Genomic DNA, 56769 nt, shown 5'->3' with positions numbered 1-56769 from the left:
AATACCACAGATCAGATGTTGAATTCTGAGCCAGAGGTTATTCAGTCATATTAAAGATCCTCTCCAGACATGTTTTAATACATATAAAAATCACTCTCCTGTAAATCAGATTTTATTCCTGATATATTTTTGTCCACAAAAAAAGCTCAATTACCAAATTAAAGGTTATTAAAATTACTCAATATGCACTGAATAAATTTACTTTACAAACAAACAAAAAGAATTGTTTAACTACTGGACACCTGATGTCTCCTGAGCCGATTTTCAGCGAAAGTGCACATGACTTTTCAAGTCTCCACGTCTCACTCGTGTGAGCTGCATATTGCACCATGATTGGCTTCCGAAGTTATGATGCTGCTTGTTCTTACATGTCTTGAAGTGAGATTTTAGGTGAGCACTGAGAAACTTTCCTCCTAAAAAACTCATAGTATCAAATCTATGATACAAATATGTTAAGTTGTGATATTGTACATTAACCCACAGAATAGTATATAAAATAACTGGAATCAGCTCCACTTTGGCAACTACAATATTAAAATGCTGTTTGCGTAATAGTATGATGAGGTAATTGTTATTGTTCCATTTTCCTGCACAGGATACTTCTTTTCTAATTTTTGCAATTTTTGCTACTTTATCTTTTGGAAAGGATCATACTTCTTCTGCCACTGCCTGCATTCAGGCCACAGGTACAAACATCTGCTAAAGACAGAGATCCATTTCTGAAAAGTGAGGGGTCATGACCCCCCACAGCCAGTGGAAATGAAATCTTCGGAAGAAGCTAAAATGAAAACACATTTTTGACTGGGAGGGCTTTAATATCCGCTATATTTGTCTGAAATACTCAGGGACATTTTGATGGTCTTGAGTTTTTATTTTCCTCTAACCAAAGCAGAAACATTAAATAAAAATTACATGCTATACTGGAAATGTGTGATATTAGACTTACTGTTGATCATTCTAAACATGCCAATACAAGGGTTCATATGAACCTTCATGCTACAAAAGTTTCATGAATGCAGGTGTGTTGCAAATGGTCACGTGGACTTTGTGACACATTAAAAGTAACTGATGTGAACATTCAAAAGTAAAATATTACACGATTTTCAGCAACCATTCTGTGAACAAACATACTGCACACCTATTTACAATTTATTGTATCTAGGCACATCATTTATGGTATTTGTGGCTTTATTTCACATTTTGTGAACAGCAGTTAAACTGTCACCCTGTCTTTGTGATTAGAAAATCATTTGCATTGATTTATTGATTGACTGAACCATGTTTAATAAGGCTATTAGCATCTGAGAGACCCTCACTGTGTTTATGAGGGCATGCTGAAGCTTTTCTTTTAAATCTGCATTGTGGTAGGTTACACTGAGAAACACCTTCATCCATGAGATCAGATCATGTCCACGTTTTCCAGTTGTCAGCTCAATTGCCCAATTTTTGAATCTCTGTGACCTGTTTCTTAAGGCAGTGTCGAAATGTATCAGATGGAGCCAACGATCCTCTAGAGCATTCATCCTGTACCGTAGAGAGGGACAACAACACCTCTGTCCAACAAGCTGCCACACCGAGAGTAATGCCACCACCTACAGTCCCATCACATTCAGCACTGTTCTTCCCCTAAAGATGCTGCAATGTCACTCAGGTCCAGAGAGTCAGCAGGTATGGGAGTTTTCCTGCCGCTTTTCAGGGTCTGGCTCGAATAAACCTCCACAGATTTAGAGATGGAGTGAACAGAGCGTTCTCGGAAGTATCCGAAAGCCTCCCTGGCGTGCTCCTCCCGGATGCTCTGCTCGAAGGTCTTGCGCTTGTGCCTGAACTCGATGACAGTCTTTGTGTACGAGTTGAGGGTGGTGACTGAGGCGCCCATGCAGCAGGTGAAGGACGCCCAGGCCATGCTGAAAGGAACAGAGTGGGGGAAAAAAAGCAGGGAAACACCCGTGTAAATCCAAATTGCATTTTGGCATTTTTCCCCTCCATGTTTTGACACTGTGGTTAGTGAGATGAGTGTCAATCGCTTTAAGTCCCTCCTCCCTCCTCAACACACTGGGCCAGATGAAAGTACAGAGAATCAAATCATCGTCTCATGTATTTTTCACGCAGGTTAGTTAACGCCAGCAAAAGGTCAAGAATTGTTAGCCTCCAAAATGAATTTTCAGCATACTCTGCACATTGTAAAGGAGTTAAATATTATCCTCTTATGCAATTCCAATCACGCCTGCACTGGGGCTTTGGACACCAAAGCCTAATCCTACCATAACATGAGAGCTTTGGGCTTTTTTCATTAGAGACAGTGATGCTGGAGAGAGGTGAGAGCATAGCCACGACCGACTATTTGGGGCTGCTACATGTGGAAAGGAATTCCTCATCTGGTTTCCTAATAGGTGAGTTGACTTGATTTAATTTCTATACCTCTCTGAATGCATCCCATGTGCTTCATAAGACACTCCTGAACAAAAGCAAACATGAGTATGATCTCTGAGTTCTGTCATACCAGAAGGACCAGCCGTAGTCCCAGTTGTAGGGCCTCCAGTCAGGTGGGCCGAGGCTGACGGTGACCTGGAAGACCTGTGTGTACATCACATGAGCCACCATACCCAGAAGACCTGAAATCATACGGACAGTATATGGTTATTTAGCTTGCTGCGGTTCAAAAACAAAATATGCACAAGTATTCTGCAGAATGAGGCTGATTTGCTTCCCCAAGCAAAGACCTGCAGCTTTTTTGTTTCATGTGCACACAAATGTGCATACATGTAAACGCTGGAATAATGCAATTTGAATCTTTATAGTCTTAAATCTCCAATCAAATAATTTGTGCTTGTTCATTCTTAAATGTTCTGAGTCTTTCTTTTTTTTTTGGACAAGCTCTGCAAAACAAATCATCTTCAATTCTACTAGAACTCTCTGTGATTTCATCTCATCAGCCACTGAAAAAAAGGAACAACATTTCTTCACCTTATGACTTGTCACCATGACTCGTTCTGTTATTCCTACGTCATAGATTTTCAATTTACTTTTGATTTATTGCAGATTGTTGAATGGAAACGGAAGATCTGGCTCCTTGGTTTGAGACAGAATGCAATTTTCAGTGAGAGCTCACTTCATCTTCTAAATTAATCTTAAAAGCAAATGACATTGGTTTTGCTATCTTTCCCTTCTCCTCATGAGGTGGGATGTAATGTGTTGTGCCATACACTGTTGTGCCCTTTATCAAACCACATAACCAGGCATGGAAAATGGAATCACAAACGCCTGAATATATAGTATATAGTGCATTACAGGCAATAAAAACAAACGGTCGCAGTAACATTTGCATTAATAACACATAAACTCAGACTACCTGAGAGCACAGTGAAGACGGCAGCGAAGGCATTGAGCTTGAGTCCATCAATGACGTTGCTGGAGTGGACCAGCTCTAAACACATGAGGCTGAAGCCCACCACCAGTAGAACAATGTACAACATCTCAGAAACCAGTGACAGCCACAGCATCCCTGCAAAACGGGGACATTTAATTGTGATTACGTTACATTAAATCAAACACTGAAGGTCCCATAAGTGTTTTATTTGAAGTTTTGATATCAATAAGAAGATATAATTGTATTTTGAAGTACAAAAAACCATCTCAATATACTGTAGTTTTACACCTCCTCTCCCAGGCTTCTCTGATGTTACAGCTCTAGTAACAGCAGATCAGTGAGCCAATCAGAAGAGAGGCTCAGAACCTCTCTTGGGGCGGTGACTGCTTTGTTGTGACATCACAAAGTTACGGAAATCCTGACAACTCATTTTCAGGCTCAGTTTCTGAATATGGGCTGTGTGCATTTCTCTGTGGACTGAGCGCTTTGAGTCTTTTACAATAGTAATATAGCACCTAGACCTGCTTTAAAATAAAAAAAGACTTAACACAAAATTTTAATTTACAGTGTGATATTACCTTTTATTTTTTAAAGCAGCGTCATTGTCAGCCCACATAGGTCTTCAGTTTGCATGTTCAATATTAGCCTTAAAACAGACACTAATACGATTTATCTGACAACTCAGTGGTTCCTCATGCAGCTAATACAGGCTGCTGGTCACATTTCCAAATGGAGAGAGGCTGAATTTCAGCTGAGCCTTCCAGCCTTCTCCAAGCCTTACTCAGCTTCCCAACAAATCAAGCCAAATGTAATCTGGCTACACAAAAATATCTCTGCCTCTCCTTCACGCTTGTTATTCAGTCATTCTGACACTTCACAGATTGGCGGGAAATGAGCATTTCCCAAAGGACAGAGTCAACACAGCTGAAAATCCTAAAACTTGACACTGAATGTGAATGGCTTCCTCTGTGTCCCCATGGCTTCATAATGAATAATTCCAGAACTAAAAGTGGACTACTTGCTGATTTGAAAAGTTGGGAAGTGGCAGACTAAAAATGATACTGAGGAAGTGTTAACAGTGCATCACAGCAGTGATCCTGTTTGGATTTTAGTTCACTTTTGATATTGTGACCACATGAAAAGATTAAATTATTAAGGAACATGTATACAGTGTTTAAGGCTTTAGAGACTGTACCTCAAGTGAAGATTGGAAATTTCAAAAGGATGATCAATTTATTTGGAGAGAAAAAGACATGCTTTTGAAGAACTTCTTTATTATGGTTAGACCTGCTGATGATGAGCAGTGGTCACTCACCTTTCTCTGATGCAGGAGCCAAATCTATGAAACTTCGGCATCTCTCACCTACGACAAAAACACAACATATCGTTGTGACTTAACACAGCACGTTAGCAGTGGCATCTTCGGTCAGCGCTTTATGTTGAATTCTGTTTAGAAATGCTGGTTAGAAATAAGTGAGCCACGTGTTGGTAGAAAGGATCGGAGGAAAAGGTCAGAGGGAACCAGTCAAGGATTAACAAACAAAACTGAATAAAGAAATGCTTAGTGCTGAACTGACACAGGCTTCAATTCACAGTTTCTGTCCAGGTGTGTTTCACAGGATCAGCTCAGACAGACTGTGACCTCCGACCAGGTGAATCCGGGCAACATGAAAATAGAGTTCATAAGTTCAAAAAATGAATAAAATGAAAGTGAAATAGGAGGTATATATCATAAATGCAGCTTCTGATTCAATGTCACCAGATGCTGTGCAGCCAAGGTCGCTCAACATCTGGCTCTCCTCAAATTGAAAAACAGGTACATGAATAGGAAATTAGTGATAAAATAGAATAGTTATTATTCTGTAAAAAAACAAACAAACAAACAAAAAAACAGTACTGTAATAACAATCATGCCTGCCAAACCTTGAACACACTGTGATATGTGATGACAAAGTGTTCATTTAACAAACAGGATATAAAATCTGACCCTTGACACGGCACATTGCTGCAGATGTGACGTTTGCCCTCATCTGTTGAGTGTCGCTGGATTTGTTGTAAGTGGAACACTTTAATCAGGTAGAAGGAGGGTGGCAACAGCTGTTTTGAGGAAAAACTCATCAAGGCCCCTGTTACATAATCCTTATTAACTCAAGCTCTCTCAGCCCACCCCCCGCACCCCTCACCCCACACACACACACACACACACACACACCCTCCATCGTACTGCCACTTGATGAGATAGACATGTGCTAGCAATTCCTTCTTCAGTAATCTCAATGTGTGGTTCATTTTTATTTCTTAGCATTGTAACAAAAAATGCATTAGAGTATTAGGCTTATATCAGAAAGGTGTTGTTTGAGTTTGGAGATGGATGCTGGAGTAATTCCTGATCAAGTTGCAGTGAGGCAACGAGAGGAGAGGACTATTCTGACCTGATGACACCTGAACTTCTCACGACCAGGACCATTTCTGATGCACGTTACCTTTGCAAGTCACCTCCCTCCTTGACTCACTTGTTATTAAATCTTTACTCCAATGTGCTCAAATTCATTTTCTATAGAGCTTGTGCACACATCATTCATGGTTTTCCTCCTATGAGCTATGAGGCAATCACATTTTGCCCCTATCAAGTGCTGCACAGCCACCCACTTAAAGCTCTGGTCTGAGAACAATATTGAATGTGGAGTGAGCGCTCCCCTTCTTTCCTTCTTTTACTGTCTTTAAACTAAGGCTGAGCAATTAATCGGAATATTATCAAAATCGCAATATGGCCAAGTGAGTGCAATTTTTGGATAAAAGTAAAATGTATCACAATGGACCACAAGTGAAGCATTTGGTGCTCGATGCCCCCGCCAAAAAACCATATTCTCCAGACCTAAAGGAACATGCTTGTTGGTTACAAGCCCCAGCAAAAACCACATCACCTTCATTTTAAATGATTTTGTCAGTGAAATTAATTAATGACCATATGAAATTGTGACTCATATCACATCTGCTAATATAATCACATTATGATTTTTTTTGCTCATCATTCAGGCCTACTTTAAACTGAAGCTCCCATATGCTGCTGTTTGCTTTGCATTTCATGCCAGATAAAACCAGATAAAGCAACTTATCCAGACTGGTATTAAATGGACGTGATTATCCTGCAGTTGTCATGAAATGGAATATCTCAAAAAGAGCGACTAATCTCTATTAAACCAAGTCTTCCATGATGACAAGTGAAGGAGGAAAATGACTTTAATTTGATTTATTTTTGATTTTTGACTTTAAGAGGTGAAGATTTGAATGGTTGAGCCACTGGTTATCAGACAACAACCTGCTGTCTGATGAAATAAAGTGTGATGAGGATGACAATGATAATCTATGTTGTATCAGACAAAACGAAAGATAGAAGCTGTGCCATATAAAGAAAACAATGCAGCCATATTTTAAATTTAGGAAGCCCCAAATAGATTCATACGTTTTTGTTTTTTTTTTGGGGATTGGTTTTCAAATTAAAAGTACTAATAAACAGGCATTTTAATCGTTATTTTAACGATAAAATGCAAATGTGCGACTATTAAAGCTTCCCCCCTCAGTTCCTGATCAAAACTATTTCCCTGAACATTTTATTGAAAGAGACTCAACATCCTATAGCGTTCACGCAGGATTACAAGTTCATAAAGCCATGATGACTGACCGCAGTTGAGACGCGACAGCAGTATTAAGAGCGAAATGCCTCCTCAAGCATCAAACACCTGAGTCTGACAGTGACCTGTAGCTGTAACACACACACACACACACACACACACACACACACACACACACACACACTCACTTCCTCCTCTTACTTTCGTCGTCGATGTTCTCCTCGCATGAGAACCAGATGCCGGTGTGGAACTGGCGGAACAGGAACCTGTCGTCCCCGGTCTCCCAGCTGTACACCACCTTGTTGGGGTCCGTCTCATTCACCCCGTAGTCGATGCACTGGTGCGTCCGCAGCCTGCTGCACTTGGGCTTGGGCACCCTCTGCGTCCCCACGCACCAGTAGGTCGTGATGAACGCGGTGATGGAGAAAAACAGGGCGAAGAAGTTCAAGCCCACAGACAGGAGGGTCCGGCACCTGCGAGTCGTCTTCATTGTCCGTGACGTGGGAGGCGGCGGCGCGCGGAGGAGCGGAGTGGGACGGGCGCGCGAGCCCCGGCTAATCCCCAAACACGCGGGGCGAGAAGAGGGTCCCGCGGGGGCCCCCCACGGACCCCGAGCGTCTCCGTGGATGCGCGGTGAGCTCAGCTCGGTGCCCGAGTGTCACTTTCCCGTCACGGGACTGGACACACTCGCTCACACGCGTCCGGCCTGTGGGAAGTCACGTCACGTTGTCAAAGGATTTGACCTCTCAGCTTGCAGCCAGCGTGGGGTTTTCTTGTGATGCTCTCTCTCTCTCTCCCTCTCTCTCTCTCTCCTCAGTCGCTTACAACAGTGCATCAGCTGCAGTGACCATCAGCCTGGAGATGTGCAGCACAAAAGTTACAACTTTTTCATTTAGAACAGCTCACAGTGAAACCTCAGCAGGAATATATCCTCCGCCGGATTTTACTGCATAATTTCAGAAATTAAGAAAAAACTGCTACTTCAGCATTTTTTTTAAATAAATATAATAAATGTTCTTGAAGTCATTGAAGTCACAAGAGGCAGATTTAAAAAAAAATAATGGAAGCAGATGTCCACATATCCTGACTTTTAGTTGCTATAGGTCAGACTTTAGCTCCTACACCTCCCATAATGCAACAAATAGTGACTTTAATTACACACTAAATTCATCCCAAACGCCCACCTCTTTCAGCCCCACTCCCCCAGTTTGTTAGTCATGCTTTCTGCTAAGAATTTTCATTCTCAAGCTCAGTCTCATGATAACCATGATGACATCATCAGGGTGAGTAATTTCTATAACAAACCTGCTTGCAAAAATATGTACTGCATGTTGTCCAGTTTTTTGTCCCATATTTCGTACTGACTGATGGTGGTCTGCGGAGCTCTCTACACTGTGAAAAGTCGAGATGATTCCAAAACGCTGAAAAGTCTGCAGTGGACGTCCTCTGGATCTGAACTGTGCTGGAGCACTGAGACAACAAGTGTTGGCATTTCAAAGTCCTTTCCCATGAGGACCGCGATTCTTCGTGAGAATGAGCTAAAAATACAAATCGTTTGAGCCTCTTGGCAAACGCTGTTTACAAGCCAAGAGTAAATGAGGCCAGATAGGCCTGACATCTCTGTTACCTCAGCGGAGTGCCTTCATGTTCAGCCCCAGAGGCTTAGCTGCACTTCAACATGACTCTGAAAACCGACAGATCAGGCCAAGGCTCTCCACCAAAGTGCCCCAGATACTGCTGAAGAAGCTGCTGGTGATGCTGCAGGTAATTACCACCTTGGCAGGGTGTTGCACACAACAGTGATCGAGGAGTGAAAGGTAAACATGCTGTTGCGGTTATACAGGATTAAATCACCCACTTCAATTATTATGCTCTATATTATAAAGGCTTATATGGACAGTAATAACAAATTTGATCAAGAGTCTTATTGAATATCAGCAGCATATTGAAAGTCAGAATACTTGGCTACAGCCTGGTAAGCACTGCTTATGACGTTTATGTGGATGGTGAGAGGCTGTCTCCAGAGTTTGTGGCAATAACAAGAAGTTAATCCCTGCTCTCAAGTTAACACACTTTAAGTCCCTTGCTGCAGTGTGGGGAAATGAATGTTCACGCATCCACCAAAGTCCATAGTGGGAGAGTAATTCAGCATGCACAAATTCCAGAAGAAGCAGTTCTACCATATACACAACACACACTTGCAACACTGTAGGTCATCATATGCTAAAAACCACTAAATGATATCAGAATATATAATTAAATGCAAGAAATTGATATTTACTGGTATTTCTAGATCTCAGCGCTGCAATAAGTAGAGCAGATTATGATCATCTTACTTTCAAGCTACAGTCTTAGTTTAAGCTCTCTGCCAGTTTTTGACTTGTTAAGGTCCAAGTCTTACCAATGAGCCAAGGCTCACAGGATGTCTAAACACTGCACATCTGGTTAAGAATGAATGGGTCATTTTTGATTTAATTAAAGCTGCAATTATTAATATTTTTTTTATAAAAACACAGCATAAAATGACTATGTGTATGAAAGTGCCTGCTCTTATGAAAACACAGCTCCCCTCAGCTTTATGGAGCCTTTTATCCTTTTTCAGTTTATCAATATTATTATTTTGGTTTTCGTGTCTGCAGCTTTATTGTTTTGGTTCATTTCACCGCTGTGAAGTGGACGGCAGTTTTTATCAAAAAATGTTTAACTGTACACTGTGCTTTGGACTAAATGCCAGACAGACACAGTCAGCAACTTGCTGCTGAAAAAAAGTCATGACTCCAAATTTCGAGGTTCATGTCAACTTAAAAGTTGATGATATGTCAGTGTTCACACAGCTTGTTTGGCTGAAATTCAGTTTTTTCTGTGCTTGCGTCTTTTTCCGTGTTCATTTTCTTTATTTATGAGTCACACTTTATGCCTTCAGATCTATCAATGTAAATATTATTATAGAATGATTATAAGAGGATGGAGGTGACACAGGTTCTGGGCCTGGGGCGTTTCTGTGTGGAGTTTGCATGTTCTCCCCGTGTCTGCGTGGGCTCTCCCCGGGTACTCCAGCGTCCTCCCACAGTCCAAAGACATGCACATGAGGTTGCCCATAAATTGCCCGTAGGTGTGTGTGTGTGACTGCGAGCGTGAATGGTTGCTTGTCTGTATATGTCAGCCCTGTGATAAACTGGCGACCTGTCCAGGGTGTACCCCGCCCTCGCCCAGTGTCAGCTGGGATTGGCACCAGCCCCCCTGCGACCCGGTTCAGATGATGGATGGATGGATATAAAACAATGGTCCTACGGAGTTTGTTTTTTTACTGGGGTGACTATTAACTCATGTCTGAGGCAGTGATATTTGGGATTAAAACTCTTCACATTTATTCAGACACATATTTTTAATATACATTCAAACCTTGGTTTTAGGCCCTATAATCTTAATCACGGAGATAAACAGAGCTACATTATTTATCATATGTGTCACAGTATTGTGTCAGTTGTAGTTATATAAACATGCTATGACATATTTTATATATAAATCTTACATAAGTTATCCGGGACAGAAGCCAGAATGGATTTCTCTGGCTGCTGGACTAGAACTGATCTGTTAGGATTTGATAGGAGATAATAAGACAACACATTTCCTTACAGCTTTGCCTAAGCCTGGGAATCACATGGACATGAGCATCATGAATGGCCTGAAGAAAAAAAAATAGCGGGTCGAGAGAAGTTTTTAATGTCCTTTTGTTCCTCTGAATTGCATCGAACATGCACAGCTGTGTCAAGATTGCCCAGGATATAACAGATTAACATGAAGATATGATTATTTTCCCTTTATGGGATCATTTCATATCCACGCACAGAAAGGCTCAACTCACACACAACAGCACCACTCTCAACTGAAAAACACATGGATAAAAAGGAGATTTTGGTATTGTGCGTGAGTATCCATGTCAAAAGAGATTAAGAACCATTGCACTGCCTCTTTTTTATTTGGCCGTGAATACCTTTTGAGCATATGTGGCTTCAGAGCACAACATTGTAAGGCCTAAGCTCTTGATAGACACAGACTTCATTTGTTTTTCAGCAACTTCCGCATAAAGCTGCGAAGAGAAGAATTTGCCTCTAAACAGATAGCCCCAACGGATTAGTCTTCATAATCTGCCGCTCACTGATCCTCGAAATCATACTGTCTGGGTGCTCTGAAATCAGCTTACAGTGACAGTAGATGTTGTGTGAGTGGTTTTATGATTGGGATTGCGTGCCATGTGAGCTTTATGTACAGTAGTGACGAATGGGAAAAAGACAATTGTTTAGGGAGAGTGTCGCTTCCAATCTGCGCAGAGGACACGTCCATGTCACCTACTGTTGTCGCAACATGCTGCGCGCCATTCTGTCGCACGCGCTGGCACGAAATCATTCAAAACTGCAATATTAGACAGTGAGAGGAAGGCCTGTGCTTCTGCTGGATGAACTGAGCATCTCTGGTAACATCTGACTTCCATGTGAAACTCCACTTATTACATCTCAGCAGAACTGGACGTCTGTTGTTTGTATGCAACAAATTCAAATCACTCACATGTATAGTGACCTAAAAAAAAAATAGGATGTGCACGCTGGTGTGAGGACAGACAATAGAGACGGATTCTGTTTCCAGTTTTTTTTTTTAATATATATGTATATGGACAGCATTAAGTATCCAGACAGGATCTAAATCACACAACTGTCTCTTTTATACAGTCGCACAGTATATTAAAGTTTGATTACAAAGACACTCGGGCAGTCATCGGGTGCAAAATACCAGATGGTGAACGAGACAGGATCAGTGGACTATGCTATATAGAACACCCTATGAAGTTAAAGTTAAAAATAAATGTCAATGTTCGTCATTGAAATCAGAGTCAGTCTCAGTTCAGTTGATGTGATCGACTTCCATTCTTCAGAACATTAATCCTCATTATTCAGAGGGAATTTTCTTGGAAAACACTTAAGTTATAATCCATGTAGGATTTTTTTTCTTCTTTTGTCAAATAAACAGTGATTAACAAAGCATCAGTGTGAAGATCGATTAGCCCTGTGTGTGAACATTTCTCAACCAGCATTAGAGGTACCATTATAATTTATTGACGAGAAAAATCCTAGACGTCATCTTTAGCTATAGACAAAGCAAATACATGAGCCTCCTATTAAACAGCACCTTCAACCACGCCTGATGCAGTAGATGCACATTTTAGGATAAACAAACAAAAGAAAACAAATTAAATTTTTAGTCTAATCATTCTGCATGTCAGAGGTGATATCAAATACATAGTAGAAATAGAGATATTGCTTTCATGAGGACAGTATTGGAGCCTTTTCTTATAAATAACAAGTTAAAGAAAATGAGTAGAAGTGACACTTGTTGTCTTATTAGGAATGTGCTATTGTCTCCCTTTTTCTGTTCCTTTTACGTTGTGGAAATATCACATATGACTTAAGACAGAGCACAAAAAAAAAAAAAAAAGAAATGAAACAAGCACATATGGTAGACTCTCTGGGTTTGGCTCCTTTACAAAAAACAGGGGAAATGTTAATGGATCCCAGTATCAGAGCAGGAATGTCATATCACTCCTTCCGTCTTCGTGGTGAAATAGAGAGGTTTATGCAGAGCTGGAAACAGCCAGTTTCTTCAAGTGGTCCATGAAGACCTGCAAGCTGACGTCGTCAGTGAGGATTGGCGCTCCTGTCTCCTGTCGATGCACAGGGAGGATAAAAATAGTGGTTGAGTGATTTTCTCACTTTACAAACATTTCTTTCCATGACATAATTCTGATCCGATGATCACTTCAGTGAATCTAACACTATGATTAGTTTATGCAAGACCTTGTTCTTTTGATAATCTCATTTTCAGGCTGCCAGAGATGTATTTGCAGGTTATTGTTCAGCTCTTCCTTAACTTGTGAAATAAGAGATTAAAGCTATTTTCAGCTTTCAGTCTTCCCCAATTATTGTCAGAGGTTAGCTAACCTCTGACAATAACCTGTGTTTTCTGTCAGTGCAGATTGTTTTTCATCCAGGGTTTAGACAATCCATGGATTTCACAAAAGAGGAAATGAGACATTCCTGAAACTGTTGTACATAGTTTCTTACTTATATGTGGTAATGAGAGCTCTGTAGGAGGTTGTACATAACTTCAGCCCACTGAAGTGGTATGAGGAGGCAGACAAATGATAATCCACTGAAACTGATCTTATGTAGATAGTCTGGAGAAAACTTTATACCTTTACATATTTAAACGCAACCTTTCATTGAGTAAATTGAAAAACAAAAACCCAAAAGAATTCATTAAGAATCTGACAACTAAAAACAATCTATATGAAAATAAGAAGTTGTAGCTGTACTGTACCTGTCCCCAGGCGTAGAGGTTGTTGTGGGTCTGTGATGGGTTGACCTTGGAGAGCAGGAAGCGAGCCTGTGAGCCTCCATGCTCTGTGTCGACGTAGCGTGGCATGGGGAAGCGCGTCTGCAGGATCTCCTGGGCGTCGTCCAGAGGAGCCTGCAGCAGCTGTTTGAAGTTCTCATACTCTGCCATTTCCTGGTATCCCGCCTTTCGCCACTGGGCGATGGTCTGGAAATAAAGAGGAAAGTGACTGCTGTATCACCAAATGATTTGTTTAGCCTGATCTGCTGGTAATCTAAATGAACAGATGCATTATTAGTCAGGGGTCTGCTGTCTCACCTCTCCATGGTAGATAACCAGCTGGAAGAAAGTGTCCATCAGCAGGATTCGATCTGGCAGGATACTGCTGCTGTCCAGGAGCACGGGCTGTGAAGAACAAATACATCCAGGACACAGTTAAGAAAAATTCCAGCACCAAAAAAAATGAGTGAACATTTCATTCACAGACACTGTGGGGAAGCTTCTGGGGAGGTAAAGTTGGACTCATCCAACACTGACAACTGTGGTGTGGAGGGTGTGAGGCTGACCTCTGGTGGTCCATGGAAGGAGTATGAGTAAAGGATGGGCTGGACCATGATCAGGGACTGGGTGAGGTCCTGTCTGACAAAGTGGTGCCTGTAATAGGACGACTCATCTGGGCTGTTGTTGAACACCTGCAGGAAGGGTGACCGCCGCAGGTGGAACATAAACTGCAGGAGGACCGGAGAGGAATTTAAAAAAAAAAAGTTATAAAAATGAATAATCATTGTCATATTATCAAAAATCTGCCAAAGGTTTTTTTTTTTTTTTTACATTCATGTTTTTCCACAATGAGGCAGGTTTACCTGTGGGTAGAGAGACAGAGACTCTGACAGTTTGAAGGATGAAGGATCATCTTTATTGAACTGGCCAAACTTTTGACACTGTAACCAAGAGAGACAAAACATTGTTTGCACACTGAACATACTGTACAACAAAACTTACATGACGCAGCAATTACATAATACACAAACAACTACAGAACAATGTTTTAAATGATCATGAATTAACTATTTATACTGCACAATCCTAGTAAGGCCAACTATGTGCTGTTCCTCTTGCCACAAAGTACAGGCAGGGAGCAGTTCCTGTAAGGGAGTGTCACTCACCAGGCGGATGAGCTGCCTGTCCAGCCAGCGCAAGACATCCGGTCCCTCCTCGGACTCGGCTCTGAAGACTCCCAGACGAGCCATGAGCACGGCAGCCGCTTCTTGGTCGAATGACGACTCGATGTGCTGAATCTGGGACTGCGCATCTGCCCAGCTGGGTAGGGACAAAAAGAACAAGAAAAAGAGAGAGAGAGAAAGAGAGAGAGGGAGAAAAGAGAAAAAGAACCACAGAGGCGCAGGTGAGCGTGGGTGTGGTGAGATTGACGCACATGCACACAGGTTTCTGGAGGCGTCATTCTAAAATGCAGGAATGTAAACATCCTTTCTAGTCAGGCTAATATTGATCCTGGCTGTCACTTAAATGCCAGACTCATTGTAACCGGTTCATGAAGTGAGTATTCACTCCTGACAATCGTTTCAGCAAAAGGAATTAGCTTGTGGCTTGTGCCTTATAAATAAAATACATATTCAGGTATTTTCTTGGTTGTCATAAATCACTAAACAGTGTCTATACCAACAATAAAACCAGGGTCTTACTTCCTGGCAATGGTGGTGACCCGTATCCTCCTCTGTGTGTTGGAGTGCTGGTACTGGGTTACGAACTGGATTGCCCCTCGGCCACCCTGAGGGACTGGTGCATTGTGCTACACACACACACACACACACACACACACACACACACACACACACACACACACACACACACACAAAACAGTGGAGAACGTAAGACAACAGCTGACAATCATTCCTCTCTTGCATGGGCTGAATAAATGGCCTTCTGCTGCAAGGAAGAAACCACACAAAAAGCCATTGTTTGTAATGAACAAAGGCTTCATCACAGCTCTTCACTTGTTTGACATGATTAGCGACTGTACTTCCAACAGCACACTGTAATCCTGTCAACTCAAAAGCTAAGGTTTAAGCCAGTGTTCTTTACCTGATTCACCACTTCAAAATAAATGCCCAAAGTGGTGGAGGGGTTGAGACTGCACACTTTCCACTGGGCCGTGCCGCCGATACCCATCTCCTACAAGAAGCAGAGAACATATTGCGATGAATGCCAGTAAATAACAGCTCTCAAATTACCTATTGTGAGAAAAAAGAATCTGAATCTCCCAGGTTTATCTGGGACAGTGACCCACATTTTCAGAAACACAGGAACCTTTGGAGTTGAGTGAAACACACGGTCCAATGGCCCCGCAAACCTTCAGCTCCCTTGACGTCTACACAGACAGAAAAAGACGGGGCGTAAATTTAACTTCACATAATAACTTCACATTAAAAGCTTGAATACACCAAGTCATGAAAAGTTACTATGTTGGTAAATTGCTTCTTTACCTTGACTTCCATAACACCTCCAAAGGCCATGCGGAAGTCTCCATTGTAGTCCTTATTAAAGACTCTCTGGAAGGTTTGCTTGAACAGGGAGGTATTGAAGGAATCTCCCATCACAATGTGGCCCCTGATAACAAAGCACAACTAATTATTAGGATGCTAAACAATGCTCAAAAGAGACAGCTAAACATAATTCCACACCCTCGACCAAAACATTAATGGCTGACTCACCCGGTGAGATTAGATAAGCACTTCATCTCCAGCAGTCCAGTCTGGTCCAGGGCACAGGCGTAGATATCGATACTGTGGCCGTTTACTGCTGAACGGTTGGCCAAGGCTTCATAATACTGCGTGATACAAAAAAAAAAACAGACAGAAGACATGAAACAACTTGATGGCAGTGAACATACCCTCAGTACATAGTGTAAGAGATGGATTCATCATAACAAGAACATTTTTGCACTACATTCTCCATGAGAGGGGCATGCACATAATTGTTCACCTTAGTGGCTTTCTTCAGGTAGCGAGCATTGTCCTTCTGGATGTCATGCCAGGAGCGGATGGGGGTTTTCAGCTCGTCGCCCACCACCATGCCAGGGCCCTGGGTGGGTGGCCCTCCAAAGAACAGCATCACACGAGCCCCTGTGTTGGGGAACGTACCCTGTGGGTGAGGAGAAGAGGTCAGTTAAGGATAAGTACTGTTGCACCTGTTCTGTATTGTATGTGTATGTATTATAGCAGGCTTTTGACAACTTTAATACACTGTATGCACTTTAAATTGACACAGATTCCTCTGTTGCACATCTGTGCTGCTCATAAACTGGTGCTTTCATGGGTAAAAATCCTCCCTCAGTAAGTTTTGTCCTGTAGCTCTTGTGTAGGCTGTGAATAATGAGCATGAATGGACTACTGACCTAGTTCTCAAATTTCCCATTTTGAAAAGGAGTGTTGTGGAGGGTGATAGTTACACATGAACATGAAACATGAAATGAGATCTGATCACCTGTACAGATACAGCCTCAGTTATCTATCACAGAACCTTTTAAAGACAAGTAAAAATAACTGAAATGTGCCTTATAACAGCGAGTATGGACAGATTTATTTGATGTGAAATCTAATTATAATACAGAAATATTCTAAAGAGTCATTTGAAATGATTCTTCATCCTTACAATGATGTTTTTAACACTGAACTAGAAAAGCCAAATCCATCTTAACTGATTGTGTGTATAAAGTTTCAGCAAAGGGCGAACCTGACAGCCAACACTTAGAGCAAAGTCCACAGTGTAGGAGTCCAAGACACAGTAATACATTTGGAAAGAGGCCACATAGTCACAAAGCTGCTAGACTGAGCTTTCACCATAATGTGACGATTGATATCAAGTTCCATGTAAACGCTGATTCATTCATAAAGTGTACTCATTCACAGAGGACCATTAAACAAATAAACCCGCTGATAGTGGATCCCAACTGCTTTTTGCAGTTCTGCTTTGTGCGTAATACACCCATTCATCAAGTCAAATGCATCTTGACAAATCTATTCTGATCAATTTTTTTTCAAATCAGGCCTTATTTCCTATCTGCTGAGGGAGAGTACAACGGGGGAATGATCAGTTATATAACCGCGCAGATTAGCAGTAGGTGAAGAGAGGATAATGATGGCGGAGAGAAAAGACAAAGTGCAAACAAAGAACCAGCCTTTGAACTGACAAAACACATGTACTGTTATTTAGCAGATAATTATCAGGCAGTGAGTGTGTGTTTGAGAACAGTTACATGTGGCACGATCAGAGGCTAAAGGTCGGATTACTGTGAAGCATCTCAATGAATGACTACTCTTTCCTTTGCATCAAGGGCATGTGTGTACAGGACATGTCTGTGTGGGTGTGTGTTTGTGTTTCTACCCAGGTTAACTTGTGTCAAACCACACATGAGAAGTACAGCATGTTCACAGTCCAGCATTATCTGTATTCACTTTAAGTATGATATCATTTGTTTTTCTGTATGTGTGAGCGCTGTACCTCCAGCAGGCCGACAGCAACAGACAGTGCAACACCAGTGGAGCGGAGTGGACGTTTGCCCTGAGGGACAGGCCAGGGGTCTCTCTGAAGCTCACCAAGCAAGTCCGTCAGATTCATATCGACTCGGTGCACGGGCTGAAGGAACCTGGATATGAACACACATAGACACACAAGTTAGACAAGAAAAACAAACAGCTACCTGTAAGTGACACAACACATTAGAAGTGTTACTGCTCCTCCATACCTGCAAGAGGCTGAAGCATCCTGAGGGGCCATTGGGCGCCCTTGCTGTCCTGATGCTGCTGGTTTTGTTAAACCCAGCATCTCCTGAAACACACAAGTTGAACAGGGCGTTTTCACATAAGCTACAAATTTCAAAACCACAAATGTCCTGGAAGAACACAGGAGGAAACCTGAGGCCGTCTCAGCAGAGTTTGTGACCAGATACCCAACTCTTTATTTTAATTATTCCTTAGACTCCCAATGCCTTCGCCCAAACCCACCTGGATCTGTTTGGAGGACAGGTCCTTGGTGCCCCTGAACACGTAGCTCTTGGCAATCCCCTCACAGCTGAGCTCGTGAACCTGGACCATGCGTCCGAATGTGATTAGGCCCACCAGGGCGTTGGGTGGCAGCAGGCTGAGGGACATCTGCAGGGACTCCTTGAGGGCCTGAAGGTCCTCCTCCTCCAAACATGTGTCCACCACATAGAGGAAGATCAGAGGAGCTGAAGGTCCACGCTGTAAAGAAGCAGGACAGGAATGTTACAGACTGGTGAAATCATAGACCTTGTTTCAAAACACTTTATCATATTCAATTTATGGTTTGAATCTTTTATTCTTCTCTGTGAAATACACAAAAACGGGGAACAAAGCTGAATTAATATTTGCTTTGTTGTTTGCTGAATATACATTTCTAAAACATTTGCTCTTGTAGAGACACTATCTGATCATCAGCAGCTCATATTACTTTTGAAAACCTTATGCATTATTTATGAAGTTACACTTGTTAGTCACAATAGCAGTCGGACTCTTTCGAAACTTATCTTTTTTTTATAGCCTACTGTATAATTTAACTCATCGAAACCACATGACTACAATAAACCCCTGTCATTGATGTGCCAAATAACACCTTATTTGCCAAGTATATAACTGTATTTCTTCCGCAGACTTGTGTTTGAATCATGATCCTTTGGCAAATCATCCCTGAACCCTTAACGAGTACTGCAGTATGCAGTATGCAGGGTGACACTGTACTCACTGATTAAATCCAAAGCTTAAAATTAAAAATAACAACTCTCCACCTACATAGGTTGTTGTTGGAAATCATCAATATTCACCTTTGCATAGTACATCTTCAGTACATGCTGAGGTCAGAGTGTGCATACATGTTTGTAGTATTTACCTGTACTATGTACTCAATGGTAGAAAACTGTGGCATGAGTTCAGCTGGCTGGTTCACTTCTGATATGCCTGCGTACGAAGGAGGGAACTGCAGAGAAAATATTCAGGTTTATTCAGGTTCTGTGACAATTAATATTAAATAGAAGCATCAGGACTTCATCTCGCTGTGAACATCAATACTTACAGGGTTTCTCTGAAAGCAGAAGTTGCACGCCCATATTTTTGCTCTGAAGTCGACTTGACTGTAACAAGAAGGATCGAGATAATTAAAGGTTTGCATCTAATTGGCAGGAGTGTGCTTGTGATGGACAGTGGGTTGAACAAGTGTACTTGCAGTTCTTGCATACATTATAACACATTATAATACGTCAGCATTTCCAAACGCTGATGTGTTAAAAAATATTCAAATATACAGAAACAAAAATGAAATGTCAAGAACACGGCTGGAAAAGGACAGCTGCATAGTTGGTTTTTAAACACAACTCCCATGTAAAAGAAGAAAGCACGATTATGATAGAGTCAATATAAAGGTCATTTTCTGTTGGTGCAGTTGAAAAAAAGAATTCAATCATACAAAGCTCTGTGTGTAAGCATGGCCATATGGGCATATTTATTTCTGTTTGACTCACCACAGTGGGTTAAGCACTGCCTTGCAGTTGGCCCGGCTGCACAGAACTGGTTCGTACTGAACGGGTGGCAGGTCAGGCCTCTCCTTGAGGGGTGTGAAGAGGCACGAGACGGGGACCACGAGCCTGGTGGCTTCCAGACGGCTGGAGGGCCAGAGGTTCCAGCTGAATCTCACCCCATCCCTGTCTTCGTTCTGTTGGATAAACTCCTGGTAGGTTGCCATCGCCGAGCTTCAATGGAAAGAAAGCCCAATACACCACAGGTGAGGTTGTTGGCCTGATGGAAGAACCGTGTCTGTGAAACTGGTACTCTAACAGTGTCTCCTTCCTGCTTGTGTCTGTTTAACTTCTCACACTGGCTGCACTGAACACCTGTTTTTTATACAGGTGCGCCTTTTTCTCCTGTGCTAAAATAAGACATAGTTGTTCGAAAGCATGACGCACAAATGTGTCATCGGGAAACCAGACCAGCATGTTTTCATGAATTAGAGAACAGTGCAGAGGAATCACAGTGGTATTTATAGGCTCCACCCTTGTTGGCATGTCAGTGAAACATCAATGAAGCCTTGAGCAAAGCATCACCAGGCATCCTGTTGTAGCAACTGTACACTCTCCCTTTTTCTCCCCACAATAAACGGACACAGTACAACGGTATTTCAGATGAATTACAAGAATTTGGAAAGATGACAAAAACAAGTATCACTCTCTTGTTATCAGCTAGGTGTAAGATGCGGTGTAAAATATGCTCTAAACTACTATAGGCCAGACAACTGTGCAGCAGGTAGGGCTGCAAATATTAATTATTTTGATGATCTATTCATCTACCATGTATTTATTTAATCAACCAACTTATCATTTAGTTTGTATAATATAACAGAATGTGGAAATTGTGAGGGATACCTTCCTAGAGCCCAAAGCGATGTACTCAAACAATCTTTTCTGTCTGATAAGCAGTTAACAATCCGAAGGCATTCAGTTTACTGCCACATAAAACAGGGAGAGGCAGCAAACTCTCACAGGCTAGAACTAGATGTTTGGTTTCATTTCTCATAAGAGTTTGTGATTAATTTTGATGAAACGTGATATTTTCAGCTCAATATTGTTCCTAATTGTGGATTTATTACAGGTAAATAAGTAAATACGGGAGAGATTAGACATTGCAGGTGACAGTTAGGTAGTTGAACTGAATAGCTCAGTAGCTAAAAACCACTAAAGCCAAACAAATAGCTGTTACTTTATTTGGGTGATCATGAATCTAATCAGAGCTGAAACGATTAGTGGATTAATTGATTAGTCCATCAACAGTTAATAATAATCTGCAACTACTTTGATAATTAAGTAATCACTTACATACATTTATTATCAAAAATAGAAATTCCTCCCCAGCAGTTCCAGCTTCCTCAGCAATGCTGCTACTTCTCTCGTCTTATGTCATAGTGAATAAAACCAAACAAGCAATATCTAGACGACACCTTAAGAAATTACATGGAAAATAAAACATGATTGCCCGTTGCACTTTTTTCAGTGTTTTATGACGGAATTTGACCTTTGTCTGGCCATTTCTAATAAAGAAGGTGTGCTACTGATATTACATAAGGTATTCCGTGTAAAAAATTGATATCCCCTCTCACACTCCACGGAAATCTTTATGGAAATCAATTTCTTTAGTCACAGCAAGGCTTCTGTATTTTTTAAAGACGTACACCGTACATCAACCTGATTACCTACTTAGTTTACAACACAGGCTACAGGCCACGTATCATCATTTATGCGCCCTGAAGGTTGGTCTTGAACAGCTTTTCTGCCCTGAAATCGTTCAAACGTGATAATTTTTCGCGGTGCGGGCTTCCGCGTAGAATCGCGCCAATCTCGTTCACGAAAGTTGTTTTGTTAATCGTCGTTGTCAGTCGTCTTTACGCTGCCCTGTCACTCAAACCTCTTGAAGCTAACGCTACGTTGTGCAGCTACCGGTGGGTTAGCTAACGGAATGTAGCATTAACCCACTTCCTGCCCCTTCGTAAATGGACGCAGGGAGACGGGCGGCCTACTTTCGAGCAAAATTAAGCGAAGTGCTTACCTTTTATGTCAGGTTTGCCTCGGGTTTAAACAAGAGCGAAAGGGTGTATTCTATTCAAAACAAATTACAGCATTTGGAGGCAATGAGCCGACGGATGTTCAGGGGCACAGAGAGACGACGGTGAGGGGATCTCTCCCTATCAGCCGGCTTCTGCACTACACTAGAATGACGTGTTACTCTCAGTTCAGTCGTCTCCTATTGGCTCCTCTGTCACTGCCACACTAGGGCGTGCTCTGCGTGCGCACACGAAGAGGGTGACTATGGGAAATGACGTTTAGAGGAGCAGTAGTAACTGTTTCAGTACTGTGCAGTTTAATAACCTGAAACCACACATTTGCTACCTGTTAATTATGTGTCTTTTGACCATAAATGGAAATTGAAGTAGGTAAGATACATTTTCTGTAGGTTAATTAAGAAGGCCTACAATTTTGAGGTACTTTGAATATTTCTACTCCACTTTTAGAGGGAAATATCGTGTCTTTACATTTATTTGACAGTTATTGTTCATAGTTAAAAATATAATAATAATAATTAAAAATATAAAAAATAATAACGGACTTTAGTATAATTATTAATTGTTCAGATTTTTGTATTTATTGCCAAATTCTCCGTAAAGCGTCTGCTGGAGTACCTGCTATACATCTTTTATGGATGTTATGATCAAATAATCCAATATGTGGTTGTAATGAAATTAATCTCAATAATTAATAATCAAGCTTCAGTGCAGTCAACTCTGCATATTCTAATTTTACACACCCAGTTTATGATCATCTTATAAAACATGATGCATATGTATGTAGCCTATAATAGTATGGTAGCTTATTAATAGGCCCATTTATTTATTAATTCCAACAACTAGTCAGCTTTATCCATCTGTGCTTACTACTGTTCGCAGCAATAACCTCCCTCTGGCATAAGTAACGACTTTTCAGAAGCCTGTCTACTCTGTTTTTTGTTTTATACAGTTTTCTATCTCAAGGTCACACAGAGCCTGTTGCTCCCCTGCAGCACGTGTCCATGATGCTGGAGGGAAACTAGCACACTGCTGCTGGTGGTCATGCTGCGTTCACGGCTGCGCTCGTATACTGGGACTTTTGATATTTATCTGTGTGGAAACGTGTTATAGGCTTTATTTTAACAGCCTATATTTTAATGAATGAAATTCCACTGGTTAACTGGTATCTACTTAAGTCAATACTTTCAATTTGAAATGCTACACTGCAGTGCACTGAAAAACAAAAAAAACAAAAAAACAAAAAACAAAAACATAGTATGTTAGCCCACTTAAAATCCTAGGTTGCAGTGAATGAGTAAACTATGAGAAAAATGTGGTAGAACAGCACGACACGGAGCAAAAGTACTCTTTAAGCACACCACAATAGCCTGTTGTGTGCTTTTATATGCTTGTAAAGTTTATCTAATTTTTCAGAGAATACATCTCTGTCCAAATCTCTGCTGAAGACGTGTACTTTTCAGCAAAACGCCAGTGAGAGACATGGGAATCTGGGGGGGAAACCTGCGTTTCCCGTTTCTATTTAAAGTAAAGCCGAGAGGGGTTGGACTCAGCATTGCAGGTAGGCTGTTTAGAAAGACTGTGGACATTAGGTGGCGCTGTAACCAAGCTGTGTTTTTGGTGAGGCACAAACCCCTGGGGGGAGAGAGCCAAAGAGAGAGAGAGAGAGCGGCAGAGAGAGGAGCGGGGTGGGGGTTCCTTCCCTCCGTGTTTCTGCCGTGCACAGCAGCGGACTCCCTCCTTCCTCTCGCAGTGCGCCGAACCTACATGCGGCAGGTGTGTGCACCGAGCTTTCCTCACCTTTACTACATTTGGGACCGATACCGAGGCAGCAACTCACGCTGCGGGTCGGCTGCATAGAATCCATCTCGGTTGTGAGGATGTTGCAGTGAGAGGCAGCAGAGCATCTTTCCCCGCTGCTTCGCACTCAGCCGGCATCGTCAGCTGTTGCTCTAGCAGAGAGTGGAAGTGTCGGGAGCAACAGAAAAAAAAAGGCCAAACTATGCGACTGATTTCCGAACGGTAACCGTTTTCCACCCTAAGTCGACCGGGGAGCGGATGCGAGCAGAGGTTGTCAGCGAGCCTCTGAGTATTTTCTGCCCTTTGTCGGTGCTGGAGGAGCTGTGCCAATGGAGAAAGCGACTCCGCCGCCCCAGCCCCAGCTCCAGCTGTCGATAGCGAAGACAGAAAGTCCGGCGGAGGACATCTCCGGTCTGTCTGACGAGGAGCTGCTCAAGTGGACCAAGGAGGACCTGGTGCGGCGGCTGAGGCGGTCCGAGGCCGACAAGATGAGCGTGATTCTGGACCACGGGAATCTCATCCGAGAGGTCAATCGGAGCCTCCAGCTGCATTTGAACGAGATCAGGGGGCTGAAGGTGAGGGGGCGCGCATCGGTGAAGGATGAGATCATAGGTTTGGAGCGCACCTGAGAACGCGCATAGCAGGAGGGATGTTCAGCTAGCGCCTCGGCAAACGTGCTGTGAGAATAGATGGCATCATTGAAGTTCACTGTGCCATTGTGTAGGCCTGTATGAGGATCTGATGTGGATGATGTGTGCACATAGGCTTTTACACATTCATCACCTAAGGCATATTAGTTATAGTTTTCATTTAACTTTTGCCGGGGAGGTGGGAAATTCAGGCCTCTAAAAATCAAGTGGGAATTTTATTAACAAGGGAAGGGATACTTCTAATAAATGTACCTGTGCAAATCAGCTTATAAAACACAGGGCAAGTAAAAGTAAAAGCCTGAGAATTTCTCAGTGAGGGAGAAATTCAAAATCCTCCTAATACTTGAAAGGAGGGCATCTCCCTCTGTAAATCTACTGCTCTGTTCATATGCCAGTACTCAAATCTGGCTTCCAGATCCCTCTCTGTCTACACACACCCTACATTCCTAAAAAAAAATCTGCACATAAATCTACAATCTGTGCTGGATAATTTGCCTTCAGGACATTGTGGCATTTGCTTTGAAAGTATATGCAGGCATTTTCCTCCTCAGTAACCTTTACCCACTGCCTTCATTTTCTGCACCACTAATAAGAGGAATATGGCACAATGTCCACAATGTTTACAGTTAAAGCTGAGACACAGCCTGAGGTAGACTCACATGTAGCACATGGGGATCATTTGCCTTTCTTGGATACCTAGTCACCTCTCCGCCCATCCAAGCTGCCTAATCACACAGGAAAGAGCTGGAGGGTAAGAAAGGGAGAGAGTGAGAGTGAGAGAGAGAGAGCAGGAAAGAGAGGGAGAGTTAAATCATTTCAGAATGATAGAGGAGGAAAGAGGAGGGTATGTTCAAGTAAATGTTGCTTGGTAGAAAATGTTCAGGGCGTATGATTTCTCTGCCCTCACCCGGCCATATTCCTGTGTGTGTGAGTGTGTGTGTGTGTGTGTGTGTGTGTGTGTGTGTGTGTGTGTGGTCTCTCCATATCCTATAGAGCAGTCTAATCCACATTATGTACTCCACATTGAATAGTACACAGTGAGTCAGTGCTTTTATGGGGAAGACAGAGAGGATTAGGATTTCATTTTATTATGATTGCATACAGCATTTTTATCAAAAAAAAAACAGTGAAGTGGATTGAAATTGGACAATGGTTGCAGCGATTTACTTTGGAATACAATTAATAGAAGAAAAGCTATTTAGTTTTGTATCAAATGAAAAGAACGTTTTTGTTTCTCCTATGCTCATTAGCATTGTCTGAATTTATGATGCTGCCTAATGCTTAGGCTTAATGCCCAGTTTAACTCGTCTATCTATTCCTTTTATTTCTGCCTTCTCCTCCTCTCAGGACATTAATCAGAAGCTGCAGGAGGACAACCGAGAGCTGCGGGACTTGTGCTGCTTTCTGGACGATGACCGTCAGAAAGGAAAGCGTGTCTCCAGGGAGTGGCAGCGCCTGGGACGATACAGTGCCAGCATCATGCGCAAAGAGGTGACTCTCTATCTCCAGAAACTCAAGGAGCTGGAGCATCGACAGGAGGAGGTAATCCGTGAGAACCTGGAGCTGAAGGAGCTCTGCCTCCTGCTGGACGAGGAGAAGGGGGTGGTAGGTGGAGGAGGTGGCAGCGGAGGAAGTGGAGGCGGAGGGGGTGTAGGGACAGGAGGGTGCCGCAACTCCATAGACAGCCAGAACAGTTTGCTGCTGGTGCCTGGGCAGGGGCTCCTGATGAGAGACGTGGGGGATGGGAGCAGCACCTCCAGCGCTGGGAGTGCTGACAGCTCCGATCACCCTCATCACAAGCAGCCTCACCTGGCTCCTGGAGTGGGTGGGGTTGGCAGTGCTGGGGAAAAAGGGAGCCCTGAGCTTGTACATAAACCCAGGTGTAGCAGCATCAGTGGAATGGGAGGAGGAAGTTTAGGTGACAGGGAGGTGTCCAGTCCCGAGCACCCAGCTGGGCGCCATCGAAGTACAAGCCTGGAGTACCCATACACCCTGCCCCAGCTGTGCCGACCCCGCTGCGGCTCCATATCCGTGCCTGACCACAGTCGAGCCATACGGGGCCTCAGCCCGGAAAAGTATGGGAAGAACGTGGGCCGACGCAGTCCGGAGCAGCACCCCAAGCACCACAGCTCCGACCTCCTCCTGGGACAGAGGCAGCACTTCCTGGGCCAGGGAGGTAGCGGGGAGCTCTTTCAGAGGCACCACAGGAGCAGCATTAGCAGTACAGGCTGTGGGAGCCCCGAGCCCCGACAGGCACATTTAGGGACCAGTGAGCACCATGAAAAGGGCTCCGTGGTCCTGGGGGGCAGCCCCGAAACTCATAGGCACCAGTACAGTATGAGCCCTGACCATGTGAAGTTTGGCAGCCCTGTGAGAGATGGCCAGAGGAGGCCAGCTGGAGACGAGCTGTCGCCACATCATCGGAGCATCTACAATGGCATGAATGGTAGGGGGTGTGTGTGTGTGTGCGTGTGTGTGCGCGCGCGCATGTTTGTGCATGCATAGCAATATTTCTGTGTGGGTGCATGTGATCATCCCATCTACTGCTCAAAAAAGCCCAGAAATGCTGAAATTATCCAACTTTCCCACACAGACAACCTCTTAAGCACAGTGGATGATGCTGTGCAACATTGTTTACACACAAAGATACACAAATCCACATGGACTCAAGCCACACAGACACACTCAGACAAATTTGAGTTAACACAAAAGCCTTTCAAAGGTTTGCTAATTTACTGTTTTTTCACTTTACAAGAAGGATGCAGTAGGATAGAGATGTTTTTTTGTGCTCAGTAAAAACTCAAACATTTTAAAAGGAGATTTGTTGTGTGATCTGAAATGCACTTATTTGATTGAGAAAAAAAGAGATACTCCTCCTCCTAGTGACTGCTGCAAAATTTACAGCATTATTGATTTTTTTTGGCGTCTCCAGAGAAATATGGGTTGGCTCAGTGGATGAGAGAGAGAAAATAAAGGGTTCAGAAATATTTATTTTACAGGTTCTGTATATAAGTTGAACAGATTCAGCTCAAATGATCCATGCTCAAATTTCAGGCAGTGGTGTAATGTTACAACTGTTGGCACAAACACTCACACGCACACAAACACGCACAAATACAGGCACATACTATAGCAGACAATGAATTACCCCTAAATCTTTGCTGCAGTCATGCCCGTCTCAGTGAGATCAGTCAGAATTAAGGACGTCAGAAAGAAGGAAGAATATCAAAGTACCAACTTGGCTGCTGTTTAAATACCCCACAGTGGCTGATAATGATTTCTGGGAGAAAAAGTGCTGAGTGGCACAGTGTTGGCAGAAGCTAAAGGACAAATTCCTCAAGGTGAAAAATTCACCTGACTTTGCAATACGGGCTTAAATTACAAGAGAAACAGAAACAGTCTACACAGAGCAGAGTAAACCCAACACTTCCAGGAAGGGTTTCAATTACCTCTCCTGAAGGTGCGTCAGAAGTTATGTGAGAATGTGTGTTATATTTACTGAATGATGAGTCATTTATGCCTACTGATTAGCTGGATTCGTATGTTTCATTGTAAATAGACAATTACAAAGTGAAGGCACAGATTACTGGGTGTGCTACCTCTGCTATTCATTGACCTTAAAGGGCCACTCCACATATTTTACACAAATCAGTTCATGAGGAGTAGCCCATACTACTCAGCCTGTAAAAACTGTTGTATAATGCCTTCTGTGGCGCTGGAGCAGCTTTATCGCGTCTGACAAAGTAACCCTGATGATGTCATAGTGATGTCATCAGGGTTATCTCAGCTTGAGTTTGGAGACTACACATTTTTAACACAAAACCTCTGTTACAAACTGCTTCTGTGGAATTTAAAAAATGTGGGTTCTCACCAGACAGGAAGGTTCAAATGAAGAGACAATATCAAGCAAGCATTATGGGAAATGTAGTGTTTTGGGGCTGGACCTATATTGGAGATTAAAGTCTGGATATCTCTGCTTTTGCTGCTTCAACTGTAACTATTCTTTTTGTAAACTGTCTTTTCTGAGTTCAACATTATGGATTAGTATCCCTTTAAAAACTACACAGTAGCCTCAGAAATGACAGTAATGGTAAACATGCTGTCTCTAGCCATTTTGCAATCTCTATTGATTGCGCCAGTTTATTGTAAAGACACAAATAATTTTGATTTGCATCATCATTCTGTTTCTATTTTAACTCAGTGTGCACTCTGTAGATTTCAGACAGATTTCTGTCTTGATGTAACATGAAACCCATATGATGTCTGCAAAGGACCACGCCACATTAATGCCTCACAAATCCTAAACTGGAAAATGTTGTGAGTGCACAGGGCACTCACTGCCCCTCGAGCCTGGTGGTTTGCCAGTTGCGGCATAACTGTTGTGAACTTAGCTCAGAGTGAAATGCACCCACCAGATAGCCTTTAACCAGGTCCATAAAGACTTCATTAAGCATGTGTGTGAGAACACTTTGAGTCTGCATGTAAGTTGCTATGGAGTCATATTGGTATATCATTATTATTATTGTCTGTCAGAATGGCTGTTTATCCCTATGATGAACATGTCCCCACAGGGCCACCGTGCCTCCGCTGACCTGACAAGGACACTAACTTCATGTGTCACAACACAATATTTACAGGCAGATCAAGACACGCAATCAACACTTAGCCAGAGGTTGGAGATTTTGCTTTTGTGCTGCAGACACTGAAATAATTGCTTCAGACTTTACCACCTGCCTATTGCTGGTGGATTAAAATACACTAAAATACCACTGAAACTAACTACAGTACAGGCGATGAAGAAAATGAAGGATAAGAGCAATTGATAGATGTAGAGAAAGAGATATGAGAAGTGAAGAGAAAAGCTTTGTGGCCACGTCCGTGTGTGTCATCCACTGACCCATCCTTACTGCCATGTCCTTTTTTGGACGAAGAGGGAATTTAATTCCTGTGACGATGTAGTACACTCTACTCACTTGGATTATCCTCTAAGCCCTTTGCACAGTATTATTTCATTTTTTATGTGTTTGTGCTTTGGGTGGATGCGCTGAAGTGTCCCATCCAGGGTCACTGTAGCTATGTAGGGTTTTTTATTCAGACAAATGAAAGTCTCATGTTCATGTGACACTCAGCAGCACTGAAGCTTAGGCCATTTAAAATTCTGTCAAATCCAAAATGAAAGCAAAACAACTCTCGGACCTCTGCAGCCTTTTCATTCTGCTGTTGCATCTCTTGGCAAGCTTATCACACATATTCTATTTGCAGCCAGGAGAAAGGAATACCCCAACATGACTAAAAGCACTCTTAGTGTCACTGTGCAAAACATGACAGAGATATTCATCTCTTCTTCCAGAGGAAAAAACCCAGAATAAACATACCCTCTTATCTCAGCGCTACGTGATCCAGAAAATCACTAAGTGCTGTAACTAAAAAGACATTTAGGGAATTCAAGGAGTGCTAAGTGCATAAATCAGAGGTAAAATAACTGCATGTCACTTTGGAGTTTTACAGGTTTCCATACAACAGTAAATGTTGTCTTGCCCATATAAAATAATGGTCCTGTAAATCCTGTTAAGACGCTGTATGGGATAGAGCTGTATAAACAATGGCACCTTCAGCACAGCGATGACCCAGATCCAAAATATCAGTCTCTCCATGGGTATAGATTCCATCTTAGTAACAGATAATCAGCCATGAACACTGTAGTCTTCTGACCCAGACCGGAGGGGTGACTGTTCGCTAAGCCTATAGGATCTCTGCACTGCAGAGGGTCTTTTTCAGAAAGAGGAGAGACTTAATCATGTTTTCTGCTTTAGCAATCACAAGTTCTGCATATTAGCTTAAGCTGCTCAGAAGATCGGGAGGAGAAAGAAAGGCCACATGGGAAAAAAAGACACGACAGCGTGTGGGAGAACCTCTGCCCTTTTACACCATGCGCACACACACACACACACACACACACACACACACACAGACAGTCATAATGCTATCACTTCAGAAGACATTACCCTACTACAATCTAAATCAATCTAAATCTAACCTTAAACCAGGTCTTAACATTTTAAGACCTGGTTTAAGGTTAGATTTAGATTTTTTAAGACCGATCACAAGTGGACAGCTCTAAGTACAGGTGTCAACCCACCGAAGACCCATTGAGGATGCATTTGACAACATTCACTCCGAGAACATTCGCAGGTGGTCTGGGCCACATGTGGTCATATTCTTTCAGAAGTGTGAGCACAAATGCATCCTGGGTAACACTGAAGGACCGCCTACCCTACAGACGTCCTCTGCCACAGTCGAATTAGCCCTGAAACAGTCTCAAAATGAACTGGAAATATTTTACTATTTCAAATGACTAAAAGCATATTTCAGTCACACACACACACACACACACACACACACATACACACATACACACACACAAACACAATGACAGTTGACCCGTCGGTAACAGTCAGACTGGCTAAAAACAACAACACATACATGCGTATTTGCGTATAGTGCCGAGAAGTGAGATCCGATCACAAGTGGTGACTCAAGACGCATGTGGAGACTCAAGTTAATGCCAGGTCTGAACAGGGTGGACATATGTCCACACAACATGAGTAACACAAGTACACACACACACACACAAACATGCACTTTTTCTAGCCAGTTACCATTGATGCCAGGGACCATTTGCCTCCTGAAATGACAAATGTTTTATCAGCTGAAGCTAGCGGGCTACTTAATGCTAACCTTGTGAGTTGGTCGATAATTCTACTTCACAATGAAAACCACGTAATAAGCTCTCTCAGTTATCATCATGTACGGTGATCCTGAGAGATGGAGACTAAAGCTACATCTTCCCCAGCATCCTTACCATTCGACTCATGATCCATGTAGAGGACATTGTTTTTGTACTGCAAGGTTGTGCTAGTTAGGTCTACCTGAATATTATAAGGAAAAATCTAAGATCAGAAAATCACTTGGTTCTAACATAATCCCTGTTTGGAGGCATAGCTCACTATGGAAAAAATGGCTGGACAGGAACCAGATTAGATGCTTTGCTTTGCTTTGCTTTGAAAGAGAGGAGAATTATGATCATCCAACCAATGGGTTTGACAAACTATAAGAGGAAATCAGTTTAGCTGGGGTTGCTGGAAAGTAAACTTCGCCAAATCCAATAAAGAAAAGGACAAAGGATTTAACATTCACTTTTGGAAAGTGGATAAAAAGCACACAAAACTCTTTAAATACTGAGTGTTGTTCTAACTTCAGATACATGCCATTTTAGCATAAGGAGAAATCAAAGTCTGACAGGCCTGCCGTACCTGCTTTCAGTTGCTAAGCTATAATTGGACAATTGCTGTTTGTGGAAGTTGGTCAGTGAATATTTGATTAAAAACAAAAAAACATTTTCTCTTTCACAGAAACTTAATATTTGAGAGAAGTGTTTGGTGAACTTTTGCATATTCATTTCTAACTTCGTTTGGTGACTCAATGGGAACTGACAAACGCGTGCAGCATGGTTCAATGGTTTTTCCTCCATTCTTGAGCACACCATATCTGATTGAATTAGCAAAGACCATGGCATTGTCTCATTGATTCTGTTAATCTTTATAATTGTAGCATCAGTTCAGACCATGCAGCTCCTCCGGCTGTTGTTTAGAAGTGCTGCTGCCTGTCAGTGCAACAGGAATTCATCACTGAAGCTTTGGCCCCAGATAATGTTATCCCTCTCCCCTGTCACTGAGAAAGCCAGTCTCTCTCTCTCTCTCTCTCTCTCTCTCTCTCTCTCTCTCTCTCTTTCTTTTCCTCCTCTCTCTTTTTCCTCTTCCTCTCTCCTTCCATCCTAATTGGCTGCCAATGTGAACAACCAGCTGTCTGACAGAGAGAAAACTCTGATTACAAAGCCTTCTTCCTGGAGTAGGCCAGAGGATGTACTGTTTGCCAGGCTGAGCTGAGGAAAAGAGGGTTGAGGAAGCATTTGAGTGGATTACTAGCTGTTTTCTTCCCGTCCTTCTCTCCATCTCTTACTGTCTCCCCCTCCGTAACATATCTTTTGCTCGTCCTCTGACTCCACTCTGTCATCTTCTTCCTCACTCGTCTGCCAAGGCGATGGATGGAGAGCATCCCCTTGACAAATTGTGAAGTTTCGCAGCCTAAGCGGCATGAAGAAACTCAAATGTTTGTCACAGCTGGTTGGCATGAAAGGATTCGAGGGAGCATTAGGCTGCTGTAACTCAAATGGATTAGTTTTATTACCAGACAGTCTCATCTGTATTGCTTATATCCCACTAGCTTTACCTTTCATTGCTTCTTGAACATCCTAAAGTTGCATGATCTTTTGATTGACTAGTTCAGGCACATTATCCTGATTTCCAATCCTAATTTTCTGTGAATAAAAGAAGTATTTTTCATTTTATTAATTGAGTAGGTATTCCCTGCTTGATGTTTTTCATCATCTAAAACAGCAGAGGAATGAGAGCAGGTTAAAAACTCCTGAGATAGTTAGAGCCGAGGCCTTTAGAGATGTGCGATTCTCAAGGTGGATGTCTTTATCACAGATCCACAAAGGGGAAAATGTTACATTTAAATGCTATCATGGCATTTGAATTTGTAATCACACCTGAGACCAATTATCCCAAACACTCTTGCCTATAAGCCATCAGAGCAGCCATTAATAACCAAGGAGTGCATGATGAGGCATTTTGTTTATCTACCTCTGGTGCATATCGTTGTCATTTTTAATCCAGCCACCATCAGCTTCATGCTCCTCCTGGATGGAGCAAACAGCCATTTATTTTCTCTCTGCTTTGTAATACTGAAACAATACAGACTATTCTGGTAATTTCAGCCAGATACTCACAATAAGAGTCGTGTCAAAGGGAAATGGAGTGTGAAATGTGTGTGACAAGAGAACAAAAATGTTTTTGACAAGATAAATTATGAATTAGGGAAAGGAAAGAAAACAGATTATGTATTGCACATACAGCACCAACATTCACAGTATTATGAGTCTGCACAGCATCTGGATACCCCAATATTCAAATGTTATTATGTGTCTTTTTTTTAAAAAAAAAAGAAAAGATAATTCAACCAGAATAGGAACATGTTGAGCAGTTAACTGTTGCAGGATGCTCCTAAACATTTCCCCTCCACCAGCAGCTCCTAAGTAGCTGTGTGAGTTATGATGGAGGCTGCTTGGCGTGTACTAGCTCCAGCCCAAACCCCGGAGGAATGTGACAAATGTTCCACAGTAGCCCCAGTCATCCGGTAGACACGCAAACCCAGTGGAATGGAGAACAGTCTTTGTCCTCTTACGCTGCGCCAATGGGGAACGGCCCACTGAGCTGAGAGGAAATTAGCTCGCTAGGCCAGGTAATTAACTGGAAGTTGAGAGGCTGCCATGTACGAGGGCAGGACTGGGCCTGAGGGAACCTCTGTCAGTCCCAAAGTCAGCAGCAGTAACCACATTTAGCTATGTTACATTTGCTTCAGCTGTAGTCGTGTGTCACGCTGACAGTGGGCACTCTGAGGGTATCAGGTGATCAGGTGGGGGTGAAGGAGGAGAGCGGAGCTGGACAGATGTAGCTGAGTGCATGTACTGTGTGCAGGCTTTCATTGAGATGAATGTTTGACTGACTATGTTAAGAACTGATGTTTGGCTGGATCACAACAGCAGGGCCAGCGCTACAATCTCAAATGTCCGTGACTGACTGACTGAGTGATCATAATTCTACCAATGGTCCGCCGAATGCCACGTGACTGAGTTGGAGTTTCTGCATTGGCCGTTGCTCTTTCAAAATGAATTGGCGCAGTTTGTATTAGGGGGTGTTTACAGCCTGCAGGGATTCCAATATAGCATATTTGAAGCGAATGGTCTCAGTTCGGTTGCTACAAGTCTGTGTTGCGGTTTTCCTAACCTGTGCATTGTGAAGACAAATCGCCTTCTTCACCTTCTGCTGTTGTATTTTAGACCTGCTGTAGACAGTTCACATTCTATTGATCTGGGATGCTTGAAAAAAACATATAAACAGAGCCATGGCTGCTAGTAGCGGCAGCTAGACTGGTGAATGAGGAGTATTTGGTGCAAGGAAGAAACTACTGTACTTCTCCAGTGACCCATAATCCAAAGCAGTAAAGATCTGAGAGCTCCAGAGGAACTATAGCATGAACAGGAAGAGGACTGAGGCTCCATCAGAGCTGATGCAGACCATACAGAGAACTGAGTCCTCTTTCAAATGAACCCACAATAAAAACACAAAAATCACTGTGTCTCCTTTCTGTTGGTCCATTTTAAGAGGACTGAGTTTGGTTTGTTTGAAAAGCAGTATATGGGAAATTTTAGTTATATATTTGTTCTGTTAAAATATGTAAATGCGAACAGCTTTATTGGGAATTTGGCTGTATTAAAATAGTGTTCATTTGAGCACAGAGAGGAGGAGAGAAGCAAACAGATAAAGAGAAACCAGATGACAATAGGCAGAATGCAAACTGCCTATGACATGGTCCACACATATACTAGGATTTGACCTATTCTTGTGTCCTAGTCATACTGACCAATCATTATCATGAATTGAAAACCATATTGCATATCTTCCATGAGTTATTTAAATCAATGTACGTTCAGTCTGCGTGAGTCTGCTAAAGAACATTAATAGAATAATAGCAGATACGTATGTTCAGGTTACCTCACCTTTGTATGACTCAAAACAAGTCTTCTAATCGCTGCCACTGTGGCCATGTGGGATATTTTCAGGATATGAAAATGCTAAAACATAGTGTAAGAGTAGGACAAGTTCAGAACAGTCATTAAACAGACACATTTTACAGCAAAGTCAATCTTTTGAAAATGCACCTTGTTATGTAACTTTAGTGGTCTCATATCTGAATAAACACCAGAGCCATTTTTTAAAAAGTGCAGTCACAATGGCTGTATCACTAGGACAGACCTGGTAGCACTTTCAGCACGACACAGATATTAGCTGCCAATCCCTCTGTAATGTATTAAGATTAAGAAAATCAGTAAATGAAGCTTGAAACCCTCAAAATGAGCCCACTTGAAGTTGTTTGCAGGTGAAAAACATTGTAATTATAAGTTTTCATCCACAACAATTTACATAAATGTGAGATGTGGGAATCACAACTTAATACCTTGTAATTCTGTGCTTGTCCACTCATACACATTATAAAATAAGCAGAAGAGGTCTAATGAATGATGAAACTGATGAGAACATTTATCAGGGGATTTATTGCTAGGGTGTCCCTTGCATTCATGATGGTCATCAATGAAGGCAGCATGTTTTGAAATCACAGGTATAAACTGTGAGATAACAGGCAACACTCCTCTTCCCTCAAATCAATCTTTTCAAGCTGTGGTGCCACGCCCTGTCATGTACCTGGTGAGGCTTTTTCCGTAAATGTCTCGTCATCTCTGAGTAAATAAATTAATGGGGTTTTTTTTAAGGTCAAAAAGCCTTTAACTTTAACAGAGAGATGAAGACAGCATAAAGTTAGCTAACATTAGCCTTCAGAAGCTGCTGGTCATACCAGACCAAGAAAAGTGGCACTAGTAAAAAGCCTTCAGTGTGTGGAATTGAGCACTCTTCTGTGCCCAACTTTTAATTTGAAAGAGAAAGAATATGTTATTTCTTCTTTCAACAAGCCACACAGTCTCGCTCTAATGCTCGACTAGCTTTTCTGTGGTGTCAGTCTGTTGTGCATTTGTATCACTGCTCAAGCAGCGGTGATGAGCTGCTTTGCCACTGCCATCGCAGTGATGGTTTTTACAGCTCCAACATCTGTTAACAGAGGGATAGAAAGTGAGATAACATAACGGAAACATAGCATGTCAAAAGCGCTGCTGCTGACAACATTATCATCTCTCCCTCTCACAACACCCAGGATGTAGTTATCCATTTCCTGGGACATGAATTTATCTCCTGCCCATATTGTGCATTATGTGCATTTGATGTAATGTTTTCTCTGATGAGAATGACAGCAAAGGCACGTGTGCAGCTCATATTACTGCGGATGAATGGGCTGATCTTACCAACGTGAAATGATTGGCACCACTGTCATTATATTTATATCATTATCTCTTACTAGCTCACTTTCAGCGATGTCTTTTGGTCTGTGAGGTTTCCTCTTTGAGATATTGAAATCAATTTCATTACCCCCCACTGCTCCAGACTGACTGGCTCATTTCCCTTACTGTTACAGCAAAAAGGTTCATTTAATTATCCCTTTCATCTGGCTTTGTGAGCGCTTTAGCTGCAGGTAAAACATGCAAGCGGGAGAGTTCTTGGGTTGCTTTGACCTAGATGACCATTTTCTGTGCTTACTTTTTTCCAATAGTTTCTCTGAATGCAGGATGATGAATTCCAGCTTCCAGCTTCATATTGTAGGTGCATTCAATAGACGTGGTTTTTTCTTAAGTGTTAAAAACCTTATTTTCACATCTTTAATGTGAGAAGAATCTGTGTGAAACGTGCAGTATTTTAAGAGCAGGAAAATGTAAATTCTTGTCCACACCTACATGTAACCCCAGAGGTATTTCACACTAGACTTAATGTCAATTCTTCCTTCAGGCTTCATGTCATGAAATGTTACCAAAATTGTATATTGCATTGCATTATACTGAACCAAACTGCCACAACAGTTTTTTTTATTTTTTTCAATATCTGACACATTACTTCTAAAAAAAACTTTTTAAGATTTTACAACTACAAAAGGTTTTTATTAAGGAGACGCAACTGTCTGAGAAAGTATAAACAAGTTTCAGAGGCTTGTGGGGGCTGAGAAGACAGAAGTCATTAAATGCAGACCCTTGGTGCTAAACGAAGCAGCAAAGGATTCTGGGATGTTTGAAAGTCCAACATCATTCACAGCCTGTGAGATTACCAATATTGCCTCTCTTCCCCACCCACCTGAGCCACACACACCACAATGCTCTACACGCTGTTATATTATTCATCAGCGCTGAGGAGTGATGGGTGGTGACATGTTAAAATAGGACAACAGCAGTTTATCTTGCAAATGTCTGCTTAAATATTTAATTTACCTTGGAGAATCGTAGCAGAATCCACACCACACCAATGTGACTGACAATTCGGGACCCCTTGCAGGATGTGGAGGGATGATGTGAGGGCTTCAACACAGAGGACAAAAGCAACAAAAGAAGAGTAAAGGGCTGATGTTGTGACAGCACTCGCTTCGATAAATCTTTCTGACAGTGTTCTGTTTTTTTTCCCCTGTTCTGTTGGTCTCTTTTGATTAAATATGAATCTAACACAAGTTGTTGATTTCAGAACAAAGATTTTAAGTAGAGTGCCCGTCCATCATCATGCTGAATGAGCGTGTGGATGAACGTGTTAAGAATTCCTGGTAATATTCACAAAGTGATGCCTATAGTCCAATGCATGAGTTTGCAGGCAGTTGCATGAGTACGCTCTCCCTTTTGGTGTAGATGTGTATCTATTTCTCTCAGATCATAACAGCAAAATAACTGCACACACACACACACACACACACAAAAACACACACAGACAGTCCTCGTAGGCTTTATCAACCTACAGGGCACCAATTATCCAGCTCTACTCCAGCGAGTTTTATACCCTCATCTGTCCACAGTCTACTCCATCCTCACAGTGAGCCACACTCCAGATACCAGGCCTTCAAGTTATTTCCTGCTCCTACCCGCTGCCATCACTCACTTCATTACAGCTCTTACACAGTAGTCAGAAGACACGTACCATTAATTATAGCAGCATGACGGGTTTTGCTCTCTCATTTGTGTATTTCTATTCTCTGCTTAGTCTAATGTGACAACAAATGGGAGCTTACATGATGAAAAATGTCATTAAAGTAATACTAGCCAGGATTTCTGAGAAAATAAATGAGATACAAAAAGAACAAAGGGGAGCAATTAAAGAAAATCTTTTCAACCAATAACACGAGTCTGAAAAGCTCATTACCAGCTGCTACAGCTGGTGTTGTTGTGTGTGTCTATGTGTGTGTGTCATCGTGGCGAAATGTGGTCCTGGAGACACCCACTGTAGCGGGAAATAGCACAGAGGAGGTTTTGAGCACTTTGGCAGGTGTTTATGTGTCTGTGGACAGATTTTGTCACTGCCATAGAGTCACAGTGTGAGATACAGTCATGAAACTTTACAGGCGTGTATTCGAAGCAAGAGTTCAAAGCACCTGAGTTCGAAAATCGCAGTGGTTCCGACCCATGAGTACTCAGTACTCCTGTAATAATGTGAGTGCTCATGGGTCGGAACATCAACGTGTTGATGGCGCTGTGGCAGGCGTGATCCTATTGCAAGATGGTCTCTAGCTTTTCTCCTAGACGCAACGACTGACCAATTTTTTTACCAGAAAACTGAAGTGAAATAACTTACAACACCAAATGGGCAACTGTATGTGCACTGCAATGCTGATGAGTCCAGTCAATAAAGGAATACTTCCACATTTTGAGAAAGATGTTCTGCAAGTGAAAAGGCTACTATTCTCATGTCTGTGCATTAAGCATGAGGAGAGTTAGCCAGTAAGTGTAGCTTAACATAAAGACTCCCTGTAAAAACACAAATTGTAGTTTTTACATTTCTGTCTGTGTATGGATTAAACAAACAAGATAAAATGAGTTAATTACTGAGATTTAGAAGTTCTAGGCAGGCTGCCTTTTTCCCTCCTCCTGCTGTCAGTCTTAATGAGAAGCTAAAGTAATTGCCTCCAAGCTTTAGCTCCATACTGAACACAAAAACATCAGAGTGATATATGTGGGTATATGTGTGTGTATGTGTGGGTGTGAGGCTATATATATTGATATATATGTATATATATATATATATATATATATATATATGTGTGTGTGTGTGTGTGTGTGTGTGTGTGTGTGTGTGTGTTCCTTCTCACTGCCATTTGAAGCCACTTGAAGTGACTTTAAGCGCGGCATAGTGTGTTACATAAGAAAGTCCTCAGACAGCCATTTTGTTTGTGAGTTTGCTCTCACTGAATGAATTAACTAAGATTAGCCCAGTTTAATTATATCGATTCGAGAAAGAAATGCAGGCCACCAGGGTCTGTGCAGCACTGACTGACAGCTAACGCGTCCACAACTGACAACCAGCGCAGCCAATCAGCATGCTGGTGGTCCAATCTAGTGCAGCAGAAATGACCGAAGAGATGAAATTCCCCAGATCTGACATGGTATCGACTTGGCATCACAAGACCGGGCCTTTCTGTGAGTCACTGTTTGCCACTGACCAAACACTGACTCCATAAATATCCCACATATTGTTTCCACTTGGTGCGTGTGTGTGTGTGTTATAGCCACACATAAGCCCTATATTATGCATTCAGGACCTACCCTCTTGCTCCAGAGCTTCACAAAACAGCGCTGACTGCAGCTGCCTGAGGAACGTTAAGACAAGTAGCTCTCCTGCCAGGCATCCTTGCTGACTGTCTGTCTCTCTGACTGACTGTCTGTCTCTCTGATTGTCTGAATGACTGCTCGCTAAACGGAAGGTCACTCATCTACCATGCATCTCCACAGGCTTTCCTGCCCAGGCAGCCTGAATAATTTATGTGGCAGATTTTTAGGAGATCTGAGGGAATGGCCATGTGAAATTACCTTGCATTGATCCTGTAAGTTGAGAGGGAGGTTGGGGGGGGGGGGGGGGGGGGGTTAACAGATCAGAGAGGATTGAGAGTTGAGCAGACCTGAGGAGAGCAGGTTCATGTGTTTACTGGCTTGATTCAGACATCAATAACACCTTTATTACTGGTTCTAACAAACGATAGTGTAGTCATCCAGAAATGTGTTCAGAGGTGCTTTATTGTTATCGCTCAGGTCCCAGCCTCTTTGAATCATTTTGCAAACTTGTTTTCCATCAAACGAAACGTCTGATATATAAAAAAACAAACAAAACTCTTCTATGAACTGTATGATGATGAGTTATATGGCGTTAATAACTGGCGCCTGGCTGCAGAGGAAAAAGGGTTCCCCATCCATAACAGTGATTTATTCAGTGTGGGAGCAGCCTCTCCCAAGCCAATCTCACAGATCTCTTTGTGAGGAAATTTAGAGCTTTTCACTCGAGCTCTGGTGTACAGAGGTGGAATTTAAGGGATCTTAGGCCCCACATTATTCTGGAGTAATCACATTATATATACTCCTGCTCTGACCCATAACCAAACCTCTTCCCTCCACACATCTCTCCAATCCCATTAAATCCAATTTTGGTTTTAACGCTCTGCCCATAACTAAATCAACAAACACCGTCCAAGTGTGCTGCATGTTTCCTCACTGTATAACTCTCCTTGAAGAGGTCACAGATGCTGGTTAGAATTCAGAAAGAGCAGCTGTCATTAGATATTGATCAAGTTCACCTTAAAGGGATTCTCTGGATTTTGGCATATGGCTCGTGTGTGTTAACAGGAGTGCTCTATCACAAGACAGCACTTTGTAATCTTGTGACCTACATGTGTGTGACTGCCGACCTTGAGACAGCAAATCTATTTAAGCTAATCGTTCTTGTGCTTGAGCAGTTTGAGTCCTACGGCTGAGAACCGATGTAGCACGATACACTGAACAAGAAACTGTATTGTTTAACTGACATGTTTTCTAACTGTGGACCCGGGGCTGTCCTCGTGTTATACACTACAGATGTGTATGTACAGTGCAGAAATGTCAGAGCGGGCACAGTGTCAGGCTGACAAAAATGACAACGCAAAGAGACAAAAATGTCAAGCATCTGATCTGGCAAACTGATCTGGACGTCCCAGAGAAGGAGGTGAGCTCAAGAACAGAGGGGCGCCACCCTCCATACAGCAGGGCAATGACAGGGGCCTGCCACCGTGTTTATTTGAAAAATCATCTGGAACACATCTGGAACTAATCACATTGTGTAGAGGACGCTTGGTCTAAATTTCATTTTGCACTAATATAAGCAACATGAATTCCTGTTTCAGAACTCTGGCATCAATCCAAAGCCCGGGATGTCACAGCGAGGCCACGGTGTGTTTGTATCGGTCCCTCAGAGCATGTTCACACAGTCCTGCTTTTAAATGTACCAGCTAAATAGCTATCAGCTACACTTCTTGTAGGCTTTCTGCGTCTTTGTTTGACAACCTGCAGGGTGAGGGTCAGCAGGATCTGTAGGCTAGTTGTTGGTAGCTTTGTCAGCTGGGAAAAACATAACACTGAACACAACAGTAAAGAACTTTATAGCACAGCTTTCACTGGAACAGTAGGTAAAGTCCATAAAGCAAAGCGTAATCTGTTCCATTTCTTTATTCTTTCACTGCTGCTTAGTTTTGACAAACTGTGACTTGAAATATGTAAAAATACTTAAATGTAAAATCCTCAGTATAACACTTATCAGGCATACATAATTTCTAGTTAATCAGATTCTGAAAAACACTTATAAGGACCTCTTCAATAATTCGCCCAGAGAAAACCATCTCTGCTCAGACTGTCTGTCTGGTGAAAGATCAGATAATGAAGAGGGCATGAAGTGAAGATGGGACTGAAAGCTTCTGTTGAAGAGGTGAAAAATCACCATTCAAAACCCTATTGACCTTTCTCAATAGTTTGGCATGTGGCTCACTTCATATGTCTAGATAAGGACAATGCTTAGACTGCAAAAGCAGGGTCAGCCCTGTAAATGCAAATGTTGTTGACTGACTAAGTGACTGAGTGATATAGTTACATCATCGGTCAGCCAAATGCCACATTATGAAGTGATAAGGTTACACCACTGGTTGGTCGGCCGGGTGTTGGAGTTTCTCCATCGATAATTGCTCTTTCAAAATGATTTTGCGCTAACAAATAGTGTTTCCAACTTAGCGCCTTTGTAGATTCTAGATTTACTGATTTTTCAGACCCCTTTAGTGACTTTTAGCATCTACTAGATGTCATTGTAGACTAATATCTTGCACAGCCCATATTCTAGTTCAATAGTCAGTTACTGAGATCAGCTTGCTAGCAGCTCGACCACCCTTGACTGTCACGTGACCCTGGCTAGCTTTTGAGAATTTGTGTTATGTGTTAAGCTAGATGTATAGTTGTGCATTAGCTATGGAGGTTATATACACAAAGCAGCAGTAGCTATGCTGGTGTGCACTTCCTCAAACTTACATGCAACACTTCATGGAGAGCATAAGAGGTGTGAGATGTCAGCTTTTCCTACAAGTAATCAGGAGTGTTCTCCTTTGAGGTAACACATATCTACGAAAGCCATTTTCTCTGAAAAGCTTCTATTCGCCACAACCGTCACTCTCAATTATCGTGAACCAAAGTATAAAGCACGGTTGCAAATTCATCTGGACATGCCAGAGAAGTCTTTGTGCTGAGGAACAGAAGGGCACCAACTATTTGTGTGTGATGAAAATTCATCTGGAACACATCTGGAACTAATCACAACATAACCAATATATATGCAGAGCTGGCTCGTAAGGATTAGCTTATTCACAGAATGCATGAAATGTTCAATGTCATTCTTTATAGCATCAATCCAAAACCACACTCAGAAACTGCTGGGATGTCATTGCTACACCACTCTACGTTAACATCGATCCTTCAGAGCATGTTCAGACAAAGGTCTGCCTCCAAATGTATCAGCTAAATAATCAGCCGCACATCCTGTCGACTTTCTGTGCGTCTGTGTTCATGTGTTAGGAGGAAGCGAGATACACGTGTGTGTTTACTGCTCTCCAACAGGTCTGTGAGCTCTGCTTTAACCGTGAAATCAATCCCACTCCACACACCCTGACCGCCAAATGAAAATACCCCCCAGCCCACGCCACCGCCCGAGTCTTTAAAGGAGTTTTCATATCTGTCTGTGATGTCTTGCCTCAACCCCCTCCCCACCCCCACCCCCAAAAACCAAGATAAACAGAGTGAGAGAAGGGACAGGGAACATAGAGAAGGTAGCCCCTGGAATCTTTCGCAGAACTCAGCGGTCACAGGAGCGTTATGAATCTTTAATGCGAGATGTTGGCGCACCAAGGAGCGGAAATGTGCCGAAAATGATTATGGACTCATGGGGAGGAAACATTGGTGGAGGGAGAAAGAGAGACAGAGAACTATATGAAGCAGGGGAACAAGAGGAAAAGAGTTATTTTGAAGGGCAAAGGAGGTAAAGAAGGATAACAGGATTTTTTTTTTCTCCTAAGAGTAGACCGCCTTAGGCAAAGGCCTTTTCCCCTGCTTTACCGAACCAAATCCTGACCAGAACTGCTCACAGAGCCAGTGAAGTATGAGAACAAATACTCTATGCCCTGTATTTGAAAATAGCTTCAGATTAACACCATTTTTGTTGGACAGCGATGATTTTTCCTGAGAGGCAAGAAAAAAAGGAGCAATGAAATATTTGGTCGAGGATGTCAAGATAGAGTCAAGAGCCTGTTTTGTGTTTGAGGGCAGAAAAGCTGAGTGCGATAGTGTGATGTCTTACACTTGTCAGAGTGTGAGACCAAGTATGACTGAACTTTTAGTGGACAAAGCCGTTCAGTCTGTCACTCATTAAAAAAAATCTCGCACTGACCAGCCCCCTTTGTCTCTTTGTCTTTGTCTTCCTCTGTTTCACTTTGTCTTTTAGTCTAAGATGTGACACACTTGATGATTAAATCGGAGATAAATCTGTCTGCCTGTGGGTCTGCATGTATGTGTGTGTGTGTGCGAACTCTATGATTCACATTTAGCCACCCTGTGAAGGTTGCTGCCGCTCTGCTCGCTGTCTCTTGCACCATTGCAGCAGGGATTGAAACAGACGATGAGGAAATGTGGAAAAGTTGTAAATGCTCTTCTATATTGGAGGGCCATAAACCTGATGCTTCTTAGACTCTTTACTGCCCATCTAGATTGTTACTTTCATCACATAATGCTTTGAGTTTATAGAAGAAAATGATAGAAGCTAGAGTAATGAGATATGTAACATGCTGTATTTGCTTTCTGGCCTTGAGTTGGAGGCAAGAGGAAACAGCTAGCTTAGCTCTGCTCAAAGTCAAAAAAATGCCCCAACCAGCATCTCTAAAGCTCATTAATTAACACATTATATCTCTCTTGTTTAACCCGTTCACACACAGACATGTAAAAGCACCAGTTTGCGGTTTTGTACACTTAACAGAGTAGTATCAATCAGCAAATAGGTGTGTTTTCCAAAATGTCAAACTATCCCTTCATTTATGGCTCAGTCAGTTTTTGTGTGAGTGGCGCAGTCATTCCCAATTCCACCTTTTACATATGCAGTATTTCCACTCATAACAGAAACTGGTATTACTCCAGCAGCATATTTTATTCAGTTTCTAAACAGACCTCAGCTGGAAATCTTTAGATTCATGAGGCGCTCTTGTTTAGTCAAGTCAATGCATTTAAAGCTTGTTTCTCCCTTTGTCTCCTCCTCTGTCTCTTTGTCACAGCTTTGATATCAGCCGGCTGCTGCACTAACAACTGTAGAAATGTCAAGCTATGGGACAGGTAAGAGCCCCTCGACACCTTGCTTCTTTTTCATAAACCTCTTTTGTGTTAATTAGAGTCTTAGGAACAAGGAGCACAGCCAGTGAAGGTCATTTTCTGTTCTTTCCACAGACAATGGGCAAGTGTCCATAATCCTGTAATTAGCTCCCATTATTCTATCTGACCATACAGTGTGCCTCCTTTAGCTGGAGTCTTTAAACCTATTTACATTTAATTATTGGGTTGGAGGGTACATGTGAGTTATATTAGGTAATAACAGTATAGGAATGTTTTCACTCTGTTCTCTTGCTGATCAGTAGGTGATCAACAAAATATTTTCCGCTGTGATCCAGTGTTATTGCAGGGTCCTTCTGTGACTTAGTCCGGTGCGCCGGCCCCAGATGAGTAATGTGTTTGCATGCTTGCTCTGGCCCAGGTGTAATCACAGTGGGTTTACAGTGGGACTACAGAGTTAGAGGTGACCCTATCCCGTCCCCTCTGTGCCATCCTACATCTTCAATCAGGCCCCAGCGGGAGGGCGAGATGGCTGTGTTAATATTTAATGACTGCACAACAAGACGTACCTCCCTCTAGAGGATAGCCATGCCCCCCCCCGGCCACTCCCGTCGCATGCACTACCATGTATACTGGCATATGTCACACACATTCTCTTCATCATTCTTCCAGACATGGAGATTTTTTGTAGCTGTGGATCAAAACGTCTTCCTCCTTTTCTTTCACATTAGTATGTTCACTCCATCGCTCTTGCCTGCGCTTTTTCAGCCCACTCCTACTTACCTCCTCCTACAAAAATATCAATGACTCAGGTGAGGAAAGGAAGAAAGTGTACTTTATGTCAGGAGATGATTTGCGAGCTGAGAGAAAAGCAACGGGGACGTGCTAACAATACAGACTGAAGTCAGGTCCCGCGACTGTCCCTCGGCCCTCTGCTGTGGTATAGACAGACGCATGCGGGAACAAAAGGATCTGTCACTGATAAGCAATACAAAAACCTGCAGTGATGAACATCTTAGTCACTTATACTCTGTCTCTTTCGTTTGCTCCTCTACACAGATTTTTGCTGATTCTGTCCATTTAACTGCCTGTCTACCTACTGTATGAGAGGCCGGGACAAGTAGTATAGCTAATGGCTTTATTAGTGGTTAATAAATCATATGCTAATTTGTAATGGTTCAGTAATAGGCCATGGAAATCTTTTTTGTGAAAAATGCCTGTGTTCATCTTCCAGTGCTGCAGAGCGTCTGCATCCATTTATGAACAGCTTATTAACATGTACATCTGCAGGTTTAGCGGATTATTGTAAGAACCCTGAAAAAGATGACCTTCAAGAATGAATTCAGGGTTTGTGTTGGTGTGAGAGACCTGCCCTTATCTGGCAAGCTGAATAGGCCTTTTCACAGGAGACATTATTGCATGTCACACTAAGAAATGCGACACCTGCGCTTTTCCTACTATGACAGTGACACTAAGTCAAATGTCTGCTGTTAAAAAGAGAATGAGGGTGGATTTGTACCTGTTTGTGCTGCTAGTGTTTGAGTATTAATCAACATGAAGGTGTGTAATGCTTCCAGGGTAACGCAATGCCAAGCAGAATTTTAATTACTTTGCAAGCCATTATCCAGTAAAAGTTTATACAAAAAAGTCTGATTTCATCCCAATGTGTATTGTGTAAACACACTAAAGGTTCAAGTGTTACAGCCTTTTGCTGTAATTGAAGAGCAGTGTCGGAATTTGTGCATAAATTTTAACAAGGAGCATCTTGGGAAATGCAGTTTGTGACTGATATGATTGATGGTTCATTAAAAAGTCCCACTGTTTATCATTGACATACATCTGTAAAGCATTATTAAAATATATAAATAATTATAACAATTTATTGACCGTTACTTACCATTTGTTACAATTACTTACAAGCGATCACCCCCATATCCACTAAATTTTCATTTTCTATTATCAGTTTGTAGCAATTTACTTAAACTTTACACAAAATTTGTGGAACATCCTCAGACTGACTTACAGTGTAAACCCAGGCCACTGAGGCTCAGGTGCATTTTTGCCCTGGTCTTTCCTGTTTAAATCAGTCAAGGTTCAATAAAAGTCATACAGCACTAATAAGATATCCTCTTGTTCTTCTTGTTTTCAGCTTTGATGCCTCTTCTTGACCCCAACTTGACCAGTTAGGCTCCTCAGACAGAGGAGGGGTCGCAGCGGTACCGCTCTCCTGCGTCTCTGGCCTTGATAGACACGATGGCCCCCGGGCGCCGCTGTCCATGGCTCCACATGGTCTGTCGCCCGTGGCCTCATCCATGTCCACAGCCCTGAAACAGCCTGCCTCCATTTCTTCATTTCTACATATCGAGAGTTTAAGGGGAGGGGAGTTTCTTGAGAGAATGCTATGAGTACGGTCGGTACAACTGGAAGACTGCCACAGCTATAAGGATTAGAGTGGATATCTCTCCTTGCCAACTGTGACACGGCTACCTCCACCCAGAGAGAAGGGGAGGGACGCTGGGGATTGGTGAGAGGAGATGGAGAGGACTCTGCACTGTCGGTGCTGCTACCCCCTGTTTACAAATGTAGATCATTGGTGGAGAAGCACATGAATTAAACTTTCTATACCCTGCTGTTCTCAACTTCAACCATTTTCCTACACTCTTCCCTCTTTCTCTCATCTATCCCCACTGTTGTCCTACTTTTCCCGCTCTCTCCCTCCTCCCCTTCATCTTCAGACATCCATCATCCAAAGTGTATAATGAGACTGGTGTAATCTAATGTTCTGTCTCTCAGTCTCCAGATCCAGCCGATCACGATTGCCATCGTCTCCTCCCCCTTCCTCGTAACAATTCTGAACTTTTTCAGCCATTTCAACCGAACTTAAAAATACAACAAAAATTTGTCAAAGATGTTCTAGCAAAGAAAAAAAAAACAAACTTTTCCTGTGTCTTAAACCAAGATGGTCAACATTACTAGCTGCTGACAGATGTTCTAGTTCCATAAGATGCAATGTTCAGGTGTAATTTTTCTTTTTTGTATTATCTTCTTTGCTCCCCTAAAGCGCCTATATTGAAGCTGGGGAGAAGATTATACGTTTCTCCATGTTGTTTTTTACAAGGAAGTAAAGTTCAAGTAAAAAGTAGATTATTGGATTAGTTTTCTATATATCTATATATATAAATATAATATGATTATTATTTTTGACTTACTGGTATTAGAACTATTATATGAAGATGCATATGATATATATATCAAATAATAAACAGACTTCTTTATGTAAAAGTGCATCAATTGTTCAGGTTTTATTTCAGTGTGCTGAAATGACTTGGAGGTGAGTGTGTGCTGACCTTTGACCCTGCAGTCAAAGGTCACATTGGACACATTGTGAAGCTAATTTAAGGATTAAGATAAAAATCAATAAGTTACATACAACAGCGGTGACAAAAAAAGGATCAGAGCAAAAGTCGTTCGTCAGCTGTTTGAATCCTTGTGATTAAAAAAAAAAACATTCTTGTTTGTGTGTAAGAGTGATTACAAGAAACAGAAATCTACTTGAACTAAAGTAATCAAGTTCCAAAAAAAAAAAAACACATGCTGGCCACCACACGTTAAATGTGACACCCTCACATGTTCCCCCATCGTATCCTGTCAGATGGGGGACAATGGGATCAAACTGGAAAGAATTTCCTGTGAAGTCACTGAAACTGAAACAGATAAGTCTTCCTTCCTCTGCACCCATCACCTTCCTTCACATCCTGACCGACAGACTCAATCCAGCTGTGCTCAGACATCTGCTACTTAGGATTTGGCCTTCCATTGTGTGTGTGTGTAATGGCTAGGTTTAAGAATATAGCTGATGATATTCTATATTTTTGTTGTTGCCAACAGCTCCCACAAAAAGACCAATGTCTCTCAATACTTTACAACTTCCCAACCTTGTCTGGGGCCCAAAGTCCATTTGTTCCTGCTGAAGATGTAAATCTTTTATAACAAGTCACAAATATATAGTTTCATTTAAAAAAAAATGAAAATGAATAATTTACCTAAATACCTGGGCAAGGTAGGTTTTAAAAGACAATTCTCAATCAGGAGTAAAGTATGCAATTGTTGGGGACTATTTTCAGCTGTGGATTAACACACATTTGGAACTCTACTGAGTATATAGCAGCAGAATGATGTGTGTGGGACTGACTCAAGTAAACTACACTGCCTATGTCTGTTGTAGTAATGAAAGGATATGTCAACCAGTGCAACATTGTCACTCAGTAATGTATTTTAAATCATTTTTAGACAGTAATGGAGCTCTGTGACTCAGGGGAATAAGATATATCAGACTTTAACTAGACAGGCAATACTTGTCTTTTGGATCAATTCATTGCTGATGTCTGTACTTCCATGGAAATTATTGACTATAAGAAAAACATAAAATATCACCAGACTTATAATTAATGTTAGCATATGAGTAATGCATCCAGATGGTTAGGTATGGTTACACCTCCAGGAAATGGCACAAAGTCACAACAAGGTCACAAATGCCTATGTATCCTTGTGTGTTTGTGTGTGTGTATGAGTGTGCATTATTGTGTGTTTGTATTATCAGTACACTCACAGTGCAAGTGAAAGCAAACTGAGGCTGATCTGGTTTGATCTGATTGTTTGGAGTGATTAGGGTTTACTTATTTGCCTGAGAAAATCTCTTTAATGAGGGTCTTTGTTGTGCTGTGCTGGTATTTGAATTCAGTGTCTTGGTGCTGCAGTTACATATTACCCTCCTATGGGATGCCCTGCTGGGGAGGCGTCTGGGGGATCTTTAGTGGCTGATGAAATTGAGTGATCGCCTTATCTGTGAATCAATAAGAGTTGTTGCAGTGAAGAAGGAGAAAAAAAGCATTGAAAACTGTGTGTATGTGTATGTGCATGATTACACAGGAATGTTACTTAGATGTAGAGAAAAATCTAAGTTCTTATTTTTGGTGCTGTTGTACATTAACGATAGTAGTGAGAGAAAAGAACACAGAGGGACAATGTTTGAGTTAGTGCATTTTTTTTTGTGTGTACAATTGTGTGTATATAGCTCTATAAATCTAAAGCAAATGTCCCTCTTTTTGTTTTAAGCATTTAATCTGATGGATGTGTTTACCTCATTTATTGTTAGGACATGTTAAGCTCTAAATTTTGAAAGGTTATCAGTTTTCTATGTGCTTATGTGTTGCTTGCACATCTCTGTAATCCATGTGTGTGTTTGTGTGTGTGTGTGTGTGTATACAAGCATCCTGCAAAGGTGTACATGTGCATTATGAAGGAGTGTGTATGTAACTGCGATCATGTGCATATGTGCATGCTGTTCAATATGCAGAGTCATGTGGGTGGTGTATGTATTCCAGCCAGACAGACAGTGGCAGGTTGGTGAAGACACACCCCTGCCTGCTTATCCAAGAAGAAAGAGAGAGAGATAGAGAGATAGATAGGGGGAGAGAGGGCGAGAGAGAGAGAGAGAGAGAGAGAGAGAGAAGTTATATTTATTTGTTAGCATCTGTGTAGTTTTTTCTCTTTCATGATATTTATGTACAGTAAGTGTGAGAAGTGTGTGTGTGAGAAGTGTGCTGTGAGCTGCAGTTTGTGTGTGTGTGTGTGTGTGTGTGGGTGAGAGCATGCAGCGCCACTGATCTGCTCTGCTGCATTGCAGCACATCCTGCCCATCCCGAGGTCGCCGTCGTCCTCCGCCAGGGCACTCTTCCAAGGTCACAACAGGTCAATCCTCCCCATCTGCATACCCAGCCGCTGCGAGGGTAAATCTATAAACACCACACCAAATCCGTCGGCTGTTAGAGCAACGAGACACCAGTAAGAACCAGAGCTGGAGATAACCAGACTCGGGCTCCATGGTCACAATAATCTATCAAAGCGGAGTCCAGGCTTGTAATCTACCCAGATGTCCGGTCGATCAACCAGGAAAACTGATCAACACAAGATGAACTGCTGCAGCACACACATTCTACATGCAAATGCATGCAGCTGAGGTCACATGTAGTGACACTTTGACTTGGGAGCTGTTAGCCGGGTGGAATTTACTGTCCATCTGTGGAGGATGAGGACTTTTATGGGAATCGCCAACAGGCATGTGGAGCCATGTGAGGCTTTATGGCCTAAAATGTCCTGAATATAATTTATAATGAAAGGAGGATGTGATTGCTTCATATGTTACTGACTGACTGACTGAACATGTAGGAAAAAATAAATGGAAATCAGAACTATTTACTGCATTAAAAAGCACACTAAAACAGACACAAACACCACATGAACCTGTGAATGCATGTCCCTGCAGTATACACAAACACACTCCTCTGTAGTCACTGTTTTACTCTGAGTTCAAGGGCAGAATCAAACAAATAAAACATTTTCTTCTGCTGCCATGGATACAAATAATTGTACAGTCTGAGCACAGAACCTGTGAAAGCACCTACAAATACAATCTTAGCTGAGGAAAATCTTAAAGAAGAAAAAACATTATCTTGTTTTGAAGGATATACTCAGTGGATGTATTAAAGAGGGAGTAATGTTCAGTCATTTTTATATATAGCACAAATACACAGAATCATACATAAATGTAAAAATCCTTCAGGTAATAACTTCCCTGTGATTTTTCAAAATAGTACCCAACAAAATGCATGTGACAAAGGTGGCTATATAAAGCATGATTCAATCACAGAGAAGCTATATGCTGTATCAAAGGATAATTACAGTTGGGGTAACATTGTAGTCACACTTGGGATCTGAGTAACACAGCAACATCATAACAACAACATGCCCATTATTCATGCTTTTTTTTTTTTTTTTGGTCTCTATCAGATCCTGACAGAAATATCTGATTAAAGCTGTTAAATGCTTCCCTGTTCTCACCAGATAACTTTGTCTGTCCGCCATTTAGTGTTAAGCAGGTGGGTTTTCTGAGGTTTTTCACCTATAAAGCTGAGGAGAGCTTTAGTTTCAGGTGATAATAATAACAGTACCCTAACATGCCTAACTAGTGCTTACTTTTGCACTTTGGGTGGACTTCTTTACTTGCTCTCGTTTCACTTCTTGAACAGATGTAGTACTTAGCACTTACGCCATGGTCCCCCACTGCGCTGGAGCTTCAGTGATGTCCCTCACTTGTAAGCGTCTGCCAACGAGTAAACGTAATTCTTTGTAATTCATCATTTTGAGCAACTTCTGTTACATTGTCACATTGTTTTTGCATCGTTATTGATATTATTATTGATAGCGGCTATTATTGATAATATATTTATATAACACTGGGGAACAATTTGAAAAAAAAATTCTGTTGGGTTAGATTTTTATGCTGATTAAAACTAAAATTGGCATGCTGATTCCAAAATTGCAGTCAGTTTTTTTCTAGCATGTCAAGTTTTTTCTCCACAGCTTACCCTCCAGATAAGCAAAATTCCACTGATTAGCTGTAGTAAGACTTGCCAGCTGATTACGATTGGACTCATCAACAGCTACGTGGCAACTTGTTTGTGCAGTCACAATGAGACAGTGCGGCGAGCGGTGTGTGCAGCTCCCAATAGGTCAGTACTATCAATATCTGCAAACAGAAAGCTAGCATAGTAGGAATTAAGAGGATTTGTGCTGGCTTTTCTCTTAACCTTGTAACCATGGGCATACCGTTGTAAGTTCTATTTTGTTTTATGCTGTTTTTTTAGTTTTCAAAGCTTGTAACTATTCCATCTTAGTGTTTTATTTACATAGATATATATTTCCTTTGTTCCAGATCATGTCTGCTCCTGCTACTTCTTGTCGTAAATGCCTAAACAACCCTGACTCCTTTTGCTATATTTGTGGTAGTTTCACCATTCCAAGTCAGAGGGCAAACATCAGTACATTTGTCAAACAAGCATATTTTGCATATTTTAAAGTAAAACTCTGTGATCAAGACAAGCCAAAGTGTGCAAGCAGTGTGTCGAGAGTTTATGGATGTGGACCAAAGGAACATGTGAAAAGTTGGCATTTGGTATCCCCATGGTTTGGCGAGAGCAAAAAGATCATTGCACAGACTGTTACTTTTGTTTAGTGAAAACATCAGGATTTAACAAGAAAAATAAAAGTAAAATAGAATATCCTAATCTACCGTCAGCTATAAGACCAATGCCTCATTCAGCTGAAATTTCAGTGCCAGTTTTCGAACAACTACCTCCTCTAGAAGATCTGAGTGATGTTGAAGAACGCAGTGACAGCAATGATGCAGATTTTGAAATTCACAAGGATTCAGTTCATAGGGGATTTGATCAGCACGAGTTGAATGATTTAGCACGTGATTCGGGCCTATCAAAAAAAGCTTCAGAAATCCTAGCATCAAGACTGAATGAGTGTTTCAAGTACATCATCTTGCAATTTCCTGGACTGTCAATTGAAAAAATCAAGGCCGGTGTGTTTGATGGTCTACAAATTCGGCAGCTCGTCAAAGATGAACAGTTCACCGGGACTATGTCAGACCTTGAGAAGAATGCTTGGTTATCATTCAAAGACGTCGTCAAGAACTAAAGAGCTACATACGTAAACTACCTTAACTATTACCTTAACTACTTGCACACAATTATAATTACAGTAGCCATATCCTTTGTAAAAACATAATAGTGTTAAATAAACATTGCAGTCATGCCTGTTTCTTTCATATTTCATTGTATGTCAATATTTGTAAAATTTTTATAAAACAAGCACATATCTGTTAAGTACTGTATTTTTCATATTTTTTAAGAAAACGGGGATCCTATAGTTCACAAACTTGACATGATAGAGAAAAACTGAGATCAGTTTTGGATTCCGCACCCAAAAATTAGTTAAAAACAGCTGTCAGACCTAACTCAACAAAAATTGTGTTCCCCAGTGTAATATATATAATGTAATGTAAAGTCTGTTGAGAAGTACAGTCTTTCAAACAGTTTTGGCTAATGTGAGGATCATATCACATCTGTATGATCATCTGACTGCTTGTGCTTCTTGCCCTGTCACACTTTTTTTCAGAGATGTTGCCCAGTGCAGATATCTCACCAATGAAGCTGGTGAGTGCAGTGTTATTATTGCCAATAAAAGTGATGACCAAAACTGACGAAACTGAACATTGTAATAAATGTTGTAATAAAACTGCACTGTGCTGCTGCAAACACCGCATTCGCCTTTTCTTCAGTTTTTGACCAGGAATCAGAGAGTTTGAGCATAAATCGAAGACAAAGTATTGTGGGAAATGCTGACAGCTGACTGACTCGCCTTCTGACCATGTCTCCTTGCCCAATGTGGCTTCAGGGAGCTGTTTGACATGGAGTGGCTTGTTGTACAAATACTCAGCTCAGCTCATCTGCCAGGATGCTCGGGGTTTTATCACATTTGTGCTGCAGAAGGATTACAATGGGGCTATCAGTGATTTGTCATCTAGATACAGTGGAAACAAACAAATATATCCCTTTATGATTTAATCTAACGCAGCAAGGTCTCAAATTTCCCTCATATGAAAGGATCATTTTTATTTCAGCTAACAAGTGGCATCCTAGTGAGCTTACTGGTGTAAAATATAAACCACTGCAGATTGGCCAGTGCAAGAACAGTACCAGGAAAAAAAACCCCCTATCATTCATGACATTCACTGCAGAATCTCTGGAGACAGAAAAGAAATGAGGAGCTTCCTTTAGGTACACCTGATTTGAATAAATGCACACACAAATAAGCTGTGGACAGGAATTCGATTGTTTTCCGTATCTGACTCACAAAAGCAGTCAGCGCAGACATTTTTGCGAAGTGATAAATGTCTTCGATTTGCTGTGTCTGCATCTTAAGTGAGGAAACAATGTGCTTCATCTGCATTCTGTGGGTGATCATACAAATATAAATGTGTAATCGCAGCCAAACATTTTGCTGTAAACAGAATCACCACAGTCTCGCTGTCTCACAAGAAAGCGTGTTCAAACTTCTCACCCCATGTAGGTCACAGAAAATCACGTCGATGCGACATGAGTCTTAGACTCATTTGCTAACGACTCATCTCTAGTACAATAGGAGTTAATTACATACTTTAATGACTTCACACACTAAGGCTAATGGCCGACAGAGATAACACATCTCTCATTACCACTCTGCACATATCTTCACTGGAATGGAGGACTTATGAAACTAACTGTGCACACTTCATTGTTGGGACATTTCCCACATTGATATTGGGTCCTGCTTGAAAGGGACAATAATGTATTTAAATCTGTCATTCGGTGCTGCTGCCACTAAAACTCACATTTCACTGTCGAGGTAATTGTGCTCTTTGATAATGTGACCAGCACGGCAATGGGGTTGCATGGTAAAACAACCAGGCAGTAGTTATAGAAGATTGTTTTATTCTACATTTAAGGGAATAATCTGAGACACTTTTATACATTAGGACATAAAGTGAGTTTTCTGAAGATTAGGAGGAGATTGTTGCTGATATGTTTGAGATTTTTAGTAGTTTTAAAGGTACCCTGTGGAATTTTTCACCACTACTGGCACCATGAAGTATTATTTCCATGAATGGGCTGTTGTTTGTTTGTATCGGCAAAGGGCAGTAAGGATGTAATAAATATCCAATTTAAAATACAATAAACACACAATCCATTTTGGGTTGAGAAAAACTGAATGTAAAAATAATGGTGCATTTTTCTGTGTTTGGTAGTTGTAGTTATTATTTGGATTTGTTTCATTACGTACTTGATTTCATTCTGTGCCAGTATCTTACACACAGCAGGTATAAATTCAGACTATACATTTTCTAAAAATACACAGGATGCTGCTCCACTAGGCAAAGATTTCTATCATGTTTGGTAAATTTGTGTTATGGGAGCACCTTCGGTATGAGTGAAAAAATTGGCCTGGATTTTCCTCTAAACAAAGCGTACAAACTACTGTCCTCTAAGGCAGAGCTTCATGGTGGCAAGATGGAGGAGGGATAACTACTAGAACTATTTTGTCTGTCATTTAATAGTGCTACTCAGCCAATAAAGAATACTGAAGCAATGAGGCAGTACACTAACTCTGATGACTCTGTCATGCTGACTGATGGACAGATGTGTTGATTGATCGATGTGCAAGGACTCTGCGTCAGAAAGCATTCATTCTATTTGCAGTCGCAATCTGTGTGTAATTAGCATCTGCTTTACTAAAGGCACCGGCTAATTATGCAATCAGTGACTGGTGCTGTCTGCTCTCTATGTACATTCTGCAAGAGAAGGATTGAGAGCTTAAAAGGTGCAATTCAGTGGTGGGATTTATGTGAAAACTGCTTCTCTCATCCAGTTTCCCTAGAGGTGTGATGTGCTCACACTGTCTGCTGTCGGTGAGATTTTGGTGCAGAATAAAAGTTGATTAAATTTTCTCTTTCACACCAATATACCTGCACAAGCTGTACCTGCTTTTCAGGGACAGAGAATTTCTCACACAAATTCACCCTCACAAATAGTAAAGTAAATTTATTTTTTATTGGAAGATGTTATTAGAGAAAAAAAGAATCTTATCTTATCTTATCTTATCTTATCTTATCTTATCTTATCTTATCTTATCTTATCTTATCTTATCTTATCTTATCTTATCTTATCTGGTCATTGTTGACACCTCTGGCATCCTTTCTGCAGTCTTACTGTCATTCTGCCTTCATTCCTTGTTTCTTTCTGTCTTTGAATTTATTTATTTATTTTTCTGTCTCCTGAGTGGGTGAGCAGAGTCAGGATAGGTGAAGTGAAACGTTAACATTAACACAATGCTGATATGCAGTGACAGCAGTGGAGGCAGGCAGAGGTAGGAGCTAAACTCAGA

General features: G+C 41.7%; 3 protein-coding genes across 5 annotated transcripts; 1 reads left to right on the top strand and 2 right to left on the bottom strand.

Moving 5' to 3' along the window:
- Positions 1–850: 850 nt before the first annotated feature.
- LOC139637085 (germ cell-specific gene 1-like protein) lies at positions 851–7854 on the bottom strand. The gene is made up of 5 exons (XM_071505609.1): positions 7201–7854; positions 4683–4730; positions 3350–3502; positions 2501–2612; positions 851–1904 (listed from the first exon to the last, which is right to left on the bottom strand). Exons 1-5 carry the CDS (start codon positions 7487–7489, stop codon positions 1610–1612), a joined length of 897 nt encoding a protein of 298 aa, XP_071361710.1. The 5' UTR covers positions 7490–7854; the 3' UTR covers positions 851–1609.
- Positions 7855–11631: 3777 nt separating this feature from the next.
- Positions 11632–22180, bottom strand: sec23b (SEC23 homolog B, coat complex II component). 2 transcript variants are annotated; one of them, XM_071504565.1, is made up of 19 exons: positions 22014–22180; positions 19940–20167; positions 19495–19552; positions 19312–19398; positions 18411–18647; positions 18152–18234; positions 17908–18052; positions 16390–16548; positions 16119–16234; positions 15891–16014; positions 15695–15775; positions 15490–15579; positions 15090–15196; positions 14553–14706; positions 14250–14327; positions 13953–14114; positions 13705–13791; positions 13372–13593; positions 11632–12715 (listed from the first exon to the last, which is right to left on the bottom strand). In XM_071504565.1, the coding sequence occupies exons 2-19, from the start codon at positions 20158–20160 to the stop codon at positions 12626–12628; spliced, it is 2301 nt and encodes a 766-aa protein (XP_071360666.1). In that variant the 5' UTR covers positions 20161–20167; positions 22014–22180; the 3' UTR covers positions 11632–12625. The 2 variants fall into 2 exon arrangements, with proteins under 2 accessions (XP_071360666.1, XP_071360667.1); XM_071504566.1 differs by having other exon boundaries at positions 19940–20213; positions 22014–22152.
- Positions 22181–23604: 1424 nt separating this feature from the next.
- On the top strand, positions 23605–48227 carry ccdc85al (coiled-coil domain containing 85A, like). Of its 2 annotated transcripts, XM_071505185.1 has the most exons (4): positions 23608–24401; positions 25824–26922; positions 44889–44946; positions 47090–48227. In XM_071505185.1, exons 1-4 carry the CDS (start codon positions 24156–24158, stop codon positions 47106–47108), a joined length of 1422 nt encoding a protein of 473 aa, XP_071361286.1. In that variant the 5' UTR covers positions 23608–24155; the 3' UTR covers positions 47109–48227. The 2 variants fall into 2 exon arrangements, with proteins under 2 accessions (XP_071361287.1, XP_071361286.1); XM_071505186.1 differs by lacking the exon at positions 44889–44946 and having other exon boundaries at positions 23605–24401.
- Positions 48228–56769: the final 8542 nt, after the last annotated feature.

This window comes from Trachinotus anak, unplaced genomic scaffold, assembly GCF_046630095.1.
Source record: "Trachinotus anak isolate AG129_WGS33_773 ecotype Australia unplaced genomic scaffold, CSIRO_AGI_Tana_v1 ptg000019l, whole genome shotgun sequence".
NCBI classification, from domain to species: Eukaryota; Metazoa; Chordata; class Actinopteri; order Carangiformes; family Carangidae; genus Trachinotus; species Trachinotus anak.
The sequence above is the reverse complement of the archived record's forward strand: the minus strand, read 5'-3'. Positions and strand labels throughout refer to the sequence as shown.

What these genes read in the sequence shown, in the direction of transcription:
- LOC139637085 (XM_071505609.1), bottom strand. Translation starts at nt 7,489, where the DNA reads ATGAAGACGACTCGCAGGTGCCGGACCCTCCTGTCTGTGGGCTTGAAC. An exon ending in CGTCTTCACTGTGCTCTCAG is followed by an intron (nt 2,613 to 3,349) that starts GTAGTCTGAGTT and finishes GTATGATTTCAG; the next exon opens with GTCTTCTGGGTATGGTGGCT. An exon ending in GACTACGGCTGGTCCTTCTG is followed by an intron (nt 1,905 to 2,500) that starts GTATGACAGAAC and finishes TGTTCCTTTCAG; the next exon opens with CATGGCCTGGGCGTCCTTCA.
- sec23b (XM_071504565.1), bottom strand. Translation starts at nt 20,160, where the DNA reads ATGGCAACCTACCAGGAGTTTATCCAACAGAACGAAGACAGGGATGGG. An exon ending in TGTCCTCCAAACAGATCCAG is followed by an intron (nt 18,235 to 18,410) that starts GTGGGTTTGGGC and finishes TGTGTGTTTCAG; the next exon opens with GAGATGCTGGGTTTAACAAA. An exon ending in TTGCTGTCGGCCTGCTGGAG is followed by an intron (nt 16,549 to 17,907) that starts GTACAGCGCTCA and finishes CCTCACCCACAG; the next exon opens with GGTACGTTCCCCAACACAGG.
- ccdc85al (XM_071505185.1), top strand. Translation starts at nt 24,156, where the DNA reads ATGGAGAAAGCGACTCCGCCGCCCCAGCCCCAGCTCCAGCTGTCGATA. An exon ending in ACGAGATCAGGGGGCTGAAG is followed by an intron (nt 24,402 to 25,823) that starts GTGAGGGGGCGC and finishes TCCTCCTCTCAG; the next exon opens with GACATTAATCAGAAGCTGCA. An exon ending in CATCTACAATGGCATGAATG is followed by an intron (nt 26,923 to 44,888) that starts GTAGGGGGTGTG and finishes TCTTTGTCACAG; the next exon opens with CTTTGATATCAGCCGGCTGC.